The following is a 72,089-nucleotide window of genomic DNA, read 5'->3' as shown; positions in this document are numbered from 1 at the left end:
TAGGATCAAGTTCTCGAGATCTAGCAGGTTGTGTCGCTAGTTTTCCAGCATGAGATGCATACTGCTGTGAGGTGACTGAGGTAGTCGATGATTGACTTAGTAGTCAACTAGGTTTGCCTTTGGGATCGAAGACTTCACAAGATCGTGACGGATTGAATTCGTTCTTTCCAGTCAGTGAGTCACATGCATGCAGATTGTTTGTCAAGGATATTGCTTTTTAGCAATGGACAATGGTCGGATGCACGGTAGGTAGCTAGTGATGATGGTGTCATCAGAGACTCCGAGGTGAGTTATACCTGGTGCAATGACTATCGAGTTTCGAGACAGAATAGGAAGCGTTTCCATATGTCTGTACACTGTGGAATTTCCCAGTCGGGCATACTGGTGGGAGCTTGCCTTAGTCTTGATGTGTGTACAGTGATTTCAAGTATGTATTACTATCAGGTGGATGTCCATCGATTGAATTCATGGGTGAATAACCTATGGTCGAGATGATATAGATCATCAGAGGTGTGATGACTTCCATTGCAATGTATGCGTGGCTTTGCAGGCCTATGGTTAAGAGATGACTTAGCGTCATTAGTTGAGAACGATGATAGTCTTCATCAGGGCATAGTGTTGAGTTATACTAAGAAACGTGAACTGTGATTCGCACTAGACATGGTGGACTGAATTCCCAGTATTGCTTGGGAAGCTTGTCTACTTCGGTGGAGCATGGGAAGGATGACCAGTCTGGAAATCATGTTAAGCAGTTACGTTGGAGCATAGCTTTGTGTCAACTAGATTCTCTTGGGGAGAAATTCGGGATTTGTTGTGTAAGAACAGTGTTGGGATTGGAGTTTCCTAACTAGAGGTGTTGAGCACCGAGAACTTTTGGAGCCATTAGATGGTTAGATTCAATTAATGATTCGACAAATGTCGTAAGCCAGTCAGGTTATGACTTGGTCTTCGTCAGTTGAAGATTTGCTTCGGACGATGATCTCGATCGAGCGGGTGTTTGTATCCTTCGTGATCAGTGAGCTCGTGGTCAGAATGGAAGATGCATCAGTGTTGTGATACATTAGTGACAGAGAAGTTCGACTGCCGACAGGTAGCGCAGTAATCTTCAGATGGGAGAATGCTAATGCGGTGCAACATTAATGGAGCTTGCAGGGAATTCGACAAGAGTCTGAGTGTGTCGAAAGCTATTTCGACCAAGAGCGCAATAACGATTTTTAATACGTTCTCGATATTTTACCCTAGATTTCGAGGACGAAATCTTTTAAGGGGGGAAGAATGTAGTGACCCGTATCCTGAATTAACGATTAATGAGTATGTTAATCGTGTGATCATGTTTTGATTTATTAATACATGATTAAAGAGATTTCAAATGGATTAACGGAGTCCATAAATGGATCCAAAACACTCGAAAATAGTCGGGGAGATTCCGAGTCTTAGACAAGATCGGAGGCTCCGAACCTGAGTTCGGGTGATCCAAAGTGTCCAAGTTCGGAGGGCCTGAGGTTGTTTGGGAGGATGAAGTTCGGACGATCCAAAGAGGGATCGGACGGCCTGATCTCAACCAAATAAGATAAGATAAGATAAGATAAGGAAATTATGTGATTGGCCAAAATCAGAGTTCGGACGATCCGAAGTGATGGATCGGACGGTCCGAATAGTGCCTCGATCAAGTGTTTGAAGGAGTGACGTCATGAATGACGTAATATCGGGATAGGATGATCCGAAGTCCTGATCGGACGGTCCAAAGTGCTATCAGGTGACACTTGTCATGCATTCAGAGTTCGAACGGTCCAAAGACAGGTTTGGACGGTCCGAACGTGTTTTATAAATATGAGGTCCGAGCTCCTCATTTGGTGCGAATTCCGAGTTCCTCTCCTTCACCCACGTGGCTCTATTTTAGGGCTTTGGGTACTCTTATTTTAGAGTTGGAGTAGGAAATATACTTTAGTATAGTTAGACAGTGTCTACCATAGTAGTGGAGCAGTGCTCATGTAGCAGGGCCGTGCTCGAGGCTGTGGAGTTGCAGCAGGGGTGTGCCCCTAGTTGAGGGATAGTCGCCATCAGTGGGCTGACGACGGAAGCAGGTATAACTATGGTCTCCTCAAAATATTTAGGAGTATGCAATAGCTTAGTCAAGGCTTTTAGAGCATAATGAATGATGCATGGGTATTTGCATTGTAGAGTTGATGATAGGCTTGTAACCTAGAGTGGGACTGCTAGGAACTGCCTGTAGTAAGGTACGTAAGTACTGACTGAGATAGCCAGCGGGTATGCATGCTTATATGTTGCATTAATGTGTCATATTTTGCATGGATTATTATGCGGCATGTGCATATCATATTATGCATGTACATCTTTTGAGATGAGTGATGGAGGGCCACTCAGCCCTGTTTGGACGGTTGATGTCTAGTGCCCCGTGACCGATGGGTTAGGGGTTACTAACATCTGAGTGACACGGTCCACGTCCGGTAGGAATGAGCAATGTACACAGGGTTTGCTCCCCGGGTTGTTTAACCGGTTGTATTCTGTCGGTATGCTTTTATTTAAGTCTTTCGCAGCAATTTATTTAATGCATGATTAATTATGCTCTTAACTCTGATTAGGTAGTGGATCCGAGTAGGGTCGCTACAATAAAACCCCGCATGTCCTTAGAAAATTCTGGTGCCCTTGATATTTTCAGGTGGTGGGAGCTTTTCAATTGCAACCACTTTGGCTCTATCGACCTCTAATCCCTCTGATGACACTTTATGTCCAAGGTCAATGCCCTCTTGGATCATAAAGTGACAATTTATGTCTAGGGCATCCGAGAATCAGATTTTCACACCAAATTCAAGTCTCCCTCCCTCCCCCCCCCCTCTCTCTCTCTCTCTCTCTCTCTCTCTCTCTCTCTCTCTCTCTCTCTCTCTCTCTTTCTTTTCTTTAGATATTTTAGTGGTTTCTAGCCTTCTTTGGCAAGGGACGGACTTTGACAAGGTGTTTTCGAAGTCATAGTGGACTTGTGCCCAAGTTCTGGGTCTATCGACATCAACAAGCTATCGACGGATGAAGGTATACCCTTGTTCCTATAAATAATTTGGGAGTATCTATTAGCTTAGTTAAGGATTTTGGACGATGATTAGTGGTAAACTAATCATGTGATTATAGGCTTGGATAGTAGAGCTGGTAGAGCCTATCTAATATTATTGAGGTACGAAAGTACTGTTCGAGATACCCTGACTGAGTATACTTGTCCTGTGTGTTGCATGATTTATATGGCATGATTTTATCTCCATATTTTATGTCACAATATTATTCTTCATGCATTATCATATTGAGCTTTTATCCTTGAGGTAGCCAATATTAGGGTGCTCACCCTAAGTTTTAGTGGATGGTTGGACACGTGGACTCGTGATCAGGTCACCTATATCCACTGTTGGATATGTGAGCCACCTCCTGGTGCGAAGGCGCAGAGTGGTACATACCTTGGGCCCAAGTCTATTGAGTAGTATTCTTGACCTTGAGTCTTGGTAACCCATACACTTGCATTCATGCTTATATATTATTTGTATACTCATACTCTCGTGCCGAGCGTAGTCTGCTCACGTCCAGGTTTATATGTGTCTTGGACACCCCATTCGACGGGGTAGGCCTCAAGTTAGACAGAGCAGGAGGCTCAATGAGGACTTAGTTGCAGGTTTTGGCAGCTAGTAGGGGTTAGTTCAACAGGGCTTTTGTCTGTATTTTGCTGGTTGGTTGGATACTGAGTACTTTTATACAATATGGTTGTACTAAATTCAGTATTTACAGATTAGTACCTTGGGTTGTAAAATTGTTTTAGTTTCCACTGTGATATGGTTATGTTTTAATTAAGATTATTGCATTCTTAAGCTTCTGATTAGTAGGTGATCACGGTGCGGGTCACTACATTTGTAGTGACCCTACCCGGATCACATACTAAGCAGATTTGATAAATATTCAATTAACTTAAATAACAAGAATAAACAGCGAAATAATTAATTCGAAATGAAAACCAAGTCGGAGGAATACAACCGACACTAAAACCAATAAATATTGTTTAATACAACCATATCGAAACAATTTCAAAGCCCTAACAACTAATGTGAAACTCACTAGAACCCTGAACCCCGGTCTCCGCCCTACCGCGATCCTCTGGCGTAGCCCAATTTGAAACCTGCCCCGTCGATTAGTGTGTCCAAAAAATACGTAAATAGTGGACGTGAGCGACTACGCTCAATACAAAAGCATAGATATATTAACAGATATGATGCATGAAAATACTAGTTTAAAACAATATGCTCAGTTGCGCCAATCGAATATGCAGTACCATCGGGGAAGCCACTCCACATGGTACATCCACATACTCTCCCTATCACCATAGCATCAGTCTCCGTCGTCGCAGTGTCTCCCGGTGATAGACAAAACACAATAAATGTAGGGCTGAGTGTAACGCCTAAAAAATACATAAATACAGTCACAAGTATTAATAGGATTTTAAATGAAATTTAAAATGATTTTATTTTATTTATTTATGATTTAAAGGTTATTTCTAATTAAATGACTTTATGTGATGTTTTAAGGATTTAAAAGATTCCATTTAAAAGGTTTCTCACGCTATTCTGCATGAGATTTTATATTTTAAAGTTTAGATTTTAAGTCTTAAAATTTATTTTTTAAATATTTTTTGAAATAATTTGATGTTATGTATTTGCCTAAAGTTTAACTATTCCAAGTTAGTTTAATGTTTTTCAGATATGGACAAATTTCGACAACCAAAGGAGTCAAGACTAGCCAACGAACAAGGTGTAAGTTAAAATGTGTTGGTTGTACAGATTTTATGTTAAAAGTTATGAGTAGCATTTTATTTTAAAAATTTAGAAGGGAAAAAGTTTAAAAGCCAATATTTTAATTTATCGGGCCAAGATTTCGGCCCATCAATTTTCTACTAAGTTACGTCAAACTTTCTTTTCTCTTCCCCTAATATCCCTTCACGCCTCCCACTCTCCCATACCCTATTTTAGAAATCTGCATCCATCCCAAGCAAAAGACTCTGGTCAGTCATCCTTTCGTAGGGCTAACTTGCACCCGAGGTCAAGGATTACTCCATCCCGGCAAGAAAATACAAGTTTTAAATGTTTTGAAACCACCAATCGAGAATATAAGTATTTTGATATGAAAAGATGTATGCTGATGCGTAAGTTATGTATATTGCATTGATTCTATTAATTTTTTATAAGCATGATGTAAAACTGGGAAACTTGAATCGTTCTTGATGTTTTGGTTAAAGATTTTTGAAAATATGTTAAGGATTTTTGAGAAAAGATGTTTGAATATGAGTATTTTTGGATTTATGTCTTTTTAGTTTAAAGCTTTTGAAGGTTTGGTATTTTTTAATCAAATCATTTCAAGTTTTGAAGATTTGTCATATGGAAAATCAAGGTTTCATCGAGAGTATGCTTTGTCTAAACAATTTTGAGATTAGATTAAAAAGTCGTTAGAATCTGGGAATTTTGGTATGTGTATTTTGAATGAAAGTTTAGATAAAAATCTTTTGAAGATGGTTGTTTTTGGATGAATCTTTTTCGAGATTTGAAGGTTTTACTTATTCAAGATCATTTTTTTTCGAGTGTCTAACGTTTTTGGATGAAAAGAAGTCGAAAAGAACCGAAAAGCATAGAGAAAAAGGCTTAGCAGCGCGCTCGAGCGCACAGAATGGTGCGCCCCAGAGTAACATGGGTCTGTCCAAAAAATTTTGTTATCGCATTTTTGAATTCCAAATGCATGTTTATGGTCTTCTAAGATGTTTTAAATATTTTTAAGAGTTTCTATGAAAAAAGTTTTAAGTTTCGATGTCAAGAACGAAAAAAATGATTCACATGGACCAGTTTAGTTATGTAATGCATTATATGCTAATATGTTCTCACGAAAGTTATGTTCATTATGAAAGCATTAAATTTTATGAATGTAAAGATGATGTTCTCATTTTATTTAATTAGCAAAAATTATTCTCAAGCATGAAATGAATTTTAAGAAGCATGATATGTTGATTTTCAAGTTATTTTCAAAGTTCATGATGACATGATAATTTTAAAGTTATGTTGAAGGTTCATGATGATTTTAAGTTATTTTTAAGTATGTCTTATGAACAATAAGAAGTTTTATGATGAAAATGTTTTATGATGAGTATGATGAAGCTATGAGAAAGTTTATGAAGGGTCTTATGAAGATGATGTATATGATGAAAAAGTATGACGAAGTATGATGAACGTATGATGATGCATGAAAATATTTTGATGTTGTATGTGCTTTTGTTGTGGCAATATGAGACTGGTATTCCGGATTGGGACCCGGAGGGGCCTTTCCTAATATGTGCTCACGAGACGGTATGATAGGACTGACGCTCTGGAATGAGCCCCGGGGAGGACCTTTCCAAAGAATGAAAGTTTAAATGGACGATGCCATATGATAGTTGTACAACGAATCCGTTATCACGGGAAAATGATGTGATCTTAATGATGGTTGCCACAACTGCATGTATTTCATCACCCATAAATGACAAGTTTTTACTATGTGTTTATGTTATATCATTGCATTAAGTTTTATGTTTTTCCTATACGATATATGTATGAATATTCTTCTTGAGTTTTTAGACTCATTATACTTTATTGGTGTAGTTATATTTGAGATCTAAAGTTATTAAAATCTTTGGTGGAAAGGCTAAAGAGTCCTAGAGGTGAAGGCGTTGCATAACACGACGGTTTCGAAACTCTAACGTTCTCAAGAAAGAAGTTTTGCATATGTTTATTGTTATTTCGTTATTAAATTATTTTGATTCACGACTGTTAAGAGTCAGTGTTAAAGAAAAGTTTAGATTTAGTATTTTCAACGACGGTTTCGTGACGATGAGTTTTATTGATTTAAGATTTTATCCTTTTTGTTGTTAATTCTTTATGATAGTTTATGCTTGGTATCACAAATGTTTTTTTAAAAAAAGTATTTTTTGCATTAAGTTTATTTTATCGAAACTCATGTTTCGTTTACTTTCTTAAGATTATACATATCGGTTCCAGTTTCCCATGTAAGTGGCAGATTTGGCGTGCCCGTATTAGTACCGGTCATTGACAGTAGGGTTGCATCCTTTGTTTAAAATGTTTTATGCACGAAAGAGTCATTAGATTTTTAAATATTATTTCTTAGATTTTAATTCCTATCGCGAGTCGTTGAACTTGCTAGTTCGATGCATGACCTGCACAGTTATATTTAAAAAATTTCCCCACACTTTTCCGCATATTGATTCTTGTAAATATTTTAAAAATACGGGACGTCACACTGGGCCTCTGTAAAGCCCCAAAAATATTTAATTTGAGAATTTGCGGGATTGAGATTTAAATTACGGGATTCTTAAATTAATAGGATTGAATTAGAAGCAGAAAAAGTGAGCAGGGACTGAATTGCAATTATCAAAGATTTCAGGGACTAAAGCACAATTTTTCTTGAAATAGTGGTAGACACTTGTTTAGTTTATATTAAAACTCATATTACAAGGATCCTATCAGATTTTTCAGCTCCATTAACGTGAGAGACTCCAGAAACTTTCTTCCTCAATCAAATTTCATCTTTTGAATCTCAATTTTTACAATCCGCCCGGTAGAATTCGAAATTGATCGTATATTTGCGATCCTCGCATCAAAGGTTTCACTTTGACGTAAGTTTTATTAATAACTACCATGTTTTAATTTTAAGATGTTGTTAGAATCAGATTTTGATTGTATATATATGTTCTAGTATAGACGACGATAGTATATCTAAGACCGATCAAGAAAAGATCGTCGTTTGGACATGTTTATTATTTTTGTAAGATTTTATGAATTTCTGGAAATGATGAGCTGCTGACTTTGTGTATATGCTGCTGATATAATGATGAGATGAGTTGTGTTTGATTGATATGATGATATGGTTGAAGTTCGGTTCGCCGATGGTTAACCGTTATGCAATCGGTTCAAGAATTGTTGGACCTTTGCATATTTGATCGAGCTATGATTTGATTGAGTTGGAATGTTGACGTTGATCATATTTATACCTCATTCCAGATTTTATTGAAGGTTATCAAACTCGGGAAATTCAGAATTTGAATCTGTAAAGAGTTGACCAAGGTTTGTGGTGATTTCTACCTATGAAAAAAAACTGATATGGGCTTGAGCAGATTTTGATATGATCTTGTTGTTGTAGATTGATCAGATTTGAGCAACTCGGAAACAAGATAAACGTATGAGCTGACGTCGGTTTAGAAGGAAAAGAATACTTGAGATAGATTGAGATTCTCGAGTTCCCGTTTAAACCACATACTTGCATGTTTATGTGTTTAATTTTTTTGATTGATTCAATGCTTACAATTTGTTGATTAGCATGAGTATGTTCATTTTCTTAGCTCGATGATTATCGATTGTATGTTCATGAATTGAATATATGTTTAGACTGAGATGGCATCCAAGATATTTGATGTCTAATAAAACAGGAATTTATATATTTGATATGCCTCATTTCATTCATCTTGAGCCAAACTTCTTTGAGTTTTGAAGGCAGATCCTCCTAGATTACAATGGATGTTTGAAATTATATTTGAGTGGCATAAGTTGCGGATTAGCTCCTATAGCTAGAATACTCGATATATAGTGCCAAAGTCCGGGAACAAAAAGCTCAACGCCACCTAGATCGAGAGTGTACGTGGGAGATGGTCGTGCATTCTTTTCCCCGGGATCCCAAGAACCAAGATTCAGATTGAATCTATGATTTGAAAGCCCTTTTTATTGAACATGCATTGCATCTTTTCATTTGCCATATAAGATCTTTTATGGTAATAGAATTATGACTTGAAATGTATACATGATTTGTATCCTTATTGTCGTTCATATTGGGAATATTATTCTCACCGGAGTTATCCGGCTATTACTTTGTTTGTATGTGTGCATTTCAATAGGTGGAGTAGGAGCGAGTCAGTGAAGACTTGGAATGCTCTAGATTGATTCATAGAAGCGGGACGTCAGGCTAAGAAGTAGAGTTTCTTTGTACTCATTTGGAAGATGTCGAACTTTGTAATGTCGAACGTTTACTTTTGTCGAGTACCTTGCATATTAATGATATTTCATGGATTTCGGATCCCCGGATATTTGTAAGAATTAGAGATATGTTGCGTGACTTGTTCCGGGATTTTTAATACATGTATGAATTTTAATCCAGTAGGCTTTTCGCTCGAGCGCAGCTTGTTGCCGCTCGAGCGAGCGGTTTTAAGTTTTTTGGGTAGAGCGTCTCGCGCTCGAGCACAGATTCTGCCGCTCGAGCGCGACACTGTTCAATTTTTTTTTTAAAAAAAAATTCTGATTATTTTGGCTGATTAAGTCTTAATGATTATGTTATTCAATTATAGAAGATTATAACCCGAGGTCCCCACATTAGGTGGTATCAGAGCAATAAGATTCTTGGACTCAGATAGAAGTCAGTGAGCGCGATAAATCTGTTGGGGATTAGTTAACTCATGCCCGGAAACGCAGTGGAATTTCAAAATTTTATAGTAAACACTGAGCACTTGTGTAGCATTCAAAATCATCAAACATCCATAGGATGTTTTAGAAGATTTTACCTATCAATCTCAAAGATTGATTTATGGCTCCAACCAAGTTGTGAACAACTTAGGTCTTGAAATGGTAGACACTATCTATAAGCTTCCAAGAACACACATTGCTCAAATGGATTCAAGCCTCCAAGAATACACCTTCTTCGAAATATCTCCTCCTTCGAATTAGGTCCACGACTAGACAATCTAGATCCACTCTAAATATGCACTAGAATATTTAGAGCATTTTTCATTGAGATGTTTCTTGTCTTTTTTCCCAAAATGAAAGACAAAAACTTGGAGAAGAATTTCCTGGAGTGGACGGCCATTTTCCTCAAAAAATTGAAAGACATAATTGGAGAATTCTTATGTTGTAGTGCACGGCCACTGTGAGACCTTGGTTCTAATCACCTAATACCAAATAATCAATAATTAAACATCATTAATCAAAAGTCAAAGGAAAAAGAGATAAAAAAAATTTTTTGGATGAATAGTGCCGCGCTCGATCCTACGAGTTCGTAGGATCGAGTGCACCCAAAATGCGCTAGGTGCTGGTGAATAGTGCTGGCTCGATCGCACAAACTCGTGGGATCGAGCGCACCAATTTCTGCGAAGTTGATGCCTCAACAATGTAAGGGCCGCGCTCGATCCGACGAACTCGCGCGATCGAGGGCGCCCACTTCCCAGAAAAACATCAGAACAGGGCAGACTTTCAACCATTCAAACACCAATAAAAACTCCAATCTAAAACATGCATCTTACAACACAAGATAGTTCTAAAGTTATACATCTAATCCAACTAATAGAACATGCTTTCAATCTAAGTTTACAATCCAAAATATAAATCGAGTTCGAATTACAATTCGACTTCTAAAACACCAAGGGCTCACTCTATCACTCGACCACCTAGCCATGCGATCTCTGACTCGGTCCTGCCCCATCTGTTGCGAAACACACATACAAAGACAAGACAACAGCCGGATAATCCGGTGAGAATAATATTCCCAGTAAAAGAGACTAACATGCAATCTAACATAAACATATCACAACATGATATGCATCAACTTCCACATAATATATCAACTCAAGATATACATAAGAAATCCATTCAAATGCGGAATTAAAATGGTATGCATGACTTTAAAAATCCGGGATTATCAAGTCTGGATAATCAAAAGGTAAAGGTTCTCTTCTCTTATTTGGGATCCCGAGGATAAAATATCACCAACTCATCGACTCTCCCGATCGAGGTGGACGGTGCATATTTTACTCCTCTATAATCTGGGCACCTATAGAGAGTGTTTCTCGACAACTGGTAAAAATCTGCTAACCAATGTCACTCAACTATAGTCCACAGAACATCTAACTCTTTTGGGCCTCTCTTGCCCGCAAAACAAAGGTAATTGGCTCAATATAAATGCAATGCAAATCAAAACTCATTCAACTGATTCAAGTAAAACAAATAACATATAATTCAAGTAACATGCCAGTATGTGATTTTCCATAGGACACTCGAATCATTCCGGATCAAGTTAATCATCCTATTCCATTCCAAAGTCGTCTTTTACCTTTTCAAGTTCGTCGGGGATTCAAATCTGAAAATAACACGAGCTAAATCAATATTTAACCAAATCAAAACGAATCTAAATGGAGAAGCTCAATAATATACTGTCTTCAACTCTCGAATCGATTCAACTTTCAAGTTCGTTCCAAACCAAATTCTTCAACACAACTCTAAAATATGAAACATACGGATTCGATGTCAATCTATTAACTCAAACAAACCCGGAAATCAAACCGAAACAAAACAACCGATAATCCAAAACTCGATTTCGATGGCATAACGGCTATAAACGGTCAAACCAACAACCTCCAATCAATAATCATCAACAATACAATTCAACCCAACTACCAATCCAACAAAACACAAACAATTCCAACTAAAATCCAAAACCCCATTTTTGAAATTATGCCCCAAAAATCATATAAAATCCAAACATCGTTCTTTTTCCAAACCGACTTTGAATACACGGTCTATGCTAGCTCAAGAACATCATACCCGAATATTATCAAATTCTGACAACCCAACCAAAATCAAAGTTCGTGGATCGTAGCAAAACTTACGGTATAACAGAGCTCTCGCTGCCGTGATCGTTAATCTGCCTTTAGAATTAAATTCCAACGGATGGATCGACCGGAAACTGAAATCACAAGGCTTGAAGTCACGTTTTTCTACAAAAATGGAGGAGAGAGGCGAGCCGAGAGAGAGAAGAAGAAAATGGAGTGGAGGAGAAGGAATGGGTTGAAAAAGTCAAAAGGGCTTATAAATATCTAACAATTCCATAATTTTCACTTTAGTCCCTGAAATTCTTAAATTTGCAAAAAGGGCCCCGAATTAAAATCAATTCGGTTCTTGAACTCTAAAAACTCTGATTATCTCAATTAAACTCAATTAAGATAAATTTGGGGCTTTACAATTCTCCCCCTCTAAGAATAGATTTCGTCCTCGAAATCAAAACGGTTCAATCTCATAAGAACGAGATAGAGTCATAACTACAATAAAGATTTTTCTCCCAGGACTAACTCTGAATTTGATGCTCCAAACAAACTCTGTTCTTCTAACTGCTTCTTCAAATCCGTATCTGATCAACTGTACAAACACAACTGAATCGGTTTGGCTATGGAGCTGCTACTCTATTCGATCATACTCTGAATCAGTTGTCTCAATCAATTCGTCACTTCAACAAATCCGATCTCATCAGCTAAAGAGAAAAAGAAATTCTGATCTGGTAATTCAACAACGAAAATCTGGTGATAATCCGCATAAAAAGATGGAAAACACCTCGTGAAAACCAAGAAGAGACGGAATAAAACAACTCTGTAGGCAAGATCGACCGTCATCTTCAGACTCTAGTGTGATTCAATCAATCTCCCAGACGATTTCTATCTCTCTTCTCATCTCTGACTCTTCTCTGAAAGTCGAAATCTTCAGAAAACACCAGTCTCACCACCGATCAAACATGATATCTATCCCATTCTGAACCAGAATAAACTGTACGACAGATCGTTGGTCGTTCTTTTTCTGGTATCAACTCCAGACAGCTTTCAGTTCTAACTTTCTTCAACGAATACTGATAAGTCAAATCAAATATCTGAGCAATCTTGATCTTCTCAATCAAATCCGATTCGGCTCAAAAGAAAAATGCTGATAGAATTCCTATCTGCTTCAAATTCTAAACCAAAAGTGCCGAATTCATCAATCAAGGAGAAATTTGATAGTAGATAAAACAAAAACAAATCTTTCGGCTCAGAGCATCCGCTACTGCATTCGATCTCTCCGGATAGAATCAAATTCCCAATCAAAAATTCCTCAGTGTCTTTAATCATTTTCTCTTTCTCATAACGAGTCTGTACGACGAAACCAGTACTACACCTTCCAAGATCAGTAAGATTATGGAAATCTCCTCATAAGAAAATAGATACTAGCTCTTCTAATGAATAAGATCGCTGCGAGCTCAAAGTCCAGATTCAGACGTTGAGTCTCGAGCGTCTTCAACAGTCTCGAAGCTCAAGCTAATAAGGATCCTTATGATCAATAACATACCACAATCTCAATAAGAAGAAGTTCCAGGCACTTAAGATCATCAGTCCAGAAAGAAATAAGAAGTCCTAAAGCTCTAATCAATATCTTCTGCAATCAATAAGAACTGGTCTCATAAGATGAAGTCCAAACAGAAGAACATAATCTGGGAAGTAATCGGTTTTATCAACGATAAGAATCCCTTGAAGAATCAGGGATAGTACTCCTAATCTTCCAATATCAGATAAGGACATCGATATAGATCGATTCATAACGGCTTCAGCCTCGAGGTGATCAGCAGAAATTCAATCTACAGATAAATGATTGAGGAAAAAAATTCGATCCCATCAGAATCAGACGTCGATAGAATAGCGTAACTGCTCGGCACGCAAATCTGTAAACAACTCTAAACAAATCTGAAAGATCAGCATGAATGTGTCTCTCAATTACTCCTTCCAGTCCGCAAATCAAAAGTCGACTCATCTGATCTAGCTGTCCATCGTTCTGAGGATATTGAACTTAAATAAGTCGTAATCAAAACAACAAAAGTCTCTTCGAAGTCTTTTCCGAAAGAACGAGTGCAACGAGGATCTCTATCTAAACTGACAGACTTTGGCAAAACATGACGTCTGACGACTTCTGACAACCTATCAATCCTCTGAATATCCTTTTGTCATCTGAAATAATACTGAATAACTGTAGAGTGACAACCTCAAGATACTCTGTTATAGAATTCCAAATCTTCAACTCTCCGGTATAGACACGATAAGATCAATAAGAATTCTAAATTCATCTAATACCCTTGATAGATTCAGTTCAAAGGATCTAAAACAATGAAGACGAATTTACAATTCAAACGGTACTACAACAAAATCAAAGCGGTCATACCTCATTCCAAATCCAGTCTTCCATATCTCTTTCTCACTAACTCTCAACTGATGATGTGTGATCTCAAGTCGTTGCTGAAACTAACCTCATAAATCAGAGGCAATCCCAAAATCTCATCTGGAAAATACCAGCAAACTCTCTAACCACTGGTTTATCGACCAATTCGGGCTAGATTCTAGGACATCAACTGCATACAAAGAGAATTCCTCCGTACAATTATGAACTCAAGCGGTCATACGATAGATGATAGCAACTACGGAATGCAAAAGCTCAAAAGATAGAGGATGCATCATAGTAATACCCTCAGTTAAGAAATAAGGAGCATAACAGGACTATCTAAATAAGAGCATAAAATCATACTCAACGGTTACCTGCTGTGTCATCATTGGGTGCAACACAAGTCTGTGGATCCTCATCGAGAGCAAGATTCAGCGTCTGTTGAATCGGAGGTTGATTCATGATTGAAGAGCCTCTAAGTTGATTTTGGTGCGGCGGCTGAAAAAAGTGAACCACACGAGCTTGTCTCTCATGTTGAACCATCGGTCTAAAAGAACTCCACGACTGAGACTCAATGGTATAACGCTGAGGACATCTCCTAGAAAAGTGTCCTGGCAGATGGCAGATATTGCAGCATCCAGAAATTCCAAGACAATGCTCACTGAGATGTCGACCTCCACAACTATTGCAAGATACACCGGAAGATCCTGAACTATGTCCGGAACCAGACTGTTTCGATCAGCTGGAGCTGGAAGAACTACTCCCATAATTCTTGAATGATCGTCCTCTCGGTTGCAAATGATCTCTAGTGGTACTTCCTCTGTACACGGTCAATTTTTGGAACAGAATTTGTCTAAGAATTCAGCTTTTAAAAAACTCCACAAAACAACCAAACCTTGATTCTCTAATGCCTTCTTCCTAGAAATCCACCAACTTTTGGCAGTCCCTTGCAGTTGGTACATAACTAACCGAATTCTATGGTCATCGTTGTATTCTAGAGAATCAAATAACTTGTTGATTTCTTCTAACCAATTTACACATTCCACTGCACTCTCTGAACTCCTCCGGGTTGGGGGTTGAAAGGTCTGGATCCTCATCAACAAGGATTCCATCGGCGTTGGAGTAACGTCCATTCCTCGGTCGTAGAACAACCTCGTTCAATCGAATTTTGATACGGAATGTTTTCAGTTCAAAATTGATCGAGGAATACATATCTCAAATTCGAGAGTATTAGGACACAAACATCTCAATCTCAATCATCTCGTGTCCATAATCTCTATTTAACAGTTTTGTTCTATCTCAGAAATATTCAATTGCAATTGAGAAACAATTACAGTTTATATTCCAGGTAATTCATGCTTCACAATTTAAATCACAAAATCATGCAATTTAAATAATCTTCACATAATAAAGCATGCTCGCATTGAATCTAAACAAATCAATAAAATAATTCAAACACATGCGAGAATTCGATTCATGCGGACTTGATCTACCTCGTTCACTCTAATTCAGTCCAAGAAACTTATCGCTCTGATACCACTTAATGTGAGACCTCAGTTCTAATCACCTAATACCAAATAATCAATAATTAAACATCATTAATCAAAAGTCAAAGGAAAAAGAAATAAATTTTTTTTGGATGAATAGTGCCGCGCTCGATCCTACGAGCACACCCAAAATGCGCTAGGTGCTGGTGAATAGTGATGCGCTCGATCGCATGAACTCGTGGGATCGAGCGCACCAATTTCTCCGAAGTTGCTGCCTCAAAAATTTAAGGGCCGCACTCGATCCGATGAACTCGCGCGATCGAGCGCGCCCTCTGCCCAGAAAAACATCAGAATAGGGCAGGCTTTCAACCATTCAAACACCAATTAAAACTCCAATCTAAAACATGCATCTTACAACACAAGATAGTTCTAAAGTTATACATCTAATCCAACTAATAGAACATGCTTTCAATCTAAGTTTACAATCCAAAATATAAATCGAGTTCGAATTACAATTCGAATTCTAAAACAGCAAGGCCTCACTCTATCACTTGACCACCTAGCCATGCGATCTCTGACTCGGTCCTGCCCTACCTGTTGCCAAGCACACATACAAAGACAAGACAACAACCGGATATTCCGGTGAGAATAATATTCCCAATAAAAGAGACTAACATGCAATCTAACTTAAACATATCACAACATGATATGCATCAACTTCCACATAATATATAAACTCAAGATATACATAAGAACTCTATTCAAATGCGGAATTAAAATGATAGGCATGACTTTAAAAATCCGGGATTATCAAGTCTGGATAATCAAAAGGTAAAAGTTCTCTTCTCTTATTTGGGATCCCGAGCATAAAATATCACCAACTCACCGACTCTCCCGATCAAGGTGAACGGTGCATATTTTACTTCTATAGACTCTGGGCACCTATAGAGAGTGTTTCTCGACAATTGGTAAAAATCTGCTAACCAATGTCACTCAACTATAGTCCACAAAACATCTAACTCTTTTGGGCCTCTCTTGCCCGCAAAACAAAGGTAATTGGCTCAATATGAATGCAATGCAAATCAAAACTCATTCAACTGATTCAAGTAAAACAAATAACATATAATTCAAGTAGCATGCAAGTATGTGATTTTCAATAGGACACTCGAATCATTCCAGATTCGAGTTAATCGTCCTATTCTATTCCAAAGTCGTCTTTTACCTTTTCAAGTTCGTCGGGGATTCAAATCTGAAAATAACACGAGCTAAATCAATATTTAACCAAATCAAAACGAATCTAAATGGAGAAGCTAAATAATATACCGTCTTCAACTCTCGAATCGATTCAACTTCCAAGTTCGTTCCAAACCGAATTCTTCAACCCAACTCTGAAATATGAAAAATACGGATTCAATGTCAATCTATTAACTCAAACAAACCCGTAAATCAAACCGAAACAAAACAACCGATAATCCAAAACTCGATTTCGACGGCATAACGGCCATAAACAGTCAAACCAACAACCTCCAATCAATAATCATCAACAATACAATTCAACCCAACTACCAATCCAACAAAACACAACCAATTCCAACTAAAATCCAAAACCCCATTTTCAAAATTATGCCCCAAAAATCATATAAAATCCAAACTTCGTTCTTTTTCCAAACCGACTTCGAATACACGGTCTATGCTAGCTCAAGAACATCATACCCGAAAGTTATCAAATTCTGACAACCCAACCAAAATCAAAGTTCGTGGATCGTAGCAAAACTTACGGTATAATAGAGCTCTCGCTTCCGTGATCGTTAATCTGCCTTCAGAATTAAATTCCAACGGACGGATCGACCGAAAACTGAAATCACAAGGCTTGAAGTCACGTTTTTCTTCAACAATGGAGGAGAGAGGCGAGCCGAGAGAGAAGAAGAAGAAAATGGAGTGGAGGAGAAGGAATGGGTTGAAAAGTCAAAAGGGCTTATAAATATCTAACAATTCCATAATTTGCACTTTAGTCCCTGAAATTCTAAAATTTGCAAAAAGAACCCCGATCAAAATCAATTCGGTTCTTGAACTCTGAAAACTCTAATTATCTCAATTAAAATCAATTAAGATAAATTTGGGGCGTTACAGCCACCACTTGAAAATGGAGAGGAATATTTGATATATATTATTCATGGTCAAAGATAAAATAAATATGCAATTAAACCATGCATGGAAAATTACATCCAACTTTAACCTTTCATATTTCCTCTCACATATATTGTGTATATATATCAAATATATATACATAACCCTTGAACTTAATATTTAATTAATTATTAAACTCAAACTCATTTAAGTTTAATCAATTAATTAAATCCAAATTGAACTCATTCAAGCCCACTAGTAAAATAATTATTCAACACTATTTTTATTTTGAGTTCTACTAGACTCAATAGTGTTTAATTAATCCAACACTTGAATTAATTTAAATATTTAGACTCTACAAAGTCTACTAGTGTAAAATTAATTCAACCCTTGAATTAATTTAATTAAGTTCAAAATAATAGTTTTGAAAATCACCATTTTCAAAAACTAATTATTTATTCAAGTCAACTTTTAATCTTGGAAAACATTCACAAATTAAAAGTTACTTTCCCATTTATTCTCCATTATAAGCCATACTTCTAATTTATTTTACTTATAAACTCATTTATAAGTTTTTCAATACATTGAACTAACTTTAATCTCAATGGGATCTAGAAAGCTAGTACTTGTGTGACCCTCAATGGTTCATTGATACAACTAGCAGTGGGTTCACATCTCCATGTGATTCTAGATCAACAAGTCCCTTATGTGAGCATACCCTATATAGCTCCATTCCTATTAATCAACCCCTTGATAATAAGAACGTCAGAAAACTCATGTCTGATAGTACCCAACCAGTCATGTTAAACGTCTAGCAGCATCTCTTACATGACTCCATATGTATCAAATGATAGTGCCTGCAAGAACCAATCAATTATGGTTAGCGTACAGTACGTTCCCTTCAACTCATATATCCCGATCGACTCGACAACCATTGGTATATCGAGAGTTGCAATGAATCGATAACTATGTGTCTTGCCGTAGTTGCATCGAATGTGTAATTCAAGAAACCCTTTCTTAATTACCACCTACTCTGATCAGAGATTTCAAGCTACATATGCATGAGATCACATAGGATATACATGCCCGTAGGTAAGAGGTGAATCCTCGACTACAATGCATTGACTCTTATATGTTTCAACACAACACCAACCTTGCCACCTGATGACCCCATATGAGTCGGTAAACAAGTCAAAGTGAAGCTCTAGCATACAGAGTCTCCATGTTGTCCCGGGTCATAAGGACTAATGGTGTACAACCATAAATGAAACGACCCTAACTCTCTAAATAATAAATAAATATGCGAATTTTTTTTTTCTATTACTTACTAAATAATAATATGTACATACATGCCCATACATATATGCACAGAATAAATAGATTTAAAAATAAATAAACTAAGTAAAAATGCAACTTTTAATAAATTAAACATCTGAGTCAAATATTTAATAAAATACTGCCATAAGCAAAAATAAATAAGATTTGCATGCACTAAAAATATTTAAATAAAATATCCCATACTGTCAACCACTGAAAATAAATAAACAAATGTATAACATGCTAAAATATTCAAAACATGCATAATGACTCAGACGACTATCACGGTCACGGGGTCACTGCATGTCCGCTCATATGTCCTCGCCGCTGGTGGGCACCACATCCTCCTCTACGTACTCACCTGCACCATACCAGTGTAGTGAGCCTAGAGGCCCAACATGCTAACATAACAAGGGTTTAAAATAATTTAAATCACTTTAATACTAATACATACATATACATGAATGAGCATGCTTAAAAATATCATGACATAACATAACTTAAATTAACTTAAATATCATAATCATACATAATACATAAACATGGTTGAGAAAATTATTTTCTAACATCGCATGGTTGTATCCATAGTGTAACCTTAAATCATACATTAAATACTGATCAGCGTGGAAACCAACGTACGTGGCGGTGACGAATCACCTCTTAAATTGGCAGTAAACTGCCCTTCAATAGTTCACATATGGGGACGAATCCCCCTTAAATTGTCACATTACTTCAACTTCCAACATAAAAATTATTTTTCTTTTGCTCAACTTTAAACATTAAATCATGCATAAAATTTTTTTCATGAATGCATGTACTTAAATAAAATGTGTGTCCTTCATATATATTTAATTTAATTTTTATAATAATATATAAATACTAAAATAACATTCATGCATAAAATAATTAAATATATATTTAGGACACATGCAATTTTTCATGGTTTGTGCTGAATTGCTGGCCCTAACACTCAAGCCCATTTTCTTAAATTCTGGCCCATTAACACTGAGACTGGCCCATTAACATACTTAAGCCCAATAATTAATTATTCTAAGCCCACTTAATTAATTAAAGCCCATTAACAAACTTAAATGTAGCCCATTAATTTAATTAATCTAATTAGCCCAATAAAACACTTAAATTTAATAATTAACTTAAAATTAAAAATACCCGAGCCCAATTAACTTAACCCAGACCCGGATCCAACTAACTTAACCCATGACCCACGAACTTGACCCGGACCACTAACCCGATCCGGAACCCACCTGAAACCCTAGGACCCGAACGCCCCCTACTCCTGTTTTCCCTTCGGCCGTGAGCAGCTCCTGCTGCTCGCCTTCGGCCGGCCGGCTCCGGCCGCCCCTGGCCGGAGCATCACCGCCCAGACGTCGCCCACGTCTGGGCGGTCCAAACCAGCCCCTAGCCTTGACCCCATGCTCCCTTAGGACAGCACCACAATCACCCTTCCATCAAACCCTATCCTGCGCACCTTGACCCACTTGCTGAACCCCCTCGCCCAGCCCCTTCTAGCCATCAAAACCGACCCCTTAATCGAACCTAGGGACCCTAAGGAACCCTCTAAATCGTGGACCAACAGCCATGCACGCCCAAGCAAGAAAAACGTGAGCATGACAATCAAAACACACAACAAGTCACAAATTCCATGAAAGCCGAAACATTTTTCTGAAAATCTTGAAAGTTTTCGATGCATACACAATACACACACTATAATATCTGATAGGTACGAAAAATAGGGAAGAAATCATGCCTTGCACCGAAGTTTGAAGAGAAAAAGGCGCGTGAAACGATTCCGGAACGACGGGGCGACGACAACTTGCTTTGGACCTTCAAAAACGTTGGTATGGAGCCTTGGAGATTTTTGATCGATGAAGAAGATGAACAAAGGAGGGAGGTGGCGGCCAAGCTTGAAAACGTGGGGTTTAGGGTAGATTTAGGGTGTAATTTAAATAAAATAGGGGTTTGGTTAATTAAAATATTAATAAGGATTTTTAAATATAAAATATATAACTTAAAAAAACTCTAAATAAGAAGTAAAATCTGATAACTAAAACTAAAATCCCGAAATAATAATTAAGGTAATTTTAAAAATACTAAAAAGTCATTATTTTGGCTTATTTTGAATAAAAACAGACTCCTAAAATTATATAAAATTAAATACTAAAAATATTGAGGAAATAAAACTCAAAATAATATTTTTGGGCTCTAAAAAGACTCATAAAATAATTTGGATAGAAAGTTGTCATCTCGTCCGTCCATGGTCCCGTCTACGCAATCAAAACAATTAATTTCCATAAATCGTGAAAATCACTAATTATGGGTTAAATGCTTAAAAATAACTTAAAACATGCACAAAAATTTCACATAATTATTTAACCCATAAATCTAAAATTTTAAATAAATAAATTTCCTAATTATGCATGCGAATTTACGTATTTAAAAATAACGGGTGTTACAATTCTCCCCCCTTAAATTGGATTTCGTCCTCGAAATTAAAGTACTTACCCGAACAGCTCCGGGTAGCGAGTCCTCATATCTGCCTCGGTCTCCCAAGTAGCTTCCTCGTCCGAGTGATTCAGCCACTGGACTCTGACCATCGGTATAACCCGTGTCCTCAATCTGCGCTCCTCCCTAGCCAAGATCGTATAGGCCTCTCCTCAAATGCTAACTCCGATGTCAACTGAAGAAGCTCAAAATCCAACACATGTGACGGGTTCGAGATGTATCTTCGAAGCATGGATACATGGAATACATTGTGCACTGCCGCTAGCCCTGGTGGTAGAGCTAAATGGTAGGCCAACGTGCCAACTCTCTCCAAGATCTCGAATGGCCCTATATATCTCGGATTAAGCTTGCCTCTCCGACCAAATCGCACTACTTCCTTCATAGGTGACACCTTTAGGAATACGTGATCACCTACAGCGAACTCCAAATCTCGTCGTCGAGTATCTGCATAACTCTTCTGACGACTCTGAGCATTCCTCATGCGATCCCGAATCTGTGTCACAATATCAGCTGTCTGCTGCACAATCTCAGGTCCAAGTAAAATCCTCTCACCGACGTCATCCCAATGCACAGGAGATCTGCACCTCCTCCCGTACAATGCTGCATAAGGAGCCATACCTATAGACGACTGAAAACTGTTGTTATAGGTAAACTCCACTAATGGCAGTCTAGTCTCCCACGAGCCCTGAAAGTCGATGACACAAGCTCTCAGTAGATCCTCGAGAACCTGAATCACTCTCTCAGACTGACCATCTGTCTGGGGATGGAACGCTGTACTGAACAAAAGTCTAGTCCCCAATGCAGTGTGCAAACTCCTCCAAAATGCAGACGTAAATCTCGGATCTCTGTCTGATACTATCGACACTGGTATGCCATGCAGTCTAACAATCTCCTTGATGTACAGCTCTGCATACTTTGTCAACGAGTAAGTAGTCCTCACTGGTAAGAAATGAGCTGACTTGGTGAGTCTATCCACGATCACCCAAATAGCTGTGCAACCTCTGGCACTCCTCGGTAAGCCAACTACAAAGTCCATCGTAATATTCTCCCATTTCCATTCCGGAATAGGAAGAGGTCTAAGAAGTCCTGCTGGATGCTGATGCTATGCCTTGACCTGCTGACAAGTCAAGCACTCTGACACAACTCTCCCGATGTCTCTCTTCATCCCGGGCCACCAATACAATAACTGCAAATCTCGATACATCTTCGTACTTCCGGGGTGAATGGAGTACGGAGATGTTTGAGCCTCTGCTAAGATCTCAGCTCTCAACTGATCGACGTTCGGTACCCACATACTACCACGGTACTGAACAATGCCATCCACAACTGTATACAGAAGATTATCCTTGGCCTCATCTCTCTGTCTCCATTGCTTCAACTCCTCATCAGTAGACTGTCCATCCCTGATCCGATCTCGCAGAACTGGCTGCACCGTCAACACTGACAAGCTCGGTGCATGACCACTCGAGTAAAACTCCAAATCAAACCTCTGAATCTCACTCTGCAGTGGTAACTGCACTGTCAAACACGATACCACAGACGACTTCCGACTCAAAGCATCGGCCACTACATTAGCTTTACCCGGATGGTAGCTAATGTCACAGTCGTAATCCTTCACCAACTCCAACCATCTCCGTTGCCTCATGTTCAACTCCTTCTGAGTGAAGAAGTACTTGAGGCTCTTATGATCAGTGAAAATCTTGCACTTCTCGCCATACAGATAGTGCCTCCAGATTTTCAAAGCGAAAACCACTGCCGCTAACTCCAAGTCATGTGTCGGGTAGTTCTGCTCATTAATCTTCAACTGCCTCGATGCATAAGCAATAACCTTACCACACTGCATAAGTACTGCGCCCAAACCTAGCTTAGACGCGTCGGTGTACACCACTAACTCCTCGTGTGGTACTGTCATCGCTAAAACAGGTGCAGTAGTGAGTGCTTCCTTCAGCTGATCGAAGCTCCTCTGACAGTCTGAACTCCAAATAAACTTCGCGTTCTTCTTGGTTAAGGAAGTCAAGGGTACTGCAATAGAGGAAAAACCCTTAATGAACTTCCTATAATATCCTGCCAAACCCAAGAAACTGCGAATCTCCGAAGCATTCCTCGGAATACCCCATTTCTGCACTGCCTCAACCTTCGACTGATCCACTGCAATCCCATCTCTCGAAATAACGTAGCCAAGAAATGCCACCTGCTTGAGCCAAAACTCGCACTTGCTGAACTTGGCATACAAACGATGCTCCCTCAAAGTCTGCAAGGCTGTCTGTAGATGCTGCCTATGCTCCTCAACGCTCCTAGAGTAGATCAAGATATCATCAATGAAGACTATGATGAACTGATCAAGATACGGCTGAAATACCCGGTTCATGAGATCCATGAAAACTGCTGGAGCATTGGTCAACCCAAATGGCATCACCAAGAACTCGTAATTCCCATAACGTGTCCGGAAAGCAGTTTTGGACACATCTGCCTCTCTAACTCGCAGCTGATGGTAACCTGATCGCAGGTCGATCTTGGAGAACACCAAAGCTCCCTGCAACTGATCAAATAAGTCCTCTATCCTCAGCAGTGGGTACTTATTCTTCACTGTGACTCTATTGAGCTCTCGATAATCGATGCACAGTCTCATACTGCCATCCTTTTTCTTCACAAATAACACTGGAGCTCCCCATGGAGAAAAGCTAGGACGAACAAAGCCTTTCTCTAATCATTCCTGTATCTGCTCCTTCAACTCTTTCATCTCGATAGGAGCAAGTTTGTATGGTGCCTTAGAGATAGGCACGGTGTCTGGCACTAAGTCGATGCTGAACTCCATATCTCTCACTGGTGGAATTCCTGCAACATCCTCCGGGAAGACGTCCGGAAAGTCACGAACCACCTCTATCTCTGATAATGATCTGCTCGGTGATTCTGTGGCCGTGACAATACTTGCTAGAAAACCTTGACAACCCCGTTTCAACAACTTCCTCTCCTGAATAAGAGATATCACCTGAGGAATATCACTGCTCTGAGATGCATGAAAAGTAAACGGGTCGCCTCCCGACGATTTCACTGACACTCTCCTCCGATGAAAATCAATCGAAGTTCCATTGACTGTCAACCAGTCCATACCCAATATCAAATCAAATCCACTCAATGGCAAAACCACCACATCTGCGCGAATGGAGTGCCCCTGAAGCTCCAACTCCAGTTCTCGAATGACACTAGAGGTAGAAATAATCTGTCCTGACGGCATATTGACATCATAACCAATGTCCTCAATCTCGGGTGTGATGCCTATCCGTCTGATAAACTCCAGGGAGATAAACGAATGCGTAGCCCCTGAATCTAGCAACGCAAACGTGGAGTTGCCCCCAACTAGAATTCTCCCAGTGATCAAGGAGGTGTCTGGATCTGCCTCCTCTGCCTGCATGACGAACACTCTACCAGCGGTGTTCTTCTTCCTCGGGCAGTTAGCTATCTGATTCCCTGGATCCCTACAGTGGAAACAAACTCCTGCTCCCAACAGACAAGGTCCCGAATGCATCTTCTGACACTTCGGGCAAGTAGGAAAACCTATAGCTTTAGGGGCCCCGCCCCTCAACTGCTGTGGCCTCTGCTATGGATTCGGGCCCTTAGATGGCCCAGTAAACTGCTTCTTCGCAGGAGGCTGCGAAGATGGTCGCTGATACCCCGACTGAATCTGTCTATTCCCCTGCTGCTCTCGCTGTATCTCTCTCCTACCCTCCTCTGACCTCAGTGCTCTACTAACTGCCGCCTCGTATGTAGCGACGTCCATCATACGTACGTCGTGCTTGATATCCGCTCTCAGTCCCTACACAAACTGCCTCATCTTCTCCGGTGGACTATCTGAAATCAGAGGCACAAAATGACAGCCTCTCTCGAACTGGCTCACATACTCAACCACTGACCTTTCCCCCTGCCGGAGACTCATAAACTCCCGGATCATGCGACTCCTCACATCCTCCGTGAAATACTTGGCGTAGAAGATACGCCTAAACTCTGCCCAAGATAGTGTAGGAAGGTGTACTCCCCTGGTAGCACCCTCCCACCAAAGAGCTGCGTCTCCCCTCAACATATACGTCGCACAGTTCACCCTGTCCGCATCTGTGATCCCCATATATGCAAAGATGGACTCCAAAGAACGAATCCACCCCTCAGCCACCAAAGGATCGATGGTACCAATGAACTCCTTCGGCCCCTTCTTCTGGAACCGCTCAGCTACGTCCTCCTCATGGGACATTCTAGGACGTGAAGCCTGCTGCTCTAACAGAGCAGTAACCCCTTCCATCAAAGTAGCATTGGCCTGCTCCAATGCTGCAAGTGGGTTCTGCGGAGGTGGTGGTGGAGGTGGAGGTGTAGGTGTAGATTCCCCACGCCTGTTCATCGGTCTGGGAGGCATTCTGCACCACCACATATTTCTTTACGTAAATCGCCATGCATAACTAAGTGTTTTAACATTAATGCTAACTTAAGTTCTTAAAAATAAATCATGCTATAAACACTTAAAACTTACAGACCGGTAGCGTGGATTTCTGAACTCGCATAACAGTAATGACCCCTCCAAGGACCGTGCTTTGATACCAACTAAAACGACCCTAACTCTCTAAATAATAAATAAATATGCGGAAATTTTTTTTTTTCTATTACTTACTAAATAATAATATGTACATACATGCCCATATATATATGCACAGAATAAATAGATTTAAAAATAAATAAACTAAGTAAAAATGCAACCTTTAATAAATTAAACATCTGAGTCAAACATTTAATAAAATACTGCCATAAGAAAAAATAAATAAGATTTGCATGCACTAAAAATATTTAAATAAAATATCCCATATTGTCAACCATTGAAAATAAATAAACAAATGTATAACATGCTAAAATATTCAAAACATGCATAATGACTCAGACGACTATTATGGTCACGGGGTCACTGCATGTCCGCTCATATGTCCTCGCCGTCGGTGGGTACCACATCCTCCTCTACGTACTCACCTAAACCATACCAGTGTAGTGAGCCTAGAGGCCCAACATGCTAACATAACAAGGGTTTAAAATAATTTAAATCACTTTAATACTAATACATACATATACATGAATGAGCATGCTTAAAAATATCATGACATAACATAACTTAAATTAACTTAAATATCATAATCATACATAATACATAAACATGGTTGAGCAAATTATTTTCTAACATCGCATGGTTGTATCCATAGTGTAACCTTAAATCATACATTAAATACTGATCAGCGTGGAAACCAACATACGTGGCGGTGACGAATCACCTCTTAAATTGGCAGTAAACTGCCCTTCAATAGTTCACATATGGGGACGAATCCCCCTCAAATTGTCACACTACTTCAACTTCCAACATAAAAATTATTTTTCTTTTGCTCAACTTTAAACATTAAATCATGCATAAAATTTTTTTCATGAATGCATGTACTTAAATAAAATGTGTGTCCTTCATATATATTTAATTTAATTTTTATACTAATATATAAATACTAAAATAACATTCATGCATAAAATAATTAAATATATATTTAGGACACATGCAATTTCTCATGGTTTGTGCTGAACTGCTGGCCCAAACACTCAAGCCCATTTTCTTAAATTCTGGCCCACTAACACTGAGACTGGCCCATTAACATACTTAAGCCCAATAATTAATTATTCTAAGCCCACTTAATTAATTAAATCCCATTAACAAACTTAAATGTAGCCCATTAATTTAATTAATCTAATTAGCCCAATAAAACACTTAAATTTAATAATTAACTTAAAATTAAAAATACCCGAGCCCAATTAACTTAACCCGGACCCGGACCCAACTAACTTAACCCATGACCCACGAACTTGACCCGAACCACTAACCCGACCCGGAACCCACCTAAAACCCTAGGACCCGAACGCCCCCTACTCCCGTTTTCCCTTCGGCCGCGAGCAGCTCCTGCTGCTTGCCTTCGGCCGGCCGGCTCTGGCCGCCCCTGGCCGAAGCATCACCGCCCAGACGTTGCCCATGTCTGGGCGGTCCAAACCAGCCCCTAGCCTTGACCCCATGCTCCCTTAGGACAGCACCACAATCACCCTTCCATCAAACCCTATCCTGCGCACCTTGACCCACTTGCTGAACCCCCTCGCCCAGCCCCTTCTAGCCATCAAAACCAACCCCTTAATCGAACCTAGGGACCCTAAGGAACCCTTTAAATCGTGGACCAACAGCCATGCACGCCCAAGCAAGAAAAACGTGAGCATGACAATCAAAACACACAACAAGTCACAAATTCCATGAAAGCCGAAACATATTTCTGAAAATTTTGAAAGTTTTCGATGCATACACAATACACACACTATAATATCTGATAGGTACGAAAAATAGGGAAGAAATCATGCCTTGCATCGAAGTTTGAAGAGAAAAAGGCGCGTGGAACGATTCCGGGACGACGGGCGACGACAACTTGCTTTGGACCTTCAAAAACGTGGCTATGGAGCCTTGGAGATTTATGATCGATGAAGAATATGAACAAAGGAGGGAGGTGGCGGCCAAGCTTGAAAACGTGGGGTTTAGGGTAGATTTAGGGTGTAATTTAAATAAAATAGGGGTTTGGTTAATTAAAATATTAATAAGGATTTTTAAATATAAAATATATAACTTAAAAAAACTCTAAATAAGAAGTAAAATCTGATAACTAAAATTATAATCCCGAAATAATAATTAAGGGAATTTTAAAAATACTAAAAAGTCAATATTTTGGCTTATTTTGAATAAAAACAGACTCCTAAAATTATATAAAATTAAATACTAAAAATATTGAGGAAATAAAACTCAAAATAATATTTTTGGGCTCTAAAAAGACTCATAAAATAATTTGGATAGAAAGTTGTCATCTCGTCCGTCCACAGTCCCGTCTACGCGATCAAAATAATTAATTTTCATAAATCGTGAAAATCACTAATTATGGGTTAAATGCTTAAAAATAACTTAAAACATGCACAAAAATTTCACATAATTATTTAACCCATAAATCTAAAATTTTAAATAAATAAATTTTCTAATTATGCATACGAATTTACGTATTTAAAAATACCGGGTGTTACAATAAAATAGGACTTCTCCATTCGATAAGTGATAACCACTTGAAAAGTCCTTTAGGGAGGGTTTTTCAGTGCACTTTCCAAGGAGCACCTATTTTCATGCTTGGACATCACCATGTCCCCTACCAATGAAACGTGGTACTCACATCGCAAATACTAGTCTCAAGCTCGAGCGGCCTTTATCTTTCTTTGTGGCGGCTGAATTGACTAGGAACAGTTTAGAATATACAGTATTTCAAATATGAGTTTCATGATAGTCATCCCATGACCATCTCATATTCTTTCTACTATTTGTATATTCAAGGGCTTTATCTATGCAGCTAGCATGGGTATACAGATAAATATGTGCCAAATTAAATAATTCAAATATTATTAAAATAAAGATTGTCATACCAGAGTTATCTCAAGGACCCTCGGCCAACACTTAGCTCGACGGGCACCTCTCTAACAAAATCGAGTCCGCAAGATTTTATTCTCATGAGAATGATTTCATTGTTTGATTACATGAATTTCATGTGAGCATGCTTTACTGTTTCAAGATTATTTGAATTTATGTTTTGTGAATTGATTGTAAAGCATGCACTATGTGAAAAGAGAATTAGAACCGATTCCAGATAAGAATTTGAACACTCATGAGAACACATGAGTATGGTGATCAGTGGATGATCGAAACATAGTTGATGATTCTGATATGTTGATATACATGCCTGTGTGTTTAGTTGAGATAATATGATATCCTACATTATTATATCATCTCCGTTTAACAGCTATATCTCTCTGTTGAGCAATGAATTGTATGCTCAAGAGTTGAAAAATAGAAATGATGGAAAATGAGATTATCTAGAACATGATTAGATGATATCTACCTTGACTGATTAATAAATTAGTATGATATTTTGGATGTCGGCATGAGATTTAATGCAGGACCTTGTACGAGATAGATAAAGAAGAGCCAAATCAAGATGTGATGAGATTGGATACAGATGTCATGAGATTGACATGACAAAGATGAAATCTGTTCTTGAGAAGACTGAATTAAAACCCCTTAAAGTATGTTGTGGCTGGGATTGAATGAGGTAAGATCTGATATTTTAAGTCTTATCAATGATTGTGTTGATTCGTGATAGATGAACCTTGAGACAGAACAGAGATAGAACCTCGATATTGAGAATTTCAAAAAAAATTCAGAATTCGATCAGATTTGATCAGCGACTGAAATGATGTGGTAAGAATCCTCGAGGTAAGAATTTTGTTGATCTTGACTCATTAATGTGAGGAATGGGTCGTAGGCTTTGAGAAAGTGTTGTAAAACACTCCGAGATCAAAGCTAGATGTTTGAAAACGCTCATTCTGAGTAGATGATTCGATCTATTAGAAATTATAAGCTTGATTGTGTTTGATATCAAGGTATTAAGTAGAAATGAATTGAGATCAAGATGTACCTTGTAAGGGAATTAAGTTGATTATGTCTTTTGGGTTGATATTTACGTTTATAGCATTATGAGATTGATAAATGAATGAACAGATTGTATCAGATTACTTAGATCTATTGTGATAAGATTTTGATAATAGATTGAATTATCGCAAATTGATCTAAGTATGCAATATATTTGAAAGTTGCTTGTGAATTTCAGAATATCAGCACTCATATTCTAAGCTTTTGGGATGAGTATGATTAATAGAAATTTTTGAGAGTTCTATTAGATCCCAATCGATTGTATCGAGAATTTATTGATTTATCCGATACTGTTCTTGCGGGAATGATGATATATGATCGAGTCTTACATGAAAAATGTATTAAATTCTAGCATTGAATTGACTCGATGAGATATTGTGAATGAAATTGTAGAAAAGATATGAATTTGAGAAAATGTTGAGGAGAAACTCAATTCCTCTATAACCAGAGGATAAAATTAGTGTTTTTGGGATGACACAGAATTTAGTTACAGTTGAGACTTCCTTCGATTATTCTGAAGATAATTGAATCCTATTGTAGTCATGTATCCTTGATTCATATGTTGAATTCGATGATTCGTGCCATTTGATATCGATTGTGATTCGAATATGAACTTGGAAATTTATAATTCTTGACATTTAAATTCTAAGTCTAGACATTGATATTGATTCAGGTGAGTTTCGATTATTTGATTCCATGGTGATCTAGATGTCTTTGTTGCAATATTTGAAAATCCTTTAGGACTGAGTCCTAATCGATTAGCGTGTGTAGATATTTCATGATGAGGCCACGCTGTCAACCCTGATTTGGGGTATTATTGAGAATAGATATGATATTGAATTGTTAAATAATGATCACCAAATATGATTATTATTGAATGGCTCGCATTCCTTGTTCATAGAGCCTGATTTGAATCATTCACCCTCAAGTTTGAGATGCAAGTGTGTTGTTTTCACTTAGCAGAGATTATTGTCCAGAATTCATTCTATTTTTATGATCATGATATGAGAGAGTTTCTTTGATATCAATTTTATTCTGACTCTGAAATTCATTGATTATTTGATGTATATCTTTAGTATATTTTGATGTTGTTGGCTAGTAAATGATAGAGATTGATAGCACTAATAGAATTTAGTATTTAACCGATACCAGATATAAGCTTGAGTTCGATGATAGTACGAATTTTTGGTATTTTGAGTTAGATTTTGAAACAAAATTTTAGTCAATTTGAGTAGATGTATCGTGATTCGAATTGAATTAGTTCAGCGAATCCGAAGGATTTTAAGAACATTTCAGATTTTTTCAGAACCAATTGATAGGATTCACACGATGAGATGGTGATAATAGTGTTATATTATGAATCTTTGGCTTAAGGTGATGATTATTCCAGAACTTTTATGAAGTTTTGCTGTAAAATTCTAATGTTTAGACCAAGAGCAGAATTCTGAATTCAGAAATAAAATTGAAGTTCCAGTGTTGGTAGAGATGATTGAATCTCATGAGTAGCATTCCAATTTGATTGCGTGAATTGCTAATACCTGGACACAGAAAGAGTGAAATAAAGAAGAAGATACTTGAATTAGTGAAACTGGTATCGAAATGATTTCCAGTGCAGGTAGATGATTACGTCTGATTATTGTTTTCCAATTGACAGGATTGATCCGATTTTGATCTCGATTGTTGATCGGATGAGAGATTTTAGAATTTTATTTTGCCTATCTGAATAATTAGATTTGATTTGAATTGCTAAAAGTAAAATGTGATTAGAATGTCAGAATAGATTGAAGGGTGGTGGTAACATAATTGTGAGAACAGATTATGACTCGCAAATGATTATATGAAGCTACAAAGTGACGTTGTAGGAAGAAGTATACTTTGTTGAGGAAGCAGTCCCTTAGAAGAAAATGGAAGCAACTGTGATAGAATTGTGTCCTAATGTTTAAACTGTAAGCAAGTTAAAGCCGAAAGAAAGAGACCAGGTATTCCAGTGCACAATTTATTAATTCCATAATGGGAATGAGATCACATTACGATGAATTTTGTCACAAAACTACCAAGATTGTCGATAAGTTGCAATGTAGGTTGGGTCGTTATTGACAGACTGATTAAGTATATTTTCTCTGTTCTAGATCAGATGACATACGAACATGATCATAGGACCAGTAATCATGTCAGAAATGTGTGAGATTGCATGATGTGCCGAAATTTATTGTTTCAGTTTGAGATCCTAGATTTATTTTGCACTTTAGGCACAGTTTGCAGAAGGCTCTTGGTACTCATTGCATTTGAGTATAGTTTATCAACCTCAGAAAGAAGGACAGTCATAGCGGACTATCCATTTTATAAAGGATATGCTAAGAGCTGTGGTACTAGATTTTGGCACTAGCTGGCAATATTCGTTGGCACTTGTTGAAATTTCTTATAAGAACAGCTATCAGAAGAGTTTAGAGATGGTTCCTTTCGAAGCGTTATACGGTAAGAAATGCAAATCTTTCTTGTTTTGGGAATGATGTTTCATAAGCACCAGTTGTAGGGTCAGATATGGTCAAAGAGGGCAGAGAAAGTGAATTCGATTCAGTATGGAATCGGAACAGCACAAGACAGACAGGTCAGATATGTAAGTTTAGATGCAGACTTCTGATATTTGAGCAAGATGACTATGAACACTTGAGATATTTTTATTTTATCAAATATAAAAGATGTGTTTCACATGGATAAATGAGAAAGTATTAACAAGATTCTTCCTATGTACTTCAGACAGATGAGACAGAGCTGAATAAGACTTTGAGCTACTTCGAGCGACCGATAACCGATACAGATTACTGATCAGAAAGAGAAGAAGATAAGGATCAAGTCAATTCCAGTTGTGAAGTATAGTGACATCGATACAGAGTTGAAGAATTCACCTGAGAGCTAGAACAGGATATGAGATATAGATATCCAGATCTCTTTATTTAGATGAGATTAGTTGCAGATTAATTCAGTTCATTATCTTATGTGCTCAGATTGCATGCGATTTCGAGGACGAAATCATATCTTAGAGGGGAGGAAATGTAAGGCCCCAAAAATATTTAATTTGAGAATTTGCGGGATTGAGATTTAAATTCCGGATTCCTAATTAATAGGATTGGATTAGAAGCTGAAAAAGTGAGCAGGGACTGAATTGTAATTATCAAAGATTTTAGGGACTAAAGCGCAATTTATCTTGAAATAGTGGGAGACACTTGTTTAGTTTATATTAAAACTCATATTAAAAGGTTGCTATCAGATTTTTCAGCTCCATTCACGTGAGAGACTCCATAAACTTTCTTCCTCAATCAAATTTCATCTTGTGAAGCTCAATTTTTACAATCGGCCCGGTAGAATTCGAAATTGACCGTATATTGCGATCCTCGCATCGAAGGCTTCACTTTGACGTAAGTTTTATTAAGTTCTACTATGATTTAATTTTAAGATGTTGTTAGAATCAGATTTTGATTGTATAGATATGTTCAAGTATAGACGACGATAGTATATCTAAGACGGATCAAGAAAAGATCATCTTTTGGACATGTTTATGATTTTTGTAAGATTTTATGAATTTTTGGAAATGGTGAGCTGCTGAATTTGTGTATATGCTGCTGATGTAATGATGAGATGAGTTGTGTTTGATTGATATGATGATATGGTTGAAGTTCGGTTCGTCGATGGTTAACTGTTACGCCGCCGGTTCAAGAATTGTTGGACTTTTGCATATTTGATCGAGCTATGATTTGATTGAGTTGGAATGTTGATGTTGATCATATTTATACTTCATTCCAGATTTTATTGAAGGTTATCGAACTTGAGAAATTCAAAATTCGAATCGGTAAAGAGTTGACCAAGGTTTGAGGTGATTTCTACCTTTGAAAAAAAAAACTGATATGGGCTTGAGCAGATTTTGATATGATATTGTTGTTATAGATTGATCAAATTTGAGCAAATTGGAAACCAGATAAAGGTATGAGCTGACGTCGATTTAGAAGGGAAAGAATACTTGAGATAGATTGAGATTCTCAAGTTCCCGTTTAAACCACATACTTGCATGTTTATGTATTTAATTTGCTTGATTGATTCAATGCTTACAATTTGTTGATTAGCATGAGTATGTTCATTTGCTTAGCTCCATGATTATCGATTTTATGTTCATGATTTGAATATAGGTTTAGATTGAGATGACATCCAAGATATTTGATGTCGTAGTAATCAGAAATTTATATATTTGATATGTCTCATTGGATTCATCTTGAGCCAAATTTCTTTGAGTTTTGAAGGCAGATCCGCCTAGATTACAATGAATGTTTGGAATTATATTGGAGTGGCATAGGTTGCTGATAGTTGTGTTTTTGTTTCATATTTTAATATCATTTTGTTGTTGTTTTGCATTCATTTATATGTTTTAATTAAGTATTTTGTTCATATTTCATGCATCTTGTCTTCATAACATGCTCCCGAGTTTATTGTGTAGGATGTAGCATTTTGGCTGGAAAAATTGAATCAGAAGTTTGCTCGCTCGATCCACCAATTTCTATCGATCGAGGGAGAGGATTATTGAATGTGAGGCAGAGTTTTGTCCGCTCGATCCGTTGGTTTTTACCGATCGAGCGGGAAAGAGGAGCAAAAACGGAAGAATTGAGGCAAAAGTTTGTTCGCTCGATCCGTATATTTCTACCGATCGATCACAACGCAATTCCGGAAAAAATCTGTTAAAAAAGAAAATTTGTTTTTGAAGGACTCTAGTCTTTAATTAGGATTTTATTCCGAATTTTTACATACTTTGTAATCAGACTGAGATGCATAGAAGAAGGAAGAACGTGGCGGCTAGGTTTTTCTTCCTAATTTTCTCAGATTTCTTCTTTTATTTTGGAATTATCTTAGGATTTTCATGAGTATGTGTGGCTAAGTTTTATTCTTTGTTGAGGAAGGCAAACCCTTTAATTAAATTTTTTTGTGAGATTCAAATTTTCAGTGTTTAATTTTATTTGGATATCAAAAGTTGTTTGGTATTTATTTTATGCTTGTATGTGAGATTATTGGATTGATCGCCCTGTGATTTTATCATACAATCTACTGCTTAATTAGAAATCAAATCCGTAATTGTTTGATCCATCTAATTTATGAAGCAACTAAGATTGATATGTTTCTCTTGTGAATTTATTGATTCATAGGAACAATAATTGACTAGATTAAATATACAACCGCTTGAGTATGTGTTGTCTAGATTCATCAGTCTCACTAGTTTGAATGCTACCATAGATTTAAATCTTGATCGCTTGTATCTTGGTTGATTTATTGGTAAGGGTTATTCTATAACGCTTGTGTCTAATTAACTAAAATTAAGGTGAAATAGGAATTAAATTTTCAATGACGAATATTCAATGAGAATTAATTATTTTTAGAGAATCGATGATCGAGTGAATAACTTCAAGGGTGTAGTCCACCGATACCAAGGCTTGTTAATTTATTGATTTTTCATATTCTTAATCTTGCATGTTAGTTATGAAAATTAATTTAAATTGTTTTAAAATTTTAGTAATTAATTTCAAAACTCAAATTCCCTTATTTATTTATTTTTATTATTTTTAAGAACGCGAATAAATTTTTCTTTCCTCGTGGGAACGATCCCTACTCTCGCTGCTACATATTTTATTTATCTGAGTTGAGTTGGGTAATTTGGGCACGATACGACTTAGAGCTACCAAATTTTGGCGCCGTTGCCGGGGACGGTGTTTAATTTATTGTGTTCTACTTATTTTATTTATCTTATTTTTTTTCTTTTCTTTTCTTCTAGTACTTTTCTGGTCGTTCATGTCTGCAGGAGAATATTCAGAAGAAGAATTTCCATATGATTCTGAGGTTGATAGAACTTTTCACCGAAGACAAAGAGAAGCTCGAAGGAGATTAGAAGAGTACAAGCTTCAAATTGAAAATCCTGAGGAAGAGATGGCTGCCAACGCAAATCTGAGCCTGAGACAACTTGGCACTCCTGATCTCAACCAGCACCCTTTATGCATTACTTTTCCTACTCTATAAGCTAATGCTACGTTTGAGTTAAAATCCGGACTAATTCACTAATATCCTTCTTTTCATGGTCTCGCAGGTGAGGATCCTCACAAGAACTTGATGGAATTCCATGTGGTATGCACGAGTATGAAACCCCATGGAATAACAGAGGAGCAAATCCAATTGAGTGCCTTTTCTTTTTCTTTGAAGAATGCTGCAAAGGATTTGTTGTACTATTTACCTCCTGGATCCATCACAACCTGGACTGAAATGAAGAGAATATTTCAAGAGAAATATTTCCCAGATTCTAGAGCAGCGAACATCAGGAAGGAAATTTACGGCATCAAGCAATATACGGGGGAGTCACTTCATGAATACTGGGAGAGGTTCGAAAAGCTTTGTGCTAGCTGTCCGCAACATAAGATAAGTTAGAACCTTTTAATTCAATATTGCTATGAAGATTTGTTACCTCATGACAGGAGCATGGTAGATGCAGTCAGTGAAGGAGTTTTTGTGGACAAAACTCCACGAGAGGCAAGGAACTTAATCGAGAATATGGCTGCCAATTCTCAGCAATTTGCCACCAACAGAAGTGATCATGCACCCAAAAAGAATAATGAGGTAAATGTGTCTTCTCTTGATAAACAATTGATTGAACTGACGTCTCTTTTGCGTCAAATGGCTGTAGGAAATGGACAAACTGCGAAGACATGTGGAATTTGCACTGCAGTGGGACATGCAACTAACATGTGTCCCACACTACAAGAGGAGTCGGTCAAACAGGTGAATGCTACTTGAGGATTTCCTGGGCCACCACAGCGGAAGTATGATCCATACTCTATAATCCAGGATTGAAGGATCATCCAAATCTTGGATATGGAAACCCATCGACGAATCAACCTGGACCTCAGGCACAACCGCATAATCAAACTTACAGGCCACTGTATCCTCCTCAACAACAGAATCCTCAAATTCCAGAGCCAGGTGAGTTTCTTGAAAATATAGTTAAGGATATTGCAACTAATACTCTGAATTTCCAACAAGAAACCCGAGCAAGTATCCAAAACCTAAATACCCATATGGGACAGCTCGCCACTGCAATCAACAAGTTGGAAGAACAACATTCCAACACTTTTCCATCTCAAACAATTCCGAACCTTAGGGAGAATGCAAGTGCGATCACTCTCAGGAATGGTAAGGAGTTAAAGGTCAAGGAGAAGGTAGTAGATGTTTTATCCAAGAAGGAACAGAGTGAAGAGCTGAAGATGGATGATAAAGAATCAACTTAGGGAGAAGCGCAAAAAGGTAAGTTCCCTCCTGTCTCTGAATATAAACCCGTAGCCCCTTTTCCCTTAGCACTTAAGGAATCTAGGAAAGATGAAGGGATTAAGGAATTCTACGACACTTTTCGTATATGTGAAGTAAACATTCCATTGCTAGATGTTATTAAGCAGGTACCTCGCTATGCGAAGTTTTTGAAGAAATTGTGCACTTCAAAAAGGAAGCCGACGCTAAAAAAGTGTCAGAAGATAGAGTTAGGAGAAAATGTATCTGCTGTGATCCAAAGGAAATTGCCTGCAAAATGCAAGGATCCAGGTATGTTCTCTATCCCATGTACCAAAGGGAATGTTAGACTATAAAAGGCCATGTTAGATCTAGAAGCATCAATCAACGTCATGCCGTATTCTATCTATGCATCCTTGAAACTTGGTCCCTTGAGTAAAACTGGAATTGTTATACAATTAGCTGATAGATCTAATGCATACCCTAGGGGAGTAGTTGAAGATGTGTTAGTGCAATTTAATAATTTGGTATTTCCTGTGGATTTTTACGTACTTGACATGGAAAATGTTGATCACAATAGTTCTATTCTATTTGGCAGACCATTTTTGAAAACATCGATGACAAAAATTGATGTTCACAGTGGCACACTTACTATGGAATTTGATGGTGAGGTCGTTAAATTTAATATTTATGATGCCATGAAATTTCCTAATAGTGATGATTGTGTATATTCTGTTGATATTGTGGATTACTTGACACAAGAGTGTTTTGAGCTTGCAAGGAAAGACGAGCTAGAGGTGGCTATTATAGCACCCGTTCACAATGACAACTAGGGAATTGGTTTCAATGAAGAAGTGAAAGAGATTGTGACAATTATGGGCCTTGTCTGTAACGCCCTGTTTTTATCTTAAATGAGTTTATTCGAGTTAATCGGAGATTACAGAGTTCAAGAGCCGACTTGATTTTGATCAGGGTCTATTTTGCAAAATTTGGATTTTTCAGGGACTAAAACGCAATTATTGGATTATATATATTATCTTGACTTGGAATGACTTCTATCATTCTTCATCTCCTCCCTTACACGCCTCCTCCTCCATTTTCACGCCTCCAAGCTTTTTCAAGCTTTGGAAATTCAGTCCGAGCTCGATCCGTCTGTTGGAATTTATTTCTAAAGGCAGATTAGCGATCACAACAACGAGAGCTTCGTTATATCGTAAGTTTTTCTATGATCAGATAAATTCTATTTTTCGGATGTTTTTAGTATCGTTCGAGATTCGAGTATGTTGTTCTTGACAGAGTTACGATCGTTTATTTTCTGTCGGTTTTGAAATAGAGCGACGTTCGGAATTGTTTTGATTTTTGGAAGCCTTGTTCGAAAATTTGGAGTTTGAGATTGATGGGTTTGCTTTATTGTTGTTGTTTTGGGCATTGATATGAGTTGATATCGATATTGAAATGTTGTCTGCGTTTCCGTTTTGTTTAGTTTATAGTCGTTATGCCGTCGGTTTGAGTTTCGAGATTTCGAACCGTTTTTGAGTTGTTGAAACCTTGGTTTGTGATTGATCGTTGTTGTTGATCATCTCTTGTCTTCGTACAGATTCGTTGGAGTTTGTCAAGCCCTGTATTAGCAGCATTGATCGTCAATAGATTGGAGGAAGAACGGTAAATAAATTAACCTTGAACCGTAGTTGTTGTTTAGATTGTGTAGTCTTTGATACAATATATTGTTGTAGCTTATCTAGAGTTGGAACTACTTGCATTGAAAGGTAAAAGCAGTCATCGTTAGCGGGATAGCATACTCGAGACAGTTGGTTCTCGAGTTTCCCTTAAAATCACATACTTGCATCAATACTTGTTCTAGCATGTGGAACTTGTATTTTGCTTCTTGATTGAGTTTTTGTTACGTGGCTTATGTTTTATGTTTTTTTATGCATTCGTCTTGAGCCAACTTTGATTTGAGCGGGCAGAACAGCCCTTTTTGTTTAGACTTTTTGGGGGCTATACTGTGAGTGGCCTGGGTGTAGAGATTCACCTAGTGTCAACATACTCGTTATAGTTGCACAATGTCTAGGGGAGTGGGATATGTGGCACCACCTCGATTGGGAGAGTCGGTGAGTCGTTACGTGATCTCATCCTCGGGATCCCAAAAAGCACAGCAGCAATCCCTCTTTTCTCAAAATTGATATCCCAATTTAAAGGCATGCATTTCATTACGTTGATTACGTTGTTACCTTGAAAGCATGTTTGTTGTTGTATTACTTGTTATGTTACTTTTACTGAGATTATCATTCTCACCGGTTTATCCGAATGTTGCTCTGTTTTGTATGTGTATTTGGCAATAGGTGGGGCAGGATTGAGTCAGCGGAGACCTGGTTAACAGCAAGAGAGAGAGTTAGTAGTGGGACTCGGTTTAGAAGTCGAATCAGCATGTTTATCTAGTTTAAGAATGAAGCATGTTAGAACTCGAACTTGTTATGTTTGTTATTCAAATTTGTTTTGTATTCGGATTGTAATCTAGAATCGAAGCATATTGGCGTTGTATCGATTTAAATCCTTGTTGATCTTAGGCTTTATGAAAGCATGTTTGATTTTGAGTATTCTCTACACCCTGTTTTAGTGTATGTAATCGAATGCACGTCAGAAGCAAGCGCGGGATATTTTTTTGTTAGCCTGAGCTTTTTTCCCAGGCCTTTCGCATGCGAGCGAGGCATTCCAGGGGCCTCAGTTTTGTTGACCCGCGCGCGCGTGAGCTTTGCACCTCGCATGGGCGAGAGCCCTCGGTTGGGCTCGGGTTTAGAAGCCCGCACGAGCGCGAGGCATTCCTTTTTAAAAAAAAAAAAATCTTTTGACTTGCTTTTAATCTTGGGTTCTGGTTTGATTATTGTTGTTTAATCCGAGATTAGTTGTTTAGAACCGAGGTATCACATTAAGTGGTATCATAGAGTTAATATTCTTGGTTGAACTAGAGTGAGCGGGGTAGTTCGAGTCGGCATGTATTGGCTCCTCGCATGTGTTTGAATTATTTAATTGTTTATTTAATTCCATGCGAGCATGCTTTATTATTTGAGAATTAATTGAATTACATGATTTTGTGATTTAATTTATAAAGCATGAACTACTTGAGACATAACTGTTTTTTTTATCGATGGGTATCCGAAATTCCAAGCAGTTGTAAGGGCACCGAAATCGTTGCGATTGAGTATCTTGTGTCCTAACCTTTGATTATCAGATGGTTCCTCGTTGAGTAATGAACAGAAACACACCGCCAGTCATTCCTACGACTGAACAAGCTAGCACTGAAGTTGATCAGTTGGATGCTACAGTGACTCCAATGGAAACCTTGCTGAAGAGGTTTCAGTCGTTTAATTCTGTTGATGGGTACAGAAAATCCAGTTGACTGTGAGAGTTGGTTGGATGACATTGATCAGTTGTTCGATTCCATTGATTACACAGATGACCACCAAACCAGGTTAGTCATTCATCAGCTTCGTGGTGTGGCCAAGAACTGGTGGATCACGACCAAGAGATCCTTGGAGAACAGAGGTACAGTTATCAATTGGTCTCTTTTCAAAACTGAGTTTTATAAGCGGTTTTTCCCTGTTTCGTACCGAAAGGACAAGGGAGCAGAGTTTGCCAATCTGAGGCAAGGGAATCTGAACATTGAGGAGTACGTAGCCACGTTTGATAGTCTGTTGCGTTTTGCATCGCACATTGCCGACAGTGAAGAAGCCAAAGCCGATCAGTTCATCAACGGCTTGAATCCCGACATCTTCACATTGGTGAACGCTGCTAGGCCAGATTACTTTGCGGATGCCATGAATCACGCGAAGGGAGCTTAAGCAGGCTTGTGGAGGCAGAAAGGTAATCAGATGGTGTCTCAGCAGCAGAGGTAGTCTCAGAACCAACCATCTCAGGATCAGAATTAGCCACCTCAGTATCAGAACCAGCAGCAGAGGTACGAAGGTGGAAACAGTGGGGGAAACAGAAGGGATCAGTACAAAGCAAGGGGGAAACATTTCAAGAGGTAGGGGAACAGTTCTTCTAGTTCCAGTGGTTCCAAAAAATTTGGTTCAGGACAGAGTTTTGGATCTTCATCCATGTACTATAGCAAGTGTGGGGGAAGATACTCACCGGATCAGTGTGTGGGAGTCTTCGGGAACTACAACACCTGTCAGCAACCGGGACACTTTTCCAAGGTGTGCCCTCAGCGTAGTAGAGATCGAGCTCAGAGTGGGAGTTCATATAGACCTACAGCTCAGCCTGAGAGACAGTCTTCTGCAGTTCACTCTTTCCTGCCTCAGCAGCAGAACAGATAGGGAGGTAACCCTAGTGCGAACCAGCCTCCGAGACAGCAGGCACGAGTCTTTGCTCTGACAGAGGATCAGGCTCAGGCAGTACCTGAAGATGTTATAGCAGGTAACTATTCGATTTTCGGTTATTCTGCTCATGTTTTGATAGATACAGGTGCTTCACATTCCTTTACCTCTGAGAAATTTGTGTTATTGCATGCTTTGCCTACTGAGTTGTTGCCTACTGTAGTAGCTGTTACTTCACCTTTGGGTGGAGGAATTGTTTCTGTCCGATTAGTCAGGAACTGTGAACTGTGTTTTGAGGGAAATTTGTTAGAATTCGACTGTATTGAACTTGGGCTGTCAGATTTTAACTGTATTGTTGGTATAGATGCTTTAACCCAGTACAGGGCAACAGTCGATTGTTTTCTGAAAGTTGTTAGGTTCAGACCTGAAATGGCAGACGAGTGGAAATTCTTTGGTAAGGGTTCTCGATCTAGAATTCTTTTGATTTTAGTGTTATCTATGACTCGTTTGTTACAGAGAGGTGCAGAGGGATTTTTGGTCTATGCAGTTGATGTACTAAAATCTAGCCCTGAATTGGTTGATATACCAGTGGTTAGAGATTTTGCTGATGTGTTTCCGGAAGATGTTCCTGGATTACCCCCTATTCGAGAGATCGAATTCAGCATCGATTTGGTGTCAGGTACCCAACCTATTTCCAAAGCTCCTTATTGTATGGCACCTAGTGAATTGAGAGATTTGAAGGAGCAGCTTGAGGATTTGATTGCCAAGGGATACATCAGACCTAGTGTATCGCCTTGGGGTGCTCCTGTTCTTTTTGTTCGGAATAAGGATGGTTCTATGCGACTCTGTATTTACTACCATAAATTGAATCAGGCTACAGTCAAGAACAGGTATCCTTTACCCCGAATAGATGACCTTTTTGATCAGCTGCAGGGTTCTTCTGTCTATTCCAATATTGATCTGAGGTCAGGTTATCATCAACTGAGAGTGCGAGAGGAATATGTTCCTAAGACTGCATTCAGAACGAGGTATGGCCATTTTGAGTTTATAGTCATGCCGTTCGGTTTGACTAACGCTCCAGCGGTTTTTACGGGTTTAATAAATCGTATCTTTCAGTGTTATTTAGATGAGTTCGTCATTATCTTCATCAATGATATTCTTATCTATTCAAAGAACTGTACTGACCATGCAGAGCACTTGAGGATCGTCTTGCAGATTTTGCAAGTTGAGCAGTTGTTTGTCAGACTGTCTAAATGTGAATTTTGGTTGGATCGAGTCGTCTTTCTCGGTCATATTATTTCTGGAGATGGGATTTCTGTCGATCCCAGCAAGATTGAAGTGGTTATGAATTGGCCTAGACCAACATCAGTACTTGAGATCCGAAACTTTATGGGTTTAGCTGGTTATTATCGCCGATTCATCAAGGGTTTCTCATCTATTGCCAAGCCGATTACCCAGCTGACACAGAAGAATGAGCCTTTTATCTGGACTGCAGATTGCGAGGCTAGTTTTGTTGATCTGAAGAGGAGACTGACCAGTGCTCCGATTCTGTCTATCCCGAAAGGTACTGGAGGTTTTACCTTGTATTGCGATGCTTCTAACCGTGGATTGGGATGTGTTCTTATACAGCATATATAAGAATGTGATAGCATATGCATCGAGGCAGCTGAAGCCGCAAGAGACTCATTATCCGGTTCATGATCTTGAACCAGCTGCAATTCTTTTTGCTCTGAAGTTCTGGCATCACTATCTTTACGGTGAGTCATTTGAGATCTTTTCTGATCATAAGAGTCTTAATTACTTGTTTTCACAGGCAGAACTTAATATGAGATAGAGAAGATGGTTAGATCTATTGAAGGATTTCGACTGTGAAATCAAGTATTATCTGGGAAAGTCAAATGCAGTTGCAGATGCCTTGAGCCGAAAGCTTTGTTCTTTATCTCTTTCTACTATTGGTTTTTTTCAGTTGATCGATGATTGTTGCACTTTTGATTTGGAGTTTGAAACAAATAGGAAGACTATCAGAGTGTTTGCTATTCAAACCGAGCCGGAGTTCTTTATTGCGATCAAAGAAGCACAGAAGTTTGATCCGAGCATTCAGGTTTTAGTGGAGAAAGTCAGATCTAGGCATCAGTCTGAATTCCAGGTTAGAGATGATGTTTTGTTTGTAAATAACCGTATTGTTGTGCCTGATATTTTGGAGTTGAGACATCGGATTCTCCGAGAGGCTCATTGAAGTCGGTTCAGTGTTCATCCTGAAGGTCGTAAGATGTACAACGATTTGAAGAACCAGTTCTGGTGGAAGAAAATGAAGAGCGAGGTTGCGAGGTTTGTATCGCGATGTTTGAACTGTCAACAAGTGAAAGCAGAGCGGAAGCGACCTGGTGGTCTGTTTCACAGTCTATCTGTTCCTGAATGGAAATGGGATCACATTTCTATGGATTTCGTCACGAAGCTACCGCGATCTGTTCAAGGATGCGATGCTATTTGGGTAGTGATCAACCGATTGGCGAAGTCTGCATGTTTTATTCCGTACAAGATGATGTATCGTCACGATCAGATGGCTGGGTTGTATGTTAGCAAGGTTGTGAGATTGCATGGGGTGCCGTAGTCGATCGTTTCAGACCGAGACCCTAGATTCACTTCGCACTTCTGGCACAGTCTTCAGGAGGCACTTGGTACTCGATTGCCCCTGAGTACAGCTTATCATCCTCAGACCGACGGAATGTCAGAGCGGAATATCCAGACGTTATAGGATATGATGCGAGCGGTAGTGCTAGACTTTGGAACTAGTTGGCAAGACTCTTTGCCTCTCGTCGAGTTTTCTTACAACAACAGCTTCCAAGCGAGTATCGGTATGGCGCCTTTTGAGGCTTTGTACGGTAAGAAGTGCCGATCTCCGTTGTTTTGGGATGATTTGTCCGAGTCACCTGATTTGGGGCTGGATATGCTTCGAGATATGGCAGAACAAGTTAAGATCATTCAGAATAGAATGAAGTCAGATCAGGATAGACAGGCGAAGTATGCTAATGTCGGACGCAGACCTCTGAGTTTCGATCAGGGAGACCGAGTCTTTCTGAAGATTTCACCTTTCAGAGGCACCGTTAGATTTGGAAAGAGAGGAAAGTTATCTCCGAGATTCATTGGGCCATACGAGACTTGCACTTCCTCTCTCTTTTTCTGGTATTCACGACATTTTTCACGTCTCTATGCTGCGGAAGTATCATCCAGACCTTTCTCATATTCTTCAGCCTGACGAAGCCGAGTTAGATGAGACTCTGAGCTACTTTGAGCGACCGATTCAGATCCTTGATCGGAAGGAGAAGCAACTCAGAACCAAGTTGATTCCATTGGTGAAAGTACAGTGGAGCCATCAAGGGGTCGAGGAAGCGACTTAGGAGACAGAATCTGACATGAGATAGCGATTTTCATAGTTATTCGGATGACGTGAGTTCTTCTTACTGTCTTTAGTTCTTTTTTCTATCTTATGAGGGGGAGAATTGTAATGCCCTATTTTTATCTTAAATGAGTTTATTCAAGTTAATCGGAGATTACAGAGTTCAAGAGCCGACTTGATTTTGATCAGGGTCTATTTTGCAAAATTTGGATTTTTCAAGGACTAAAACGCAATTATTGGATTTTATATATTATCTTGACTTGGAATGGCTTCTATCATTCTTCATCTCCTCCCTTACACGCCTCCTCCTCCATTTTCACGCCTCCAAGCTTTTTCAAGCTTTGGAAATTCAGTCCGAGCTCGATCCTTCCGTTGGAATTTATTTCTGAAGGCAGATTAGCGATAACAGCAACGAGAGCTTTGTTATATCGTAAGTTTTTCTACAATCAGATACATTCTATTTTTCAGATGTTGTTAGAAACGTTCAAGATTCGAGTATGTTGTTCTTGACAGAGTTACGATCATTTATTATCTGTCGGTTTTGAAATAGAGCGACGTTCAGAATTGTTTTGATTTTTGGAAGCCTTGTTCGAAAATTTGGAGTTTGAGATTGATGGGTTTGTTTTATTGTTGTTGTTTTTGGCATTGATATGAGTTGATATCGATATTGAAATGTTGTCTGCGTTTCCGGTTTGTTCAGTTTATAGCCATTATGCTGTCGGTTTGAGTTTCAAGATTTCGAACAGTTTTTGAGTTGTTGAAACCTTGGCTTGTGAGTGACTGTTGTTGTTGATCATCTCTTGTGTTCGTACAGATTCGTTGGAGTTTTTCGAGCCCTATGTTAGCAGCATTGATCGTCAAGAGATTGGACGAAGAATGGTAAAGAGATTTACCTTGAACCGTAGTTGTTGTTTAGATTGTGTAGTCTTTGATACAATCTTTTGTTGTAGCTTATCCAGAGTTGGAACTACTTGCATTGAAAGGTAAAAGCAGTCATCGTTAGCGGGATAGCATACTCGGGACAGTTGGTTCTTGAGTTTCCCTTAAAATCACATACTTGCATCAATACTTGTTCTAGCATGTGGAACTTGTATTTTGCTTATTGATTGAGCTTTTGTTACGTGGCTTATGTTTTATGTTTTGTTATGCATTCATCTTGAGCCAACTTTGATTTCAGCGGGCTGAACAACCCTTTTTGTTTAGACGTTTTGGGGGCTATACTGTGAGTGGCCTAAGTGTATAATTTCACCTAGTGTCAGCATACTCCTTATAGTTGCACCAAAGTCTAGGGGAGTGGGATACGTGGAACCACCTCGATTGGGAGAGTCGGTGAGTCGTTACGTGATCTCATCCTCGGGATCCCAAAAAGCACAGCAGCAATCCCTCGTTTATCAGAATTGATATCCCGATTTAAAGACATGCATTTCATTACGTTGATATTGGTTACATTGTTACCTTGAAAGCATGTTTGTTGTTGTATTACTTGTTATGTTGCTTTTACTGGGATTATCATTCTCACCGGTTTATCCGGCTGTTGCTTTGTTTTGTATGTGTACTTGGAAACAGGTGGGGTAGGATCGAGTCAGTGGAGACCTGGTTAACAGCAAGAGGGAGAGTTAGTAATGGGACTCGTTTTAGAAGTCGAATCAGCATGTTTATCTAGTTTAAGATTGAAGAATGTTAGAACTCAAACTTGTTATGTTTGTTATTCGAATTTGTTTTGTATTCGGATTGTAATCTAGAATCGAAGCATGTTGGCGTTGTATCATTTAGATCCTTGTTGATCTTAGGCTTTATGAAAGCATGTTTGATTTTGAGTATTCTCTACACCCTGTTTTAGTGTATGTAATTGAATGTACATCAGAAGCAAGCGCGGGATCTTTTTTTGTTAGACTGAGCTTTCTGCCCAGGCCTTCCGCACGCGAGCGAGGTGGTGCCTCGTGCGCGTGCGAGGCATTCCAGGGGCCTCGGTTTTGTTGGCCCGCGCGCGCGCGAGATTTGCACCTCGCGCAGGCGCGAGCCCTCGGTTGGGCTCGGGTTAAGAAGCCCGCGCGCGCGCGAGATGGCTATCTCGCGCGGGCGCGAGGCGTTCCTTTAAAAAAAACAAAACAAAACTTTTGACTTGCTTTTAATCTTGGGTTCTGGTTTGATTATTGTTGTTTAATCCGAGATTAGTTTTTTAGAACCGAGGTCTCAAAGTGCCCCTGAACTACCTCAATCAGGTAATCTTTCATATATCTCCTTACCAATTTCTAATGCTCGGCGTCTTCCATCTGTTTTGCAGGAACCATTCATTAAGCTGAAAAAGTTTCCCAAACACCTCAAATATGTTTTCCTTGGAGAAGGAGAAACATTGCCTGTCATTATCTCTAGCAGTTTGGAAGTGGAACAAGAGGAGCAACTCATCAAGGCATTAAAGGAGCACAAGACTGCTATAGGATGGACCATAGTAGACATCAAGGGAATCAGCCCTTCTACATGCATGCATAGGATTCTGATGGAAGAAAGAGCAAGCCCGTTGCGTCAGCCGCGAAAGAAATTAAACCCACCTATGATGGAGGTGGTGAAGGCCGACGTTCTCAAACTCCTTGAAGTTGGAGTGATTTATCCAATTTCTGACAGCCACTACCAGGAGTGAGGAGGTCATAAGTGCGATGCCCGTCGAACCATGCGCCCTTTTATGTAACGGCCCACGTCCTTCTACCGCATCCCTCCCCAGCCTATATCATGGGCTCGGACCGCATGGTTCGACGGGCATCGCACTCATGACCTCCCCACTCCTGGCAGTGGGTTTTTGCCCTCCCCAAGAATCGAACCTTATACCTCCAAGCTTAAGTACAAAGTTTTATGATTCCTGGTACCATTGAGCTTTGCCCCTTTTTTGTAACAACCCACGTCCTTCCACCATATCCCTCCCCAGCCTATAGCATGGGCTCGGACCGCATGATTCAACGGCATCGCACTCATGACCTCCCCACTCCTGACAGTGGGTTTTTTGCCATCTCCAGGGATTGAACCTTGCACCTCCAGGCTTTAATTACAAGTTCTTATCATCTCTGGTACCAATTGATCTAGCTAGCTCAATTGGTACAAGGGATGATAAGAACTTGTACTTAAATCCTGGAGGTGCAAGGTTCAATCCCTGGAGAGGGCAAAAAAAACCCACTGCCAGGAGTGGGGGCGCCTTTTTATGTAACGACCCACGTCCTTCCACCGCATCCCTCCCCAGCCTATAGCATGGGCTCGGACCGCATGGTTCGACGGGCATCGCACTCATGACCTCCCCACTCCTGGCAGTGGGTTTTTTCCCTCCCCAGGAATCGAAACTTGTACCTCCAGGATTAAGTACAAATTTTTATGATTCCTGGTACCATTGAGCGCTATAAAACTTTGTACTTAAGCCTGGAGGTACAAGGTTCGATTCCTGGGGAGGGCAAAACCCACTACCAGGAGTGGGGAGGTCATGAGTGCGATGCTCGTCGAACCATGCGGTCCAAGCCCATGCTATAGGCTAGGGAGGGATGCGGTGGAAGGACGTGATTTGTTACAGGGTTAGCCCTGTCCAAGTGGTTCCCAAGAAAACCGGAATTACCGTGGTGAAGAACAAGAATTACGAATTGGTTCCCACCCGCATTCAAAATGGGAGGAGGGTTTGTATAGACTATAGAAAGTTGAATGCTGGAACCTGAAAAGACCATTTTACTTTGCCTTTTATTGATCAAATGATTGAAAGATTAGCGTGTCATTCTTACTATTGTTTTATTGATGGATATTCTGGTTATTTAAGATTGCAATTACACAGGAGGATCAGGAGAAGACAACATTCACTTGCCCGTTTGGTACCTTTGCTTATCGGCGTATGCCCTTTGGACTCTGCAACGCACCAGCCACATTCCAACGGTGTATGGTTAGTATTTTCTCTCACTTTATTGAGCACATATTTTAGGTATTCATGGACGATCTTACCGTATATGGTGATAAGTTTGAGAAATTCTTTTCTAATCTTACTCTTTTCCTTAAGCGGTGTGTCAAAACCAATCTGGTCTTAAATTATGAAAAATGTCATTTTATGGTTGGTCAAGGTATCGTTTTAGGCCATGTCATCTCGTCTAAGGGAATTGAGGTAGATAAAGCAAAAATTGATATCATTCAGTCTTTACCTTATCCCACTTGTGTGCGGTAAGTGCTCTCTTTTCTTGTCCATGCAGGTTTTTATAGGAGATATATTCAAGAGTTCGCCAAGATCGCATCCCCCATGTGCAAGATGTTGCAGAAAGATGTCTCTTTTGAGTTTGATGAATTGTGCAAAACTTCTTTTGACAAACTCAAAGACTCATTGACTTTGGCACCTATCATCGAACCACCTGACTGGAGCAAACCATTTGAAATCATGTGTGATTCCAGCGACTATGTGGTAGAAGCGGTATTGGGACAAAAAGTTGGGAAAGCATTGCATGCCATCTACTACGCCTCAAGAATTTTGAACGATGCCCTAGGGAATTATTCCACCACTGAAAAGGAGCTTTTAGGTGTAGTTTTTGCTCTAGAAAAATTCAGATCTTATTAAATTGGTGCTAAAATTATTATTTTTTATTCTGATCATGCAGCTCTTCGATTTCTAATGGCGAAGAAGGAGGCTAAGCCAAGGTTAATAAGATGGATATTGCTCCTAAGAAAATTTGAGGTGGAAATCAAGGATAAGAGGGCAACAGAGAATAGAGTGGCTGATCACTTGAGCCGTATGGTTCACATTGATGAGGAGCTGTGCTTGCAAGAAGAATTTCCTGACAAGAAACTATTTTCAGCAAGCACGCTATTACCCTGGTATGCACATATCGTAAATTACTTAGTTACTAATGGGTTTCCCTCTTGTTTTTCCAATGCACAAAAAGATTAAATTAGAAGTGATGCTAAGTAATACGTGTGGGATTACCCTTACCTGTGGAAACATTGCGCTGACCAAGTTATAAGAAGATGTATATCTGAAGGCAAGGTAATCCCTAACCTCATGTTTCGTCATTCATACACTTGTGGCGGTCACTTTGGCGTGAAAAGAACAGCAAGGAAGGTGTTAGACTATGGATTTTCTGGCCGTCCATATTTTGAGACGCTTACTTTTTCTGTAAGTCGTGCGATTAATGTCAAAAGACAGGTAATATATCCCAGCAAAAAGGAGATGCCTCAGCAGCCCATTTTAGTTTGCGAAATTTTTGATGTGTGGGGCATCGACTTCATGGGGACGTTTCCTAGTTCCTTTGGATTTATTTATATATTACTTGTTGTGGACTGTGTTTCGAAATGGGTGGAAGCTAAGGCCACCCGTACTGATGATTCAAAAGTGGTTGCAGAGTTTATCAAGCATAATATTTTCTCTAGGTTCGGGATTCTACGAGCCATTATAAATGATATAGGAATGTATTTTTGCAAACGAACTGTGGCTAGTTTGTTGAAAAAGTACCACGTCACTCACAAGATCTCCACTGCATACCATCCGCAATCCAATGTCCAAGATGAAGTTTCGAATAGAGAGATCAAATCTATCCTAGAGAAAATAGTGAATCCGACGAGGAAAGACTGAAGCTTGAGACTGGATGATGCTCTCTGAGCCTAAAGAACTGCGTACAAGACGCCAATTGAAATGGAACCATACCGGCTGCTTTTTGGGAAACCGTGCCATATGCTAGTGGAATTGGAGCACAGAGCCTATTGGGCGATCAAAAACTTCAATATGCAGATAGATGAGAGCGAAGAGAATAGGAAGCTACAGTTGCAGGAGCTGGAAGAAATCCGTAATGATGCATATCCCCGTTCCAAGATTTACACAGATAAAAAACAAAGGTCTTCCATGACAAGATGATCTCCTGAAGGGAATTCAAAGTCGGTCAAAAAGTCCTTCTCTATAACTCATGACTTCGGTTATTCCCAGGTAAGTTGCGTTCTAGATGGATTGGTCTTTTTGTTATTACTAATGTTTTTCCCCATGGTGCAGTTGAAATTCAGAGCTTCGAGATCTCAAAGATATTCAAGGTGAATGGACAACGATTGAAACACTATTTTGAAGGAGTCCAAGCGAATGAAGGGGAGGACGCGCATGACCTTAAACTCGAGGATCCAAAAGACGTTGCGTAAACAGAGGCATACAGTCGAGCTATAGACTGTCAATTTAGTGCTGACTGGGAGGCAACCCAGTGTTCTTCTTTTTAATTTTTATTTTTATTTTCGAGTTTTATTGTTCTTTTTGCATGTTTTTATTTTGGAAATTTTTTTAAAATTTCAAAAACAATTAAAAAAATTTTATTTAACTCGCTCGATCGGTAGTTCTTTACCGATCGAGCGCCAAATTCTCTGGATGAGGCACATATTTTTGGCTTGCTCGATCGATCATCTTTTACCGATCAAGCGAGAATTTCTCTGCCCCACTTCAATTTTTGTCTTGCTCGATCGGTAATCTTTTACCAATCGAGCGAGAAACACTCGGGGCCCGATATAATTGCCTTCACCTTATTTTCCCCCTCACTTCTTTCTTCTCCCTCTCACGTAAATCCCTAAACCCAAAATTCATCATCTTCGCCAAATTTTCTTCATAAATCGCAGGGAATCATTGGCGTACTTGGTTAAAATCTACACCATCTTCTCCGCCGATCTCCGACGAATTCCCGTCGCTTACGCCACCTCTCTCCGCCTGTTTTTGTGCGACCATGCAACCCCGCAAGTGGATATTCTACGTTGTCCCTGTCCGTTCCGGCCACCATCCGAGCACCACCTCTATTCTCAATCAGTCCTGCTGAGATCTTGCCGTCGCCGCTCTTGTACTTTCCAAAACACCAATCACCGAAAACAACCCATATTTTTGCACTGCATTCGGTCTATGTAGTCCGATCAATATGACGGCAAAACGAGTTCATGTCTTGGGAAAGTCATCTTCTCAAGGAGCCACGACGCCCGTTTCTTCCATGGGACTTGTCGGAAAGCGCGTTAATCACGCAACTCGTGAAAGGTATGATCTCACAAAACATCATCGTTCACCGAACCCCGATAGAGGAATTGAACTTGATCGTTATGATAGCGTGATTTCTATTATGATTGAAAACCGTGGTTGGGCAAAATTTTGTAAACAACTGCCAGTGGCCGTTGTCCCTATTTTGCAAGAATTTTATGTGAATGCTGCGGAACGGGATGATGGGAAGGCCTTTGTTCGAGGCAAACTAGTTTATTTTGAGGTGAATGAGTTAAATGCCCTGCTTGAGACTCCGAATGTTGATGATAGTCTTTATCAAAGTCTCAAGACAGACCCAGATGTGCACGAGGTTTTGAACCAACTGGCCTATGTTGGGGCTTCATGGCATAATCCTATCACGTTCCAGCATTTTCCAGAGAAATATTTGAAATTAAACCCAGCCACTTGGTACATTTTCCTGACCAAACGACTGATGCCCATATTGCATACGAGTGATGTTACCATTGATCGAGCCTTGATTCTCTACGCTCTTGACTTGGATTGGCCGATCAATGTGGGCTGAGTGATACATAGTGAAATCCGACCATCGATACACTCTTCGTCGCTGGGTCTGTTCTTCCCGATGCTTATTTCTGAACTATGTATACGTGCCGGTATCCAAACTCGAGGCGATGAGGAATGGTTACAACCAATGCGGCCAGTGGATACAGCAGCTGTTGATGCTAAAAAATCATCCCAGGTCCAGCATTTCATGGCGAGTGATTGAGCTTCATCTAGTAGTGCTCCCACTCGACCCGCTCAGCCTCCTCGTCGCTCTACTACGGATTCTGTCCGTGAATTGACAGCCTTTGCCCACCATCGGAATGAATTCATGGCCGCCACGACTGCGAATCTTCAAGCCATGGATTCCATCATTCGAGGCATGTCTACGAGGCTTGGTCTTGATCCCTCCACCTTGCCGGCAGCGATACCATACCCTCTGTCTTTCCAGTTCGAATTCGCTAATCATGTGCCTCCACCAGAGTTCGAAGAGGACGACCACGCCGACACTTGAACAATGGGAGTTTTTATTTTTCATTTGCATTGCATTTTTCATTTTATCCTTGTGTTAGTGTTTGTGTTGTTAATGATCGAGCATTGAGGGCAATGCTTTAGATAAGTGTGTGTGTGTGTGGGGGGGGGGGGAGTCTATATATTGTTTGTTATTTTGTTTTGCATTCATATTTTTGAGTTCCATGCATTTAGTTCCTTTGCATGTCACTTGTCGTTGTATTGTGTTTGTTTCGTATGCATGAGTAGGATGATGCTTACTAGCCTATGATGATGAAGTTGAAAAGAATGAAAATTTTTAAATTTTTTTACTCTTGGTTGGATATGAGAAACCGTAAGCTGTTTTGTGAATATTTTAAGCATACGTGTTTAACCGGTGAATTGTAGCGATGTATTAGATGATGTTGATGTCTATTGGACCATTGCACGGCAATAGGTGTCTGTGGAACTTGATAGTTCTTGAATCTTGATGATGTTTTTCATATGGCACATACAATCTTAGGCGCACCTTTAAAATATTTTTTTAAATTTTGAAAATGAAAAAATGAATGAAATTAACTCCATCTGGGTTATGAGTAAGAGATTGAAATCCTAATCTTCTTGCTCTTGACTAAGTATGCGGATTGAATTGGGTTAAACTTTTGAAAAATAATTTTTAAAATAACAATTCCATCCGGGCTTGGAAAGTGATTGAAATTCTAATCACTAATCCATAGCTAAGTTTGCGGACCTAATGAGATTGTAGCTCCATCTGGGCTATGCTAGGGATTGAAATTCTAATCCCATCAAAGTTATAGCTAAGTCTGCGGGTAATTATTGGGGCTTTAATAAATTTTGGGTGCAAAATCCGACAGCGAACAGTCTTAAAATTATGTCTTTTGAAGTTGCATGTAGCTGGGGTAACATATCACACACGCACGTTCACACTTAACTGGAGGTGTATCATAGAAAATTGAGAGTATTCGTAAGCTTGTTTTTGTGTGTAGGACTTCTTTGAGGCTATATTATTTTTGATCTGTCCTTGCTTATGTTTTTGTGTGTTCACATATAGTTTTGCATATCTTGCTCGAGGGAAAGCAAGGTTTAAGTGGGGGGGGAATTTGATAGTTGTGTTTTTGTTGCATATTTTAATATAATTTTGTTGTTGATTTGCATGCATTTATATGGTTTAATTAAGTATTTTGTTAATATTTCATGCATCTTGTCTTCATAACATGCTCCCGGGTTTATTGTGTAGGATATAGCATTTTGGCTGGAAAATTGAATCAGAAGTTTGCTCGCTCGATCCGCCAATTTCTACCGATAGAGCGAGAGGAGCATTGAATGTGAGGCAGAGTTTTGTCCGCTCGATCCGTTGGTTTTTACCGATCGAGCGGGAAAGAGGAGCAAAAACGGAAGAATTGAGGCAAAAGTTTGTTGGCTCGATCGGTATATTTCTACCGATCGATCGCGACGCAATTCCGGAAAAAAATCTGTTAAAAAAGGAAATTTGTTTTGGAAGGACTCTAGTCTTTAATTAGGCTTTTATTCCGAATTTTTACTTACTTTGTAATCAGACTGGGATGCATAGAAGAAGGAATAATGCGGCGACTAGGTTTTTCTTCCTAATTTTCTCAGATTTCTTCTTTTCTTTTGGAATTTTCTTAGGATTTTCATGAGTATGTGTGGCTAAGTTTTATTCTTGGTTGAGGAAGACAAAACCTTGAATTTATTTATTTGTGAGATTCGAATTTTCAGTGTATAATTTTATTTGGATATCAAAAATTTTTTGGGATTTATTTTATGCTTGTATGTGAGATTATTGGATTGGTCGCCTTGTGATTGTATCATACAATCTACTACTTAATTAGAAATCAAATTCGTAATTGTTTAATCCATCTAATTTGTGAAGCAAATATGATTGATATTTTTCGCTTGTGAATTTATTTATTCATAGGAAAAATAATTGACTAGATTAAATACAATCGCTTGGGTATGTGTTGTCTAGATTCATCAGTTTTACTAGTTTGAATGCTACCATAATTTAAATCTTGATCGCTTGTATCTTGGTTGATTTATTGGTAAGGGTTATTCTAGAACGCTTCTGTCTAATTAACTAAAATTAAGGTGAGATAGGAATTAAATTTCCAGTGACAAATATTCAATGTGAATTAATTATTTTTAGAGAATAAATGATCGAGTGAATAACTTCAAGGGTGTAGTCGACCGATACCAAGGCTTGTTAATTTATTGATTTCTCATATTCTTAATCTTGAATGTTAGTTATAAAAATTTAATTTAAATTGTTTTAAAATTTTAGTAGTTAATTTCAAAACTCAAAATCCCCTATTTATTTATTTTTAGTATTTTTAAGAACGCGAATAAATTTCACTTTCCTCGTGAGAACGATCCCTACTCTCGCTGCTACATATTTTATTTATCTGAGTTGAGTTGGGTAATTTGGGCGCAATACGACTTAGCGCTAACAGTTGCGGATTAGCTCCCATAGCCAGAATACTCGATATAGATGACCAAAGTCCGAGAACAAGAAGCTCAACGCCACCTCGATCGGGAGTGTAGGTGGGAGATGTTTGTGCGTTCTTTTTCCCAAGATCCCAAGAACCAAGATTCAGATTGAATATATGATTTGAAAGCCCTTTTTATTGAACATGCATTGCATCTTTTCATTTTCCATATAAGATATTTTATGGTAATAGAATTATGACTTGAAACGTATACATGATTTTTATGCTTATTGTCATTCATACTGGGAATATTATTCTCACCGGACTTATTCGGCTATTGTTTTTTTTTATGTGTGCATTGCAATAGGTGGGTCAGGAGCGATTCAGTGAAGACATGGATAGCTCGAGATTGAGTCATAGAAGCGGGACGTCGGGTTAAGAAGTAGAGTTTCTTTGTACTCATTTTGAAAGATGTCGAACTTTGTAATGTCGAACGTTTACTTTTGTCGAGTACCTTGTATATTAATGATATTTCATGTATTTAGGACCCTTGGATATTTGTAAGAATTAGAAATATGTTGCGTGACTTGTTCCGGGATTTTTAATACATGTATGAATTTTACTCCAGCAGGCTTCTCGTTCGAGCGCAGCTTGTTGCCACTCGAGTGAGCAGTTTTATGTTTTTCGGGCATAGCATCTCGTGTTCGAGCACAGATTCTTCCGCTCGAGCACGACACTGTTCAATTTTTTAAAAAAAAATCTGATTATTTTGGCTAATTAATTCTTAATGATTAGGTTATTCCATTATAAAAGATAGCACCCGAGGTCCCCACAGCCTCCCTACCGATATGACTCATCTCCAACGAGATACGAATATAATCATGCTTGTGCAAATGACAGTAAAACATGGCATATAAATGCAACATATAAGTGTATATATCATGCCGACTATTTTGGTCACTACTTACGTACCTTGCTTAAGGAACTCCTAGAAACAACAATCTAGGGTCCAAGCCTACAAGCCAATATAAACCATATCGCTATTACTGTTCTAAAAGTCTTAACTAGATTAATAGCTACTCACAAAAGCTAACTTGAGACTATATTTATACATGCGTCCGTCATTATCCCACTGATGGCGATAGTCCCAAAACTTGGACACATTTCGCTACAACTCCGATAGCGCTCCGCTATCGATTGGCCCTAGAGACGACGCCCAAAAATTGTAGTGATCTGCACTGTGATCACCTACTAATAAGAACTTAGGCATGCAATTAAAAAATAAATAATCAAAATCAGAGATAAACTGCGGAAATTAAAATATCTAATACCAGCATGGTAAAATCTAGTGGCTGACCCCGCAATCCTACTTTGGTCACCACCTAATCTCCAGACCCCTAGGAGAACTACCTGCAACTGCCCCGTCAAATGGGTTGTCCAAAAACAATAGTATGAGGATGTGAGCATAAAACACTTAGTACCAGAGTATGAGTATACAATATTATATGTGCATGAATGAAAGTGCACGGGTACCAAGAAACGAGGTCAAGAATATCTGATCAAGAACAAACTTGGGCCCTGGGCACGTAGCACGTTGTGCCGTCGCTTCAGGAGGTGACCTACATATCCAACTGATGGTGACCTGACACAATTCCATGTGTCTAACCATCCACTGACAGGATAGGGTAAACACCTACTATATTATATCACAAGGATACAAGCTCAAAATGATCATGCATGCAGCATAATAACATGTCATAATATATGCAGATAAAATCATGCCATATAAATCATGAAACACATAATACATGAATACTCAGTAAGGGTATCTCGAACAGTACTATCGTACCTATCTCAGGCAGATCCTAGAAAGTCCCATCTAGGTTCAAAGCCTACCATGCCGTACTACAATACAATATAACCATGCATTAACTAGCATGCCAAACAACACCTATCATGCTCTAAAAGACTTAAATCAAACTATAGTATACTCCTTATTTTCTATAAGGAGCTATAACTATACCTTCATCTGTTGTCAGCCCGCTGATTTCGAATGCCCCACAGCTTGGGCACAACCTTGATACGACCCTGGACACCTCGCCAAAGCACCGTTGCTGTCCACCACTATGGACAATATCCGTTATAAAAAATACTACTTCCTACTCCAACTATTAAAGAAATAGTCCCAAAGCCCTTAAAACAGAGCCACGACGGGAGAGGAGAGGATTCATTTTGCATTTGAAATGAGAAATCTCGGCCCTATTTATAGACGGAGTTCGGATCGTCCGATCCTCAGTTTGGACAGTCCGATCTTTGCAAGATATCCACATTACATGCATGTAAGTTTGGACGGTCCGATCCCTCTTCGGATCATCCGATCGGGCATAGTGATGTCAGCCATGATGTCATCCTTCTGACTGGATTTGGATATTTTCCCTCAAAGAGTTCGTACCGTCCGATCGCCTGATCAGAGCGTCCGATCTAATCCACTTTCAGAACTCAATTCGTGCTTCCGAACTCTCCTGGTTCGGATGGTCCGATCTAGGATTCGGATCATCCGATCTGCCCCAACCCTAGGACCCTTTCCGGACTATTTTGGACATTTTGGATCCGATTCCTTGGTTCGTTTAATCATAAAAATCCTTTAACCATGTTTTATTAAATCTAAACATGATTAGCAAATTAATCTTGTAAAATGGAATCGAGCTATTACATTCTCCCCGCTTAAGATATTTCGTCCTCGAAATCATATCTTAAGTACCGAATGAACTTGAATAAGAACAACAGATTCTTATTCTCTCATATCATTTTACAAGATCTCACTGCAATCCAATTAATGGTCAATAATGTCTCAAACTGAAACTGGACCATAAAAGGAACATCTTATTCCATAATACTGTTTCTTATAATCCAGTAATCAACTTTGTCTCCTCATACATGTCAAATCTGTATTCGTTGTACCTTGGATGATTGAAAGATGTAAGACTCATCTACCACAAATCATCTCCATAGTGATACGTGGAACACGTCGAGGATACTAGACCCATATAGCAGCAATACTAGTCTGTACTATATCTCATTTACTGTCCAACATCCCAATTGGAACAATAAACTCTAGAGATATTTTTTTAGTAAATCAACTATATCAACCTCCGGTTGAATTAATTCCGGTCCTTCAACCTGTCATTTTCCCCACTTCCCAGAATAGTGAAGTACGACATCATCATTCGTACAAAACCTCAAATGGTGTCATACCATTACTGATGTGAAAACTGTTCGTTGTACGCGAACTCAATCATTGAAAATATTCCTTGAGTCATACTTGAAACTCTCCCAAAATCTGGAAAAAATATCTGGAATCTCTACTACTGACAAAGATTACTGGTATGCTTTGAAAACACACAATTTTCTGAATGTGTAATCAATCGCTACTGTTAATGGTGAAGTCTCGATTACACGGAACGAAATGCGCTGCCTTGATGAGTCGATACATCACAACCCTGTTAGTATCATAATTTCTTGAGAATACTAGCAAATGGGTCACAAAGTCCATCGTGATAACTCCCATTTCTACTCAGGAATCGATAACTTATGATACAAACTTCCAGGTTGTCGATATTTAGTCTAAATCTATTGAAACACCCAATATCAAGAAACATACTGATACAAAAAGAGCTTCATACCTTTTTACCCAAACTGAGTACACAAGTCTTTGTACCAAAAGGATTTTCATACTAATGACTAACACTTTGTCATAACACCTGTGACAACTTCATTGTCCACAATTTATGATTTTTCTTGAACCCTTCAGGTTATCTTCTTGGAAATATCAATATTTATTTTGTTGACTCAAAAGTCGATTAGTACAATCCCTAGTACTAATATTCCATGTTTAATATTTACATCTAACTCAAAACTTGAGATAATACCTGAAAATGAGAATACTGATTATCCTGCCACGGATAATAATAATTCCTTGCTGAATTCTGACTTGCGCTACTAGATGAACACGAGTGTTTCATCCCTCTTTAGCAAAGTCCTTAAATCAATACAATCTATCTAATCCCTGACTCGATCCCATCGAATCAGATACATCAATTGCCTAACACATCCAATAGACATTTTGGAAAAATCAGTGACAACAATCCCGCTAGACCTGGTAACTTTAGATCTCTGCTGATGCCCTTTTCCACGTCAAAACACTTGATGTTATCCTGTTAGTACCCTGACCGCTTAAATCGGTGTGAATAAATTCTACTGGCAAGCGTACCAAGTCAAGTAATAGTAAAGTGAATAAAATCAGATATTGTACCCACAGGGACTGTATAATTATGAATACCAGAATATGATTATTTCCACTTAATCTAGACTAATCAAAAAAGGTGATGAAAATTCAGGTTTTAAACTTAAAACTTAAATTGAAATTAAAATTTAACTTAAACTCAATGAAAACGCAGCAAAGGTTTTTGAATTAAATTCAATATTGGAAAAAATCTCGATCAAGGACTCACGTAGGTACCAGACAATTCATGTAACAAGCAGTCGATTTAAGATTCAGACTTAATCTTAATTCACGAGAATTTTTCTAAATTATTCAAAGGACTATTTCTAGCACAATCAAACCTATTCAAATATTGACGGATTAATATTTCGTAATTCTAATCATATTTGAATGCATGACGAATTGTGAAAATTCAGTTTACACCCAAACCGCATAATGAAACCAAATTCTATTTCAAGTTGGTTTTACAATATGTTGATTATCAAATTGATCAAAATCGAAACCTCCTCTGTCAACTAGGAATCAATTAACATGCAAGCAAATAACTTGCCAGGTAATTCACAAGACAAATATAAATTCGATAATCAATAAAATTAAATCAAGTCTGAAAATTCTCAAATAAACAATCAAATTTTCTAAATAAATTGTCTGGCCCAATCACGTAGCCTTGATCGAAGAAAAACTACTACTCACTAATAAACATAATTAATAAAACAAAGTATAAAACCATAAACTAGAAAATACGAGAATAGAAGAAAAACTGGAAGAATGTTCAAGAGCCGCCGTCAGTCTCGCGTCCAAAATTCTTTTCAAAAGATAATAATACTCCTATTTATAGAGTCCGCACATATTAGATTCCTTTTCAATCTAGGATTTCACTAATAATCAGCATCCCAAACTCGCGTCCGTGCCTGGAAGAAGTCTGCGCGCGCAGGTCTTCGAATCAAAGTCCTGAACCTCCTCTCGCGCGCACGTAACATAAGAACTCGCTCGCGCGCGCCCTATAAAAAATGTTGCTGGAATTTCCTTGTGCTCTCGCGCGAGGTATTGGCTCGCTCGCGCGCGTCCTAAATCTTACGTTGCTGTAACTTGCTGTGGCGCACGCGCGGCGTGGAAACTTGCCCATGCGCGAGACTTTATGTCAGTTTTCTTCTACAAGCTCCATTAACCTACAAAAATCAACCAGGAGAGTAAAATGCACACACAATAAACAAAATACAAATAAAACACTTGATGTAAAATAAATGCATGCAAAATAACCATAAAAATTACAAAAAATAATGCATACACAATGCACATATCATACCCATTGAAATTCAATCACTTGCTAGATCAAATTCTGACAATTAAATCCCAGAAATACTGCAGAAACATTCTTGAGAACTGAATACCAGAGTACTGTACTCATCCTATCAGTTTTCTTCCAATGATTAACAATCTCTTAGTTCAGTTCCTAATCATCAAGCAATGAACCATTCAAATTGTCCTTATACAAAAGAACATTCATCTCCCCCATTACTGGGTTACAACATCTGTATCGGTCACAAATAATTAGAAGTAAAAAATTCTTATCAACTAGTTTTAAGCATAAGGAAACCCAAAAGCTAAACTAGCATAATTCTGGAAATTCCCAAACAATGAGAAATTTTGAATAAAACTCACATACCATGTTCTTAAGCATGCGAGCTTACAGAATTGTCTCGAATACTTTCTAGTCAACAATAACTAGAATTAACACTGATTTAGGCTTAACGATCATATCAATCATTCCTGATTCACTGTAGCTCACACTTAGCCCAAAAGAATCAATCAATAAAATTACCACTTACTAATTTATCGATTACTAGAACCTTACACTGATGATCAACCACTATGACCCCTTTGGTTCTATTTAATGAGAAATAATCTGCACCCAAAGCATTTGGAATACCCATATTCCCATACTAAATTTACTACTTTATTTCTGACGGTATCAGACAATAATCAAAAGTAGTTACTGACACTAATTCTGTACTGATTTCGAATAATTACTCAGTAATCCTTAGATTTATCCCAATCCAATGATCATCCTTTATCTTAGATAATCTCCGTTATCACGAAAATCTCAGTCCATATCTCTGACGAAGTCAGACGATAATCTAGTGATCACTAATAATATAAATGGCTTGATCAACGACTCTGATCACGTTGCCATAAATATGCTAATGTTGGAGAACGCAGCGATCAGATCAATTAGGATTGATACCCGGTGCAGCGGAAGTTTAAAATTTTTGTATGGAACGATTCCATAATAGGTATCAACCTTACGATTAAATTGTGTGTGTAAAAATTAAATAACGATTATAAAATTTTTACCTTTAATCTCGAATCGAGATTTTGGACACCAACACATTTCTCTGCTCTTGTTGTATATCCCTGGAACTGATGGACGAACTGTTCTTCAATCAGGTCCACGAACGGATATTTAATCCCTTTGATAGATTGCACTAGAAAATCTATCAGAAGTTTCTACGAAGAGAATTAACGAATTTGATCCGTTAAACCAGACTGTAATTCAAAATCACAGGCTGGATTTTTCTCGAGCAGAGGGAGAGGGGGCGGCCCCTTTTTAGAAAATTAACTAGGGTTTTCGAAAATTCTTGTGACCTGTTGTGTATAATTTCTGTACTGTAATAACTTATTTATAATGTAGGCCACTAACAGCTTAGGGCCCATTAGTCATAAGTTCAAGCCCGACAAGCAAAGCCCGCATGTTCAGAAATTAATATAAAATTCATCGTGACTCCGATTGATAAACCGATTTCACCAATGTGCACAGAAACCATTTCTGCACCTTTTAAAGTCAAGATAAATTTTTCTGAATCCGAATTCAGTGATTTCCAAAAATGCCCATCCCTATGTCATTTTAGGAAATCTTACTCCTCTACTCATAATTAAGAAGTCCAACTTCTTTGTTCATTAAATTTAACTCTTTAAATTTAACTATCTCAACGGGGATTAAAAATCCATTACACTGTGTGACCCTCAATGGTTCAGGGATACAGCTAGCCGTGGGCTCACAACTCCTTGTGACTCGGAACAACAATTTCCGACTTGCCCATCGAATCATGGTATGAGCGCCTAGCAACATCGCCCCATGATTCCCTAGGTATCACTGATAGTGCCTACAAGAACCAATAGATTTTGGTTAGCGTACAGTACGGTCCCTTCATCCATATATCCCGATCGAATCAACAACCATTGGTATATCGAGAGTCGCTCGAGATTCGATAACTATGCAATACATCTTGAAGATCAAATAGTGACATCGCATGTGCTACTAAGAAACCATTTCTTAAATCACATCATGTACTCTGCCCAGAGATTCGTCACACTAATATCTCCTCAGATCGCATAGGATATCCACACTCGCAAGTATGTGGTGAATCCTTGACAACAAAGCATCGACTCCTATATGTGTTGTAACTGTACCCAATCCCGACACCTGATGACCCCAATAGAGTCGGTAAACGAGTCAAAGCACAGTACTAGCATATAGAGTCTCAATGATGTTTCAAGTAATAAGGACTAATGGTGTACAACCAAAACCGCGGACTTTATCCACTCGATAAGTGATAATCACTTGGAAAGTCCGGATAGGGTAGTTCGATCATTCATCATATGAATATCCATTTGCATGCTTCGAACATCTCTATGTTCATTACCAATGAAACGTGGTACTCCGCATCGCAAATGCTAGTCTCAAACTCGAGCGATCTTATTCTTATTATCGGACGGCTCAATCGACTAGGAACAGTTTAGAATATACAGTGACTATAAGATGTGTTTCATGATAGACATCCCCATGTTCTACCACATCTTACATACACTATAGTATATTCAAGGTCTTTATCAAAACAACAATAGTATATCACAATATAACAATATGAAGAAAGATAAAGTCATTGCCATTAATAAAAGTGTAAATTATATTAAACAAAAGATTGTTTATACAAAGAGTCATCAAAGCCCTTAGCCACAAGTTGGCTCACCGGGCACCTACTCTTTCAATCTCCCACTTGCCCTATAGCCAACTAGTCATACTACGTAGACCCATTGTTTCGCGATGTTTGTCAAATAATGGTCCTGGCAAGGGCTTAGTAAGTGGATCAGCGATATTGTCTACAGAGGCCACTCTTTCGACAGTGATGTCTCCTCTTTCCACAATCTCCCGGATGATGTGGTATTTCCTCAGTACGTGTTTGGATCTTTGATGAGACCTTGGTTCCTTTGCCTGAGCAACGGCACCCGTGTTGTCACAGTACACCGGGACTGGACCAACAACTTCAGGAATGACGCCCAACTCTTGGACGAAATTCCTCATCCAAACGGCCTCTTTAGCAGCAGCTGATGCTGCAATGTATTCTGCTTCAGTGGTGGAATCCGCTGTGGTGTCCTGCTTGGAACTCTTCCAAGAGACAGCACCGCCATTGAGCATGAACACAAATCCATAGGTTGACTTCGAGTCATCCACGTCACTTTGGAAGCTAGAGTCGGTATAGCCTTCCAATTTTAGTTCTCTTCCTCCATATACCATGAACATATTATTAGTCCTTCGTAAGTACTTAAGAATGTCCTTCACGGCTTTCCAATGCATTTGACCGGGATTAGCTTGATATCTGCTCGTGAAACTCAGAGCAAATGCTACATCCGGTCTGGTAGATATCATCCCATACATGATACTACCTATGGCTGACGCATATGGTATATGTGTCATTTTCTCTATCTCTTCATCAGTCTTGGGACACATAGACTTGGATAGAGAAACTCCATGACACATGGGTAGATGTCCTCTCTTGGACCCATCCATTGAAAACCGTTTCAATATGGTGTCGATGTAGGTTGACTGAGTGAGTCCTATCATTCTCTTAGATCTATCTCTATAGATCTGTATCCCTAGAATATAGGATGCCTCACCCAAATCCTTCATCAAGAATCTACCTGATAACCATATCTTTGTTGACTGCAACATCCCTACATCATTCCCAATGAGTAGGATGTCATCAACATAAAGTACTAAGAATGTCACAGCATCCTTAACTACTTTCTTGTACACGCATGGTTCCTTCGGATTCTTGATGAAACCAAAGTCTTTTATTGTTTCATCAAATTTCTGGTTCCAACTTCTTGATGCTTGTTTTAGACCATAAATTGATCTCTGAAGCTTGCATACCTTATGCTCGCTTCCCATGGATGTGTACCCCTCAGGCTGCTTCATATAGATTTCTTCCTTAATGTCTCCATTAAGAAAATCAGTCTTCACATTCATTTGCCATATCTCATAGTCATACCATGCAGCTATGGCAATAAGGATTCTTATGGACTTGAACATTGCAACTGGTGAAAAGGTTTCATCATAGTCAACTCCTTGTCTTTGAGTATAACCTTTTGCCACCAATCGCGCCTTTTAGGTCAATACCTTACCATCAGGCCCAAGCTTTCTTTTGTAGATCCATTTACACCCTATTGAAACAATTCCATCGGGAGGATCTACTAAAGACCAAACTTGGTTTGTATGCATCGAATCTATTTCCGACTGCATAGCTTCAAGCCATAAATTTGAATCCGCATCAGAAATTGCTTCCTTGAAGTTTCTTGGATCACATCCAACATCGGGTTCATCTTGATCCCCTTCAAGAAGAATACCATATCGAATAGGAGGTCTAGAAGTCCTCTCGGATCTTCTAGGTACAGGCGTGTCTATCAATGGTTCCTGAGGTGTAGGATCGTTATTTTGTATTTCGGGTTCTTCTTGAATTTCTTCGAGTTCCATCATCACGCCTTTCTTATCCAATAAGAACTCCTTCTCCAAGAAGGTGGCATTCCTTGAAACAAACACCTTTGTTTCAGCAGGATAATAGAAATAATATCCGATTGAATTCTTCGGATACCCTACAAAGTAACATAAGCTGGATCGACTATCCAACTTATCTCCCACTGTCCGCTTCACGTAAGCAGGACATCCCCAAATCCTCAAGTACGAATACTTAGGAGCTTTGCCATTCCATAACTCGTATGGTGTTTTGTCCACTGCTTTAGTGTGGACGTTGTTCAACAACAATACCGCCGTTTCAAGCGCATAGCCCCAAAACGAAGGTGGAAGTTCAGTGAAGCTCATCATGGATCGAACCATGTTCAACAAAGTTCGATTACGATGCTCCGATACACCATTAAGCTGTGGTGTCATAGGAGGAGTCCACTGAGAGAGAATCCCATTCTCTTTTAGATAGTCCAAAAACTCGGTACTCAAGTATTCTCCACCTCGATCCGATCGAAGTGCTTTAATACTTTTACCTAGCTTGTTTTCTACTTCAGCCTTGAATTCTTTGAACTTTTCAAATGCTTCAGACTTATATTTCATCAAATATAAATACCCATACCTCGAATAATCATCAGTAAAGGTAATGAAGTAGGTGTGGCCATATTGAGTACCAACTCTAAATGGACCACAAACATTTGTATGGATCAAATCCAACAGATTTTGACTACGCTCAGGTTTCCCCTTAAAAGGAGATTTAGTCATTTTTCCTTTTAGGCAGGATTCACAAGTAGGTAGAGAGTTAATATCAGACATATCAAACATGCCCTCTCCCACTAGCTTGTTCATCCTCCTTGAGGAAATATGACCTAGCCTAGCGTGCCAAAGGTTTGCCGGGTTTTGGCTATCGATTTTCCTTTTGTTTGTTGTTGCCGGTTTATCAACATAATTCATTGGAACGTCTTTTAGTTTTAAGTTGTATAGATCGTTTTCAAGTTGTCCATTTCCAATCAAACATTCATTCTTGTAAATATTGCAAATCTCATTCACAAAATTGCATGAATAACCATCTCTATCAAGCATAGAAACAGAAATAATGTTTTTAATCAAATCCGGAACAAATAAAACATCTCTTAAAAGTAACTTAAAACCGTTCTGCAAAATTAAATAAACATCTCCCACGGCTTTTGCTTCAACTCTGGAACCATTTCCGAGCCTCAGCTGGGTCTCACCCATTCTAAGCCTGCGACTTCTTGTCATCACCTGCAAATCATTGCAAATGTGAGATCCACATCCGGTATCCAATACCCAAGAAGTAGTATTAAGTGAAACATTTATTTCAATATAGAACATACCCTTCGCAGTTCGCAACTGCTCTAGATATTCCTTGCAGTTACGCTTCCAATGACCGGACTTCTTGCAGTAATGGCAAACATCCTTGGATTTTCCCATGTTTGAAGCCTTTGTCTTGTACTTCTTCTCGGGTTCGATTTTCTTGGGTGGGGCAGAACGTTTCTTACCCTTTGTACTTGGCCCCTTCTTAGCAGAAGAAGAGGAGCCCACCAAGAAAGCCGGTTTATCCTTCTTTAATGTGGATTCATATGTCACAAGCATATTGACCATCTCTTCAAGGGAGGCCTCTATCTTGTTCATATTTAAATTCACCACAAATCCGTCAAACGAAGAAGGAAGAGACAGAAGTAGTAAGTCCACGTTGAGTTCATGCTCCAACACCAAATCAAGGGTTACCAACTTCTGTATGAGCCAAATCACTCGTACCCCATGATCACGGACCGAAGTCCCTTCACGCATGCGACACGTCATTAGCTCCTTTACAGTAGCGAACCTTTTAGCCCTCGATTGAGCCCCAAAAAGTTCCTTGAGTTGAACGTGAATGTCAGCAGCATTCACGGTGTCCTCAAATCGCCTCTGGAGTTCATCAGACATCGAGGCTTGCATATAGCATTTGGTCTTGATATCATGGTCCCACCATGTATCAAGCTTGGCTAACTCCTCCGGACTTACGTCAGCTGGTGCTTCCTTCGGAGGAGATTTTTCTAACACGTAGAGCATCTTCTCCGAAGTCAAGACAATCTTCAACTTACGGAACCATTCCGTATAGTTTGCACCAGTCAACTTATTTTGTTCGAGGACCGAGAAAAGTGGATTACGCGAATTCATCTTATGAAATACTGAAAAGAAACAGACAAATATCAGTGATTGTTTAAGCAATTTACTAAGACATAAAATAGGCAAAATTTATTTTATGAATCTCACTCCCACTATTTTAACGATTTCACTACCCTCTAGTGAAAACGGGAAACTGTTTTTCCTTAGTGAGAACATGGAGTCCAATTGACAAACTTATGGTCCCGAATAATATCAGCCAACCATAATTTTCAAAAGGTAGAGCCCAATTGCTTCCAAAGCAACCTCCACGTTTTTACATCATGTCCAATAAGGGCCCAATAATATGACGCCGTTTATTGTGACATGTCAAGATGACCCATCAATATTAAGTTGTGATGGACGATCGCCATGTGGATCCTCCAATAATATGAGCCGATCCCATGGGATTTCCACCCAACTTACAACATGTGTCGATCCAATGTACAGCTTTCCGACGAACGGGCCCCCCCAATAATATGAGCCGGACCGTATCCGCGGGTAGCATCTCATACATTGATCGTTGATGGAAGGTAGGAACATTTAAACAAATTTAAATTTCCTTTATTTATCTTGATATCAATTTTAAATCATATTTAAATGAGGGATTTCAATTATAAAAATTTGTCTCATCATTTTTAAAATTTTGTATGCTTGCCGGATTCACACAATTATGTCTAAAACATGCATACAACTATAATATCACATATTATATAGGATGATCGATTCCATTTCTAATCGACCCGTGGTTGCCAATCACGAGTCTTAGTCCAATCCTAGGTAATATGCAGTATGCAATGCAATCCTATTACATTTGCTTCCAATTTACATTTCTTCTGTCTTTATTGTCTGCTGGGCCCACCTCCATCTTCAAATCTTGATCTCCCACTAAATCTAATGTATTTACAATAAATAACAATGACAAGTAGGGGATACATTTTTAAGGGGTGGGAACGGGCCATAAACCAAGCCCACTTTTATTACATATGACAATTCATATTGGGCCATAAACCAGGCCCATTAATAAAACCAACAACAATAAAAACAAATGTAAATTCCTAACATACACCTACAAAATTGGTCATGGCAATCGATCATCCTTATCCAATAACATTTAATTCAAAATTAATTTATTGGATAACATGCAATGGCAATTTAAATTTAAAAGGATAAAATCATATTTCATATATAAAATCTTATTTTACATACAAAATCATATTTTATCTTTTTATCAAATAAAATCATATTTTATCTATAAAATCCAATTTTATACATAAAATCATATTTTATCAATATATCCATAAGATCATATCTTATCATCAATTGTACCAAAAATAATTAATTTCAAAATTCAATTTAACGGATAAAATATTTAAATTTTCCAAAAATTCAAATTTATCCAAAAATCAATTTTAAAATTCTCGGACTCGAACAATTCGATCCGACGCCTCGTGAACCAATCAAAAACAATTTTCGATCGGACCAAAAATAGAATTTTAACATATTAAAATTTAATTTAAAAAATTAAAAATAATTTTTCCCGCGGGCCGCCCGGGACGTTCCCGAGCTGCCCGCACCCTAATGGGGTCGGGCAGCGCCGTGCGCTGCCCGGTGCAGCGACCATCGCTGCCCCCCCCGGGCAGCGATTTTGCCCAAAAAAAATAATTTTATTTTTAAAATATTTATTTTGTTTCAAAAACAGAGGCTTAAAAATTTTTGTACAATCGATTAATTTAATCGCTTGATCTGAGCAACCTGGCTCTGATACCACTGTTGGAGAACGCAGCGATCAGATCAATTAGGATTGATACCCGGTGCAGCGAAATTTTAAAATTTTTGTATGGAACGATTCCATAATAGGTATCAACCTTACGATTAAATTGTGTGTGTAAAAATTAAATAACGATTATAAAATTTTTACCTTTAATCTCGAATCGAGATTTTGGACACCAACAGATTTCTCTGCTCTTGTTGTATATCCCTGGAACTGATGGACGAACTGTTTTTCAATCAGGTCCACGAACGGATATTTAATCCCTCTGATAGATTGCACTAGAAAATCTATCAGAAGTTTCTACGAAGAGAATTAACGAATTTGATCCGTTAAACCAGACTGTAATTCAAAATCACAGGCTGGATTTTTCTCGAGCAGAGGGAGAGGGGGCGGCCCCTTTTTAGAAAATTAACTAGGGTTTTCGAAAATTCTTGTGACCTGTTGTGTATAATTTCTGTACTGCAATAACTTATTTATAATGTAGGCCACTAACAGCTTAGGGCCCATTAGTCATAAGTTCAAGCCCGACAAGCAAAGCCCGCATGTTTAGAAATTAATATAAAATTCATCGTGACTCCGATTGATAAACCGATTTCACCAATGTGCATAGAAACCATTTCTGCACCTTTTAAAGTCAAGATAAATTTTTCTGAATCCGAATTCAGTGATTTCCAAAAATGCCCATCCCTATGTCATTTTAGGAAATCTTACTCCTCTACTCATAATTAAGAAGTCCAACTTCTTTGTTCATTAAATTTAACTCTTTAAATTTAACTATCTCAACGGGGATTAAAAATCCATTACATTGTGTGACCCTCAATGGTTCAGGGATACAGCTAGCCGTGGGCTCACAACTCCTTGTGACTCGGAACAACAATTTCCGACTTGCCCATCGAATCATGGTATGAGCGCCTAGCAACATCGCCCCATGATTCCCTAGGTATCACTGATAGTGCCTACAAGAACCAATAGATTTTGGTTAGCGTACAGTACGGTCCCTTCATCCATATATCCCGATCGAATCAACAACCATTGGTATATCGAGAGTCGCTCGAGATTCGATAACTATGCAATACATCTTGAAGATCAAATAGTGGCATCGCATGTGCTACTAAGAAACCATTTCTTAAATCACATCATGTACTCTGGCCAGAGATTCGTCACACTAATATCTCCTCAGATCGCATAGGATATCCACACTCGCAAGTATGTGGTGAATCCTTGACAACAAAGCATCGACTCCTATATGTGTTGTAACTGTACCCAATCCCGACACCTGATGACCCCAATAGAGTCGGTAAACGAGTCAAAGCACAGTACTAGCATATAGAGTCTCAATGATGTTTCAAGTAATAAGGACTAATGGTGTACAACCAAAACCGCGGATTTTATCCACTCGATAAGTGATAACCACTTGGAAAGTCCGGATAGGGTAGTTCGATCATTCATCATATGAATATCCATTTGCATGCTTCGAACATCTCTATGTTCATTACCAATGAAACGTGGTACTCCGCATCGCAAATGCTAGTCTCAAACTCGAGCGATCCTTATCCTTATTATCGGATGGCTCAATCGACTAGGAACAGTTTAGAATATACAGTGACTATAAGATGTGTTTCATGATAGACATCCCCATGTTCTACCACATCTTACATACACTATAGTATATTCAAGGTCTTTATCAAAACAACAATAGTATATCACAATATAACAATATGAAGAAAGATAAAGTCATTGCCATTAATAAAAGTGTAAATTATATTAAACAAAAGATTGTTTATACAAAGAGTCATCAAAGCCCTTAGCCACAAGTTGGCTCACCGAACACCTACTCTTTCAGCTAATTCCTAACACTTGGAATTACAAGGTTCATACTAAACTTAACATTTTTATTTCTGACAAAATCAGACAATATCAATTCAATTCCCTTGACACTATCCCAGTACCAAACCAAATCCAAAAAATTCCAACTAATGTTGAACAACCTTCTGATGGTTATATTCTTTGCTAAGACTGTGCAATTAAGACTGAAGTAGCCTTCCCAAATAGCCTATCTGAAACAATCCTTCCAGAGAACACTAACGTAGGTCGTGCTTCCCTTCCCGTCTCGAATAATCCAGCACAGTCCTCAGCACTTGACATAACTCACCTCTGAGTCTCTAATGAGATCTATCATTACAAAGCAACACTCCTATCCGGATCAAAGTCCCATTATTGGTCTAGGAAAACTTTTATAATTAATTTATCTCAAAATAAGCACAACTCTTCACGATTCTGCAAACATCTGACAAATCGACCCAGTGAATACCGATTGGAATTAAATCTTGAAATCTTAAATAGAAGGCCAAAACTTATCTGCTCATAATGATCACCTGTCAATGAAAACCCCTTTCAAGACTGTTCTGAAAACAAAAAATATTTGATCTATATCTCTGACGAAGTCAGACGATAACTACTTTCCTTGGATACTAAATCTCAGTATCAATTAAATCTTCATGAAAG

At 38.7% G+C, this 72,089-nt stretch overlaps 2 protein-coding genes across 2 annotated transcripts; both read left to right on the top strand.

Moving 5' to 3' along the window:
• The first annotated feature begins 36,263 nt into the window (after positions 1-36,263).
• On the top strand, positions 36,264-47,751 carry LOC140862608 (uncharacterized). Its single transcript, XM_073265644.1, has 6 exons — positions 36,264-36,502; positions 36,596-36,737; positions 36,805-36,899; positions 37,054-37,336; positions 37,406-37,570; positions 47,398-47,751. The coding sequence occupies exons 1-6, from the start codon at positions 36,264-36,266 to the stop codon at positions 47,749-47,751; spliced, it is 1,278 nt and encodes a 425-aa protein (XP_073121745.1).
• Positions 47,752-50,751: 3,000 nt separating this feature from the next.
• LOC140862593 (uncharacterized) lies at positions 50,752-51,242 on the top strand. Its single transcript, XM_073265628.1, has 2 exons — positions 50,752-50,902; positions 51,040-51,242. The coding sequence occupies exons 1-2, from the start codon at positions 50,752-50,754 to the stop codon at positions 51,240-51,242; spliced, it is 354 nt and encodes a 117-aa protein (XP_073121729.1).
• Positions 51,243-72,089: the final 20,847 nt, after the last annotated feature.

This window comes from Henckelia pumila, chromosome 1, assembly GCF_033568475.1.
Source record: "Henckelia pumila isolate YLH828 chromosome 1, ASM3356847v2, whole genome shotgun sequence".
NCBI classification, from domain to species: domain Eukaryota; kingdom Viridiplantae; phylum Streptophyta; class Magnoliopsida; order Lamiales; family Gesneriaceae; genus Henckelia; species Henckelia pumila.
The sequence above is the reverse complement of the archived record's forward strand: the minus strand, read 5'-3'. Positions and strand labels throughout refer to the sequence as shown.

Coding starts and splice junctions, on each gene's coding strand:
- LOC140862608 (XM_073265644.1), top strand. CDS start 36,264: ATGAAACCCCATGGAATAACAGAGGAGCAAATCCAATTGAGTGCCTTT. Junction 36,503..36,595: donor CTTCATGAATACTGGGAGAG/GTTCGAAAAGCT, acceptor ACCTCATGACAG/GAGCATGGTAGATGCAGTCA. Junction 37,337..37,405: donor AGTTAAAGGTCAAGGAGAAG/GTAGTAGATGTT, acceptor GAATCAACTTAG/GGAGAAGCGCAAAAAGGTAA.
- LOC140862593 (XM_073265628.1), top strand. CDS start 50,752: ATGGAACCATACCGGCTGCTTTTTGGGAAACCGTGCCATATGCTAGTG. Junction 50,903..51,039: donor GCAGGAGCTGGAAGAAATCC/GTAATGATGCAT, acceptor GGTTATTCCCAG/GTAAGTTGCGTTCTAGATGG.